Source organism: Musa acuminata, chromosome BXJ2-5 (assembly GCF_036884655.1).
Source record: "Musa acuminata AAA Group cultivar baxijiao chromosome BXJ2-5, Cavendish_Baxijiao_AAA, whole genome shotgun sequence".
Taxonomy (NCBI): Eukaryota; Viridiplantae; Streptophyta; class Magnoliopsida; order Zingiberales; family Musaceae; genus Musa; species Musa acuminata.
The window spans coordinates 16,728,390-16,800,478 of NC_088342.1; the positions used below are offsets into that span (position 1 = coordinate 16,728,390).

At 38.5% G+C, this 72,089-nt stretch overlaps 1 protein-coding gene across 1 annotated transcript; it reads left to right on the forward strand.

Annotated features, from left to right (window-relative positions):
* Positions 1-13,205: 13,205 nt before the first annotated feature.
* LOC135612552 (probable amino-acid acetyltransferase NAGS2, chloroplastic) lies at positions 13,206-55,998 on the forward strand. Its single transcript, XM_065108979.1, has 10 exons — positions 13,206-13,809; positions 14,303-14,390; positions 15,096-15,304; positions 30,773-30,924; positions 49,523-49,946; positions 50,377-50,474; positions 51,248-51,359; positions 51,534-51,693; positions 53,382-53,454; positions 55,713-55,998. Exons 1-10 carry the CDS (start codon positions 13,468-13,470, stop codon positions 55,870-55,872), a joined length of 1,818 nt encoding a protein of 605 aa, XP_064965051.1. The 5' UTR covers positions 13,206-13,467; the 3' UTR covers positions 55,873-55,998.
* Positions 55,999-72,089: the final 16,091 nt, after the last annotated feature.

Below are 72,089 nucleotides of genomic sequence, written 5' to 3' on the forward strand. Positions count from 1 at the left end.
CATTCCATTCTTTCATCGGAAGAGAAGATTTTTGAAATCCGTTTTCGACAATAGTCCAAAGCTCGAAATCCATAGAAATGAGGAAGATCCTCATACGGGTCTTCCAATACGTGTAATCCGACCCATTAAACATAGGTGGACGTGTGATAGAGTGTCCCTCTTGCATGCCGGAGTAAGCCATCTCTCTTGGGTATTAAACCAAATATGAGAGTGAGCCTTGCTCTGATACCACTTGTTAGGATCGGAGCGACACTAAGAGGGGGGGGGGGGGTGAATTAGTGCAGCGGATTAAAACTTCGGTTTTAGAAAAATCTTTCGTACGATAAGAACGGAACTTGAAAAGCTTAACTCGAAAGTGTATTCTTAAAGTTGCGCAGCAAAGGTAATAAGGAACTAAAGCATGTAAGAAGGTTTGCAGTAATGTAAATAGCAATAATGAAATGCAAACCAGAGATTACGCCGATTTTAGAGTGGTTCGGTCAAATGACCTACATCCACTTGCGAGGCCCCTCTTCGATGAGGCTCCCACCTTCCCCTAGCAAATCTCTAGAAATGGAAGGGTAAATACCCCTCTTACAACCTTTTACAAGCAGTTCAACCTCTTACAAATTTTCAATAAGAAAGAAGGAGGAGAACTCTCTAGCAAATTGAAAACAAGACTTGCTAAGACTTTCTAAGACTTTTCTCTCAATCAAATGCTTCTCAAAAGTTGTTTTCTTAGCTGAGACTTGAGGGGTATTTATAGGCCTCAAGAGGATTCAAATTTGGGCTCCAAAAATTTGAATTCTCGTATGTTCCCGATGCTGGCGGTGCAACCGCCCAGCCAAGCGGTGCCACCGCCCAGCACTCGGGTGCTGGACGGTGCAACCGCCCAGCCCAGGAGGTGTCACCGCCCAGCTCTCGGGTGCTGGGCGGTGCCACCGTCTAGCCTAGGCGGTGCCACCGTCTAAGCCAAATCAGCTCACTGGTTGGGCTCCAAACTTGGCCCAAACCAGTCCGAACTCGGGCCCAATTGGCCCCTACTTGGGTTATACGATTAACACCTAATCCTAACCCTAATTAACGTGCTAACTACGAATTTAAAGATATTTTCTAAGCTATTACAAAGTCCGTAAGTCAAGACTTCTTCCGACGAGCTTCCGGCGAACTTCCGACGGTCTTCCGATAAACTCTCGAAAACCATTCTGCGGACTCCCGGCAAGCTTCTAGACTTCACGATTTGATCTTGGCGAGTTCCAACGAGCTTCTTCGGCAAGCTCCGATCTTTCTCGGTGAGTTCCGCGAACTTCCAACGAACCTTCCGGCGAGCTTCCGAAAAACCCTTTGGCAAGCTCCCTACTCATTCTCGGCTAGTTCCGACAGCATTCCCGACGAACCTTCGGACTTCCGTCGAACTCTCGAACTCGCAACAAATCCTTTGCGCTTGACTCCAGCACTTTGTTTCGCTTTATGTCTTCATCGTTATCGTAGTTAATCCTGCACACACAAACCAAAACTCAACTCCGATCTATACAATTATTACAATACGAATTGACATTCTATTGCCCGACACGTCATTGGTTGGCGCTTCGTCCGATTCTTCGATGCATCGTCCTCTCTTGCGGCTTGTTGCCCAATCGACGGTTGACCTCCACAACCCCGATATCCTTGGCGCAATTTCGCTCTCCTTGGCCCGATGCCCGACGTTCGAAGCATTCAGCCATCCAATATCCTGACGTGATCTCTTCCAGCGCAACGTCAATTCCTCCTGCGTCAACTGTCTAAACTTGATCGAGTAGACCTGCATCGCTCAAAATGCAGTTTAAATCATAAACACATATCAAGTGGTTTCATCATCAAAATACGAGATTCAACAGTTTAAAGGTGAATCGATCTCATTATCGTGATCTCATCACGATCCGATTCCCGTTGTACAAATCTAAGGATATCACAATATATATATATATATATATATATATATATATATATATATATATGCAATAATTATAAAGTGATATACGCCAAAATATAATAAGCAAAAGAGATTCTGTATCAAGTCACACGTGCAATCACTCACGTGATTGGCTTGCTGGGCACCTATGACTAGCACTCAGCACCCGAGAGCTGGGCGGTGGCACCGTTTGGCTAGGCTGTGGCACCGCCAGTCCACTGTCAGTGTTAGAAACTGACAAGCGGTGGCACCGCTAGCATCAGGAACCAAAGAAGATTCAAACTTTGGAGCCCAAATTTGAATCCTCTTGAGGCCTATAAATACCCCTCAAATCTCAACTGAGATGATAACTTTTTGAGAAGCAATTGATTGAGAGAAAGGTCTTAGAAAAGTCTTTGCTAGTCTTGTTTTCAATTTGCTAGTGTTCACCTCCTTCTTTCTTGCTAAAAATCTGTAAGAGAGTGAACCGCTTGTAAAAAGTTGTAAGAGGGGTATTTACCCTTCCCGTTCAAGAGATTTTCTAGTGGAAGGTGGGAGCCTTATCGAAGAGGGGCCTCGCAAGTGGATGTAGGTCATTTGACCGAACCATTGTAAAATCGGCGTGATCTTTGGTTTGCATTTACTTATTGTCATTTATATTACTGCAAACCATTTGCACTTTAATGCTCTACTTTTTTGTCTCCGTCTTACTTATCCCTTCAAGTTAAAACGCAATCGAAACGGTTTCAAATGAAAACGTTGCTTTTATTGTACGAAGTTTCTGAAAGTGTTTAAATCGTAAAAAGTTTATCGCACTTTACCGCTGCACTAATTCACCCACCCCCTCTTAGTGCCGCTCCGATCCTAACATATAGGCCCCAAACTGGTTTGAATTTGGAGCTCAAAAGTGTCTTTTCCCGAATTTTCGGGGTCTTGGCGGTACTACCTCCTGACTGGGGCAGTACAATCGCCTGGCAGCTCGGAGACTGAGTCTCTCGGTAGTGCCACCGCTTGACAGGGGCGGTTGCATCGCCCAGTCTCACTCGAAGACCGAGCCCAAGCGGTGCCACCGCCTGACTAGGGCAGTTGCACTGCCCAGTCTCGCTCGGAGACTGAGCCCAAGCGGTGCCACCGCTTGACCTAGGCATTTGCACCGCCCAACTTTCCTGGGAGACCATCTCCTGGGCGGTGCCACCGCCTAGCAGGAATTTTGGTCTGAATGGGTTGATCCATTCAGTCCAATTTGGGTCTATCAAGGGTCCAATTGTCCCCAGATTAAGTTAATGGGATCACCTCCCATTCCTAACTTAATCTACATGCTAACTCTGATATTTCTTAAGACTTTTACTGCAACTTGCTCCAGTGCATCAATCGCTTCTTCCAGCGAGCTTCCGACGAACTTCCGACGAACCTTCGGCGATGCTCCAGTGGACTTCCGGCAAACTTCTGGACTTGTGATGATCCACTTGGCGAGTTCCGACGAGCTTCTTTGGCAAGCTCCTGGACTTCTCGGATTTGTTCCCGCAGAACCTCCGACGACCGTCCGGACTTCCGTTGAACTCTCGAACTCCCAACGTGATCATAGGCTTGACTCCGGCGTAACTCCTGCTGCATGTCTTTCTTTCATCGTAGTTAATCCTGCACACTTATCTCAACATATGGATTAGATAACAAATGACAATTAACTTCATCATCAAAATCCGAGATTCAACAGATAGAATCTTAGAGACTGGGCTCTGAAGGTACCATCGCTTGATAAGGCGGTACAATCGCTTGACATCATTAATTGTCAGTGGCACCACCACCCAATCTAGGCAATACCATCGCCCAAACCACCTAGGAGGCAAAGCCTCAAGAGGTTTCATCGCCCAGTCTGGGCGGTGCCACCATCTCACGTGGCTCAAAGTGGCTGAATGAGCCATTCAATTAGCCTAATTCAGCCATGTTTTGGGCCTAATTAGTCCCTAATCGAGTTAGTAGGAATTCTCCCAAAACTAATTCCACTTAAAGTCCTAACTACGATAGTTAAAGCTAAAACAATTACGATACAAGCAATCTAAGTTATCCAACATGTCAATGGTTCAACAGAACTCTCGGTGAATTTCCAATGATCTTCCAGCGAGTTTTAGGCGAACTCCCGATGTGTTAGGATCGGAGCGGCTCTAAGAGGAAGGGGGGGGGGGGTGTGAATTAGTGTAGCGGATTAAAACGTCGGTTTTGGAAAATCTTTCGTACGAGAAAAATCGAACTTGAAAAGCTTAACTTGAACGCATGTTCGTAAAGGTGTGCAGCAAAGGTAATGAGGAAATAAAGCACGTAAGAAGGTTTGCAGTAATGTAAATGGCAATAAGAAAATGCAAACCAGAGATCACGCTAATTTTAAAGTGGTTCGGTCAAATGACCTACATCCACTTGCGAGGCCATCTTCGATGAGGCTCCCACCTTCCACTAGCAAATCTCTTGAAGTGGAAGGACAAATACCCCTCTTACAACCTTTTACAAGCGGTTCACACTCTTACAAATTTTCAGCAAGAAAGAAGGAGGTGAACACTCTAACAAATTGAAAAAAGTTGGGCTCCAAAATTTGAATTCTCTTTCTATTGCTTCTAAAAAAGTTGTTATCTCAGCTGAGAATTGAGGGACATTTATAGGCCTCAAGAGGATTCAAATTTGGGCTCCAAAATTTGAATTCTCTTTGGTTCCCGATGCTGGCGGTGCCACCACCTGTTAGTGTCTGACACTGACAGTGTACTGGCGGCGCCACCGCCCAGTCCGGCGATGCCACCGTCGGACCTCTCGGGTGCTGGGCGGTGCCACTGCTTGGTTCTCGGGTTCTAGGCGGTGCCACCACCTACACAATTTCAGCTCACTGGTTGGGCTCCAAACTTGGCCCAAACTAGTCCGAATTCGGGCCCAATTGGCCCCTACTTGAGTTATAGGATTAACACCTAATCCTAACCCTAATTAGCGTGCTAACTACGAATTTAAAGACATTTTCTAAGCTATTACAAAGTCCGCAAGTCAAGACTTTTTCCGGCGAGCTTCCGACGAACTTCCGATGGTCTTCCGACGAACTCTCGAAAACTATTCTACGGACTCCCGGCAAGCTCCTAGACTTCACGATTTAATCTTAGCGAGTTCCAATGAGCTTCTTCGGCAAGCTCCGATCTTTCTCGGTGAGCTCCGCGAACTTCCAATGAACCTTCCGGCGAGCTTCCGAAAAACCCTTCGGCAAGCTCCCTACTCATTCTCGGCTAGTTCCGACAGCATTCCCGACGAACCTTCGGACTTTCGTCGAACTCTCGAACTCACAACAAATCCTTCGCGCTTGACTCCGACACTTTGTTTCGCTTTATGTCTTCGTCGTTATCGTAGTTATTCCTGCACACACAAGCCAAAACTCTACTCCGATCTAGACAATTATTACAAAGCGAATTGACATTCTGTTGCCCGGCATGTCATTGGTTGGCGCTTCGTCCGATTATTCGGCACATCGTCCTCTCTTGCGGCTTGTTGCCCAATCGGTAGTTGACCTCCGCAACCCCGATATCCTTGGCGCAATTCCGCTCTTGGCCCGATGCTCGACGTCTGAAGCCTTCTGCCATCCAATATCCTAACGTGATCTCCTCCGGTGCAACGTCAATTCCTCCTGTGTTAACTGTAATCCTGATCGAGTAGATCTGCATCACTCAAAATGCAGTTAAACATCTAAACACAATCAATTAGTTTTATCATCAAAATTCGAGATTCAACAATCTCCCCCTTTTTGATGATGACAACTAATTGATGACTAACGGAGTTAACCTTAACTTCCCAGAGTTTAACCAAACTCCCCCTATCAATATGTTATTGATAGAACACTTTGATTATCCCAAATCCAAGTAACATTCATCACATGTTATGAAAAATATTTAAACCATCATGCAAATATATATAAAATATTCAATTCAATGCATGAAGTCATCAATATACTTCTCCCCCTATGTCATCAACAAAAAGGAGAAGTAGCTCTAGCTATTTTAAAAGATATTCAAGTTTTTGTAACATGAAGCTAGATTTTCATCACAACATATAAGCACAAAAGCATAGTAAGTTTCTTAAGTTCAATCATGGCAATTCAACACTTGCTTCTTGTGCAAGATTGAACTTTGCTTTTCTTTGCATGTTCTAACTAGCAAAAGCTTTCTCCCCTTTGTTTTTGTCGAAAAGAAGGGAAAAGTACAAGCTAGCCAGCATTTGCCTTGAGCTAGCAATCTTTCTCCCCCTATGTCATTGCCGAAAAGGAGAGGAACCAATGATTTAAACTTTTACATAAATTATGAATTTGTATCAATCAATATTTCAATCATCACATGATATATACAAGACAAAAATGCAAAGAAATCATGTCATGAAAGACATCAATTGTTAAACATAATATGATAAGTCTCAAAATTTTCAATTTGCGATACATGTGATACATTGCGATGCTAAAAAATTTAATGCGATGCTTTTAAGGATATCAACCTATTTTTGATACAAAGCATGACAAGAGCAATTTGGTTGCAAGTTTTCAAAGTTTTGCACTTTTTGCTTCTTTCGATAGGCAAGATCTTTCTTCTCTTTTTGAGAAGTGCAAGCTTGCAAGTTTTACTTCCTTAGCATGCTAGGAAGTTTACTTTCATTTTCAATGCACAAGCTAGCAAAACCTTCTCCCCTTTTATCAAAGTCAAAAAGAAAGGGAGGACTCAATGGTTAAAAATTTCAATCATTCAACAAGCTAAATATGCAAAGAATTCATAAAATATATCAATAAGGATCAATTCATGAATACCAAAGATATGATTCATGGTTCATTAAAATTCTTCTTAACAAGTTCACGATCAAGATTCATTTGAAAAGATATAGCACAAAGAGCAACTTGAAACATTCTTATCAAGATCACATTTTAAAATATTCCAAGTATCAAGAGGAATTAATTGGGTGATGAGATAAATATTTCACGAATACATGGAATTGTATAAAAAATCATATCATAAGTGTTTCATACATTCATATCATCACATGAAGGAATATAAACAAAAATTAGTGATAAGATATTACTTCATGAATACAATAAAATTCATATAGCATATCATGGTTTATTAGAATTAGTCATCCTTTCGGTGAATAGCAAAAAGAATAGTAGGAGAGCAAGATCTCAATTCATGTACATCAAATATTCAATCATCAAAATCATGATTCATCTAGAAAATTCTCCTCTTTAAATATTCAAAGAGAGAATCATGATGAACATTCTTGGTTTACATAAAGTTTCAAAACATAATTATCAAGATCATGAATACTAAAAGACTATGAAACATTTCGACAAATCTCCTTTTAAATAGAAAACAATCTTGATTCATAAAGGATTTCATGTTATAAATTTCAAGAGATCAAGATCGTGATTTCGATAAAAATTTATTCAAATTTAAATCATCAAAATCATTATCAAAATCCAAGAGATTCACAAAGATGATACAAATGGATTCATCAAAATCAATAAGATCGAGCAAAATAATTTTCAAGAATGTTTCCCTCTTTTTGATTGTTTCAAAACATATGATTTTGTTTCATTTATGCCAAATAAAAACATGTATCATGTTTAAAACCGAAACAGTAAAATTTATTACAACAAAGATCAATAAGGTACTTTCATTATGGTAAAAATCAATAATCCATAAATCGTAAGATTCATCATGCATAATTTCGAGATTTATTAAGCATGATCAATATGCATGACACTAAAACATGGTTTCAAAATGTTTAATATTTTTATTACACAATTTCATCATTATGCATCATTATATATAACTTTACAATGTCATGCATAAAATCGTCAAATCATAATATTAAAATATTAATATTTTCATTACAACTTTATGCATCATTAAGTATACAATTGTCAAGCATGACACTTCACTATTTCATATAAGCATGCCTATTTCATTTATGTCAAATCAAAACATACATCATTTTTTAAAGTCACTTTTATTTCAAATCAAAAAATGCATCATTAAGCATGATCATTATGCATTACTTCAAATCAAACATGATTTCATTTATTTTCAAAATATTTATCATGATAGAGCATATAAGCTAAAGAAACTATTAAACATAAAGCATATTCATCAATGATGGTTTCATTGAGTATAAAGTATTTTCAACCAAAATCATTTGTTATTTATTGTAGTCGTACATTTTTCCTTTTAAGTGAATCTATCTTTTCATGCTTAGTTTGCATACAAAAGTCATGCATCATTTTCGAAAGCAACTTTCATCATGGTATAAATCGATAATCCATAAATCATAAAAGATCATTATAGAAATCATCAATAATCAATAAACTATAAATTACCCAAAACTCATCATCATCATGCATAGCTTCAAAAAAAATAAATTTATTAGGCAAGATAGCATATTTCATAAAGCATTTTTAATCAAAATCATTTTGTTTATCATAAACATACAATTTTCATGATTATTTTCAAAATTACTAGAATGATAAGCATGATTTCTATTTTTTTATTTTCATGTAATTTTTAAGAAAATTAATCCTAAACGAAATTAAAAATAACTCATGAAAAGTATTATGTAATTTCAAAATGATTTAAGAGAGTTGAGTTACTTACCTTGTAGTCGAGGCTCGTCAAAGCCCAATTCGCCATTTTACCTTTGGAAAATTTTGATTCATCCTTGGTTGCCTTCCTCTTCTTTGGCCTCTTCCTCCGTTCAAGTTCATTGTTTATTTTAGATTTTTGTTTAATAAACTTATTAAGATTTAGTGTTCGAAGTTCAAGTTCATCATTGTCCTCATCACTTAAGTCATTGCTCAAGTGGTATTCATTTATCCGGAATTCCAAATTCTTCCTATTCTTTGGAAGGTGATTTTGTTCATCATGTTCATCATGTGCATTGTGCACCATTTCATATGTCATCAACGAACCAATTAGTTCTTCAAGTGGAAAAATATATAAATCTTTTGTTTCTTGTATTGCGGTGATTTTAGGATCCCACCTTTTTAGAAGGGATCTTAAGATCTTGCTTACGAGATCAAAATTCGAAAAAGATTTACCAAGTACTCTTAGATTATTGACGACATCCGTGAAACGGGTGTACATGTCGCCTATAGTCTCGCTTGGTTGCATTCGAAAAAGCTCAAAATCATGCAATAAAATGTTAACTTTCGAGTCTTTAACTCTACTAGTTCCCTCGTGCGTGATTTCAAGTATTCGCCAAATATCAAAAGCCGTTTCGCACGTAGAAATCCGATTGAACTCATTTTTGTCCAAAGCGCAAAATAAGACATTCATAGCCTTTGCGTTTAAAGAAAAATACTTCTTCTCTAAATCCGACCATTCGTTCATCGGTTTAGAGGGAAGTTAAAAATCGTTTTTAACGATATTCCATAAATCCAAATTCATAGAAATCAAGAAAACTCTCATTCGAGTTTTCCAATAAGTGTAGTCCAATCCATTAAACAACGGTGGACGAAAAATCGATAAGCCCTCTTGAAAGCCATGAAGAGCCATTTCTCTCAGCTGTAAATCCCAAATGAGAAATACCGGGCTCTGATACCAATTGTTAGGATCGGAGCGGCACTAAGAGGGGGGGGGGGTGAATTAGTGCAGCGGATTAAAACGTCGGTTTTGGAAAATCTTTCGTACGATAAAAATCGAACTTGAAAAGCTTAACTTGAATGCGTGTTCGTAAAGGTGTGTAGCAAAGGTAATGAGGAAATAAAGCATGTAAGAAGGTTTGCAGTAATATAAATAGCAATAAGAAAATGCAAACCAAAGATCAAGCCAATTTTAAAGTGGTTCGGTCAAATGACCTACATCCACTTGCGAGGCCTTCTTCGATGAGGCTCCCACCTTCCACTAGCAAATCTCTTGAAGGGGAAGGACAAATACCCCTCTTACAACCTTTTACAAGCGGTTCATACTCTTATAAATTTTCAACAAGAAAGAAGGAGGTGAACACTCTAACAAATTGAAAACAAGACTTGCTAAGACTTTTCTAAGACCTTTTTTTCAATCTATTGCTTCTCAAAAAGTTATTATCTTAGCTGAGAATTGAGGGGTATTTATAGGTCTCAAGAAGATTCAAATTTGGGCTCCAAAATTTGAATTCTCTTTGGTTCTCGATGCTGGCAGTGCCACCGCCTGTCAGTGGCGGTGCCACCGCCTGTCAGTGGCGGTGCCACCGCCTGTCAGTGTCTGACACTGATAGTGTACTGGCGGTGCCACCGCCGGACCTCTCGGGTGCTGGGCGGTGCCACCGCTCAGTCCAGCGGTGCCACCGCTTGGTTCTCGGGTTCTAGGCGGTGCCACCGCCTAATCTGGCGATGCCACCGCCTACACTATTTCAGCTCACTGGTTGGGCTCCAAACTTGGCCCGAACTAGTCCGAACTTGGGCCCAATTGGCCCCTACTTGAGTTATAGGATTAACACCTAATCCTAACCCTAATTATCATGCTAACTATGAATTTAAAGATATTTTCTAAGCTATTACAAAGTCCTCAAGTCAAGACTTTTTCCGGCGAGCTTCCGGCGAACTTCCGACGGTCTTTCGATGAACTCTCAGAAACCATTCTACGGACTCCTGACAAGCTCCTAGACTTCATGATTTGATCTTGGCGAACTCTTAGAAAATATATATTTTCAGTTAATTCATAATTTTAATGTTGAAATTACAATTTTTTTGCCAAAAAGTTTTATGGAACCTTGAAAATGTCTTATGAAGTCCTAAATGATTATTTTTCATTTTTAGACTTTTAAAATACATAGTTTTAGTTAATTTAACCCTTAAAATGCTGATTTTTTAATTTTTGGTCAATCTAAGGTTAATTTAGAAAATAATTGTTCACAAAATCACTTCTACATTATTAGAGAAACTTTTCTAAAATTCAATACCAAAATAATATTTTTTGGTCTCTCTGTATTATAATGCTTTTGAATGGGTTATACTGTATTTCGTTCCCATTCAAAAATAATATGACTTAGTTCTACTTTTATCGAAAACACTAAAATTTTTATTAAACCTTCATAAAGTCAAATGAAGTCTTAATTGATAAAATTTTCTATTTTTGAACCATTAAAAGACCTATTTTCAGTTAATTTTATTATAAAAAAACTGAAATTTTTTATTGTTTTACTTTTTTTGCTAATTTAATTTGAAATTAAATAGTCTTTTGAGCAAATTTTCATGAAACCTTGAAATGTCTAATGAAGCTTGAGTGACCATTATTTTCTATTATTTTCAATTAATTAAGCACCTAAAATGCTAAAATTTTCAATTTTTAATTTTTGGCCAAAAGTTTCATGAAACCTAGAAAAATCCAGTGAAGCTCTAAATGATCATTTTTTGGCCTTTAAAATATATTTTTGAGTTATTCAACCCATAAAAGGCTAAATTTATTTTCTTATTTTTGGTCGATTTAAGGTTATTTTAGAATATATTTGGTCACAAAATCAATTCTAAGTTATCAGAGAAACTTTTATAAAGTTTTGAGATTATTATCTTTTGGCATCTAAGTTACAATATTTTTTCATGGGGTTACACTGTTTTTAGGTCCTTAAAAAATAGTATAAAACTCATTTTAAAATTAGTGTAATTAATGACTATTTTTAATAAAAAACTTGCGAATATATTTAAGCCTTAGTTGACTATTACTTTTATTTTTGAGTCAATAAAAGATATATTTTAGATTAATTTAGTTATTTAAAGATTGAAAATTTCTAATTCTTTCATTTTTTGTCTAATTTTAGCTGAAATTAAAAGGTCTTTGGATCAAAATTTTCATGTTACCTTGGAAATAACTGTGAAGCCTAAATGATCACTGTTTTATATTTTGGACCTTGAAAGTATCTATCTTCAGTTAATTAAGCACTTAAAAGTCTAAAATTTTTATTTTTTTCATTTTTGACCAATTTGAGGTGAAATTCCAATGTTTTTTACCCCAAAGTTTCATAAAACCTTGTAAATGTCTAATGAAGCTCTCAATGACTACATTTTTATTTTTATTCCTTTAAAAGAACTATTTTTATTCATTCAACCCTTAGAAGGCTGAAAGTTCTTTATTTTACTTTTTTTTTTGCCAATTTAAGGTGAATTTAAAACAAATTTGCTCATAAAAATCACCTCTATTTTTAACTTTATCCAATTTAAGTTAAAATAACTAGGTCTTTTGACAAAAAAATTTCTTTAGGAAATATCTTACAAGCCCTAAATGATAATTTTTTCTATTTTTAGGCCTTCAAAAGCTATATTTCAGTTAATTTAACCCTTAAAAGTTGATTTTTTATTTTTATTTTTGACCAATTTAAGGTGGATTTAGAACAAATTTGACCATAAAATCACTTCCACATTATAAGATATTTTTCCGAAATTTGAGATAAAAAAACTTTTTTTTGGCTCCTAATTTATGATATATATATATATATATATATATATATATATATATATATATATATATATATATATATATATATATAAGCTTTTCCCTGTAAAAAACCTCATTTTGGGTTTTTCTCAGTGCCTTCAATTTTATTATTTTTCAAATAGTGCTCCTAATTCATGAAACATGCAAAATACCTCCCATCACATATTCTTGTCAAAATTTTTTGTTAGTTTTCTCGTTATTTTTTAACTGTTATTAGTGTTTTCATTTGACTCATTTATAATATTTTTAATAAATAAAAACACTATGTAATTATTAAAAAATATTGTAAGTAACATCATATTATATTTTTTAATTATCATAGCTTATGGATGGTTACGATATAATATTTTTAGACATATACTTGATTTGATTGGGGTTATGAGTCCATTTAGATTGTTTAAAAATTTTAAAATAGGCTTTATAATATTTTTTATTATGATGGCTAAAATATTATAATAAACTAATTTTTATTCTTATTTAATTTATTTTATACTTAAATTATTATAAATACTTATCTGAATCCTAATATGATATATCAAAAAGTTTCTATTGTGTCTTGATTTTATTGGACTCATACATAATGCTTTTAAGTAGATTTTATAGTAATTTTATTGTGATGAACAAAATATTATAACCAGCAAAAAAAAAAAAGGGTCAAAACACTTTGATGGACAGAAAAAATATACTCATTTTTTTGAGTAATTGTTTGAGTATTTTTAGAATAGGATGTATTACTTAGGATAACAGAAACGATGTTTTAGAAAAATGGGGGTCTCGGAAAATCTCATATATATAAAATCTTAATTTTTCTTAGCCGTAAGTGATTGCGCCTGAGCAAGTTTGCATCAAGGTTGCTTTGAGATGCGTGCCAGGGCGCAGTGTGGCGGCTTGGGCCGCAACCTCGACGGCCAGCCGGTGCCGGAGAGTGGGAAGAGTAAATAAATGGCCTCCCACGCCCGCCAAATATTGTCCTCCTCGACCTCTTTCGCCGCGTTCCCCGACTCCTCTCGACGTGTGTCTCTCTCTTTTTCTCTTTCTCTCTAGGGTTTTCTTGCCTCCACCGCTTCCCTGTGCGACTGGGATCCGCCGCTCGCAATGGTGGCTTCGTGCTCGAGGCCCTGGATTTTCGCCGGAGGCGCTGCGAAAGCATCGGATCCGAGTGGAATGTTGCCTCGATTTCCGGCGGTGACGAAGCGTTCTTTGTCACTTGATCGGGGCGCTGTTGCTTGGAGGGACCTGGCTCTAGGCTGTAGGTCCGATCGGCATTCCGGGAATGGATCCGCCGACGAGGCCTCCGGCGGCGCGGAGGAAAATGAGCGGTTCGTCGGATGGTTTCGGCAGGCCTGGCCTTACATAAGAGGTCACAGGGGAAGCACGTTCGTGGTGGTGATATCGGGGGAGGTCGTGGACAGCTCTCACTTGGATAGCATTCTTCAGGTACTTGGTGGTTCTTTTTCTTCTTGATGTCCTCTTTTTGATTTCTTTTTGATGACTAACTTTGGGATGAATGAGAATTTTTTTCGTGAAATTTCTCAAAGCACTTATTTCAGTATCACAGCCTAAGCAATTGGATGCTTAGTTGTTATAGTTTTCATAGTGAACTTGATTTCTTTTTCTGTATATTGAATTTTTAAGATTAATTTAGTGAGATCAGGTAGCAGATACCTTAACAAATCTCAACCTGATTGGATTATTGAATGATCTATTATCTTGCTATTTACGTTTTCTTGATAATTATGGAATGCTTAGTTTTTGAATGCTTTAGAAGCGTTAGGCCCAGTAAAGCATGCAGCATTGCATGCCAGTTACATGAGGTAAGAGTAAGTTGGCATTAATAGAAGAAAAAATTTCAACGTGTATTGTATTGGTCTTATTCTGTTTCTTTTACTGTTCATGATCAGTACATTATAATCCTATGCTTCTGTTGCAGGATATTTCACTCCTTCATGGTCTTGGGATCAAATTTGTCCTTGTTCCTGGAACCCATTGCCAGATTGATAAGCTCTTGACAGAAAGAGGTAGGACACTTCTACAATTTTTTTTACACAGATTTTAGTTGGTCTTATTTCTATGGATTGGCTTTAACTCTTTTGATGATCCTTGTTCCTTTGGTTTCTTATGATACCACTATCTCTTCCTTTATGCATATACATAATGTGAGATTTATCTCTTTCTTTACTTAATACATGTTCCTTTTCAAACACTGTTAATGGTCTTCTATCACATAATATTACAACTATTTATTCAAAATTTCCAGCTCTGGCTCAATCTTTTGTTTTGCTAGCAAACTCCATTGCAAGTAGGGTGGATGATTTATTGCATGAATTGGATTTTTTTTTTGTTTCTTCTGATAGAAATTTAGAGCTAGGGACCTTGCCCACTATGACAACTGCTATTTGCCCAGAGAGTTTGTTATACATGATTAAATGTTTTTTATGCTTGCTTCCTCAGAAATTATATGATAAAATATTTTGAAATGTGTCCAAATATGACAATATCCTCAATCAAAATTTAACTTATTGACAACACACCAGATACAATAACTGATTATGATCATATGGTCTTATGCTGTACAAGTTGAATATGTGCATGTGCACCTGACTTGGATAACTTGAGTTTCAGATATGTGCATGTTTTACTTAGGACATTATATCTATGCTTAGATGGATAACCTTTTCTATCTATGCCTAGATTGTCATGCATATTTTGACTTCTTATTTTAGGAAGCAAGGGCAGGTATGTTGGTCGATATCGAATTACTGATACCAAGTCACTAGAGGCTGCAATGGAAGCAGCTGGAAGAATTCGACTGATAATAGAAGCAAAACTTTCTCCGGGACCACCTATATTAAGTCTCCGCCGACATGGTGATAATGATCGTTGGCATGAACTTGGCGTTAGTGTGGCAAGTGGTAACTTCCTTGCAGCTAAGGTATTTTTGCATGAAAAAATTTAAAGTGGTTTCTTATCTTTCATCTGTTGTTCCATTATTGAGCACAAAAACAATATTTGATATTAATAGATAAGGTTCGCTATACCGTACCGTACCGGCATTTCGACTCGGGCTCGGTACGGTACGGTACCAGTGTACCAGGCGGTACATCAGGGCGTATCGAGCGGTACACCCTGGTGTAGCAGTACTACAGTATAGTACTGTAGCATTGTAACGGTACCGGATGATCCACGTACCGGTAACCTGTCGGACCGGTACGTACCGCCCGATACGGGCGGTACGCTTCGGTATGACAGACCTTAAGAAACAATGCACTAAATAGAAGAAACTTAAGAAATGTCAGGAAAATTTAATTTGAGAATGTAAAGATAAAACACAAATCATTTGAGCCAAAGAGTGGATGTTCATTTTTCTTCTGTAAGGTAACTAGGAGATGCTGTTAAGATATCTTTGTAAGCAAGCAATGTAACTACAAAAGTTAGAAGTATTTGAGTAACGAAGCTGTTCAACTCATAGTTATATGGTTTTTCAATGTTGATTTATCCTTATTATTTGGAGAAAGACATATAATGATAGCAAAATGGAGAAGATAGGAGCATGAAGCCACCAAGGCCTTATGACTAATATAATAAAAAAATTCATACACAATGGGTTCAAAGATATTCCCTTGCTTTAAGCTTATTTATGAAGATATGCGAGTGTTAGTCCCTTAAGTTGGCATATGGACCTCGAAGTTGATAAGCTGTATGGGTCAACCTCCATTTCAAAACAGCTGGACTGCCAGAAACCCAATTATTTAATTAAACAAAGGCACTTGGGTACTTAACTATATTATAATGTTCTCTATTAAGAATAAAAGTTCACTGAATATGTTGAGTTACTTGAATCCATGAAGCTATGTTCAGTTTTTTGCTTTATTCTTTTTGAAACAATATCATCTTTTCCAAATTACAATATGAGTAGCTTTGGTAGACCTAGTGCCATGAGGTTAAGAATAAAAGGAAGTGAGACTCAGTATTCAAAAGACAGGATATATTCCTCTCTTTTCAGAGAATTAGCAGGTAGTATAGAAGGTACCTCTCTTGCCTAATTCTAGAGGGACAATGAGTTCTATATAGGTTGGCTAGGTGGCTGGGATACTTCTTGGCATATATGAGTTCTGAGGTCAGAATGTCACGAACGGTCGTCGCGTACCCATAACAACTTCGTTCAATGAATCGTTCGTCGTTTTTGCATACTTGTACAGATGCTTAGCAGTATGTTTTGCCTTGGTTTTGTATGTTTTGCTTGTAAAAATGTAAGCTCGAACAAGTTGCAGTGCTGCAGTGCGACCGCTCGCCGCGCTAGGCAAAATTACCCTAAAATGGCTCCGTTTTCGCGAGCCATGACCTATTTTTTACAGACCGTAGTTGTATACGAAACGTCAGCCTTCTCAGCACTTTGGAACCCTTCGGGTGGCACTAGGGGGCATGGGGCTTCGCGGTAGTGTCGGGTGTTGAACACTCTTCACAAGTTCGTATATTAACTTGACGGGAACTTGCCTTTGTGCTCGACACCCAGTGAGCAGTTGTTTGCGGACTTGCAATTGTTTGTTCAACCTTCTAAAGTCTTTGTTTTCTCCTTCTTCTCTTTTCTCTCTTGCACTCAAGGTGCTCGCTGAATTGCTTGTAAAGCTTCATCTTCGCGAGACGTCGTGACTTGTCCGTCGCTCATTTTCAAATTAATCAACTTGCTATTTTACAGGTCCTTCGGGACCTGCACGAGGTTATAACTAGGTTGACCCTTTGCGGATGCATATATCGCAAGGACGCCTCATGGCAATCCCAGCTAAGTCCGAGAAGTTGGCGCAAGGGTGTTTCACGACTTAGGCAACTTCAGCTAAGTCCGTGACAATTGCCGCAAGAGTGCCTCACGTCTTAGGTAATTCCAGCTAAGTCCGTGACATTGTGGTATTAGAGCGGGCAAGCAATTTGAGCAAGCAGCGAAGAAACTTTGCAATCTTGCCATAGCAAAGCATCGTGGTGAATCAAGCAAGACGGGGCAAGCTGGACCATTGCCCCAAGCAGTCGCAAGTGGGCTGTAAGTGCAAACTTGCTCTCATGCTGTTGGAGCCGCTCAAGAGGAGTGCGATAGCGAACATGATGAGCGAGAAGTTGGCTACTCTCCGCGAGTGGAGGAGGTGTAATCTGAAGCGCCAACCGAGAAAAAGAGCCACAAAGAGAGACTCACTGCGGTAGAAACCTGCCTGGATGTTCTTAAAGTGAGCTTGAAGGAACTTTACCAAGGCCAACAAAGGCTTCTTGGGGTAGAGAGCTTAGAAAAAGAAGCTGAATCTCAAATCGACAAGGTTGAGTCCCTAGTCGATCGACTGACGGAAGACACCAAAGACTCCGTGCAACATCTACACGAAGTCGTGGCAGAACTCACTTCTAGAGTGATATTGCTCACAAGGGCACTAAATGCGGGAGAGAGCAACACCCGCGTCGCGTTGTCACAAAACTTGAGGGCACCTGAGCATCATTGCTATAGGGGTGCCAGGGACGTAAAGGAGCTCGAGAATTTCTTTTTTGACATAGAGTAGTATTTTCGAGCTACAAGGCTCGATTATGAAGATACCAAAGTTTCAATAGCAACAATGTATCTGAATGGGGATGCAAAACTTTAGTGGCGAACCCGTTAGGAGGAGATCCAACAAGGTCAGTGTCGAGTGGACACATGGGAGGACTTGAAGCAGGAGTTGAGAACTTAGTTCTTACCCGAGAACACAGAGTTCATTGCTAGGAGGAAGCTGAGACAACTTTGCCAAAGCCATGGGCACAATAGAAATTGCATCGAAGGAATATCACCGATGTGATCGGGGCGATTGTAGCCACGGAAAGGCTCACTGACTTTGTTTCCTTGGAGGACTCGGGGAAAAAGAAACAATCTTTAGGAAATTGCCCACCGAAATATTCTCAAGTGAAGGAGTGCGGGGGCGAACAGAGGAAGAAGAGTTCCCACAAAGGGCCAAGCTTAAAAGGCAAGCCCCCAAAACCTGGCATATGTTTTTTGTGCAGAGGATCGCACATGGTTAGGGAGTGCCCATAGAAATAAGCACTCAACGCCTTAATAGCTTCAATCCAACCCCCCAAATCAGACAAGGGCAAGGCCGTCGCTCTTAGTTCGAGTAGTTCGGAATCCAGCAGTGACGATGAGGAGTCGCAATGACCCCGGATGAGAGCAATGCGTTTGTTGAATGCTTTGTGGGGTCAAGTGGGGGAGAACATGAAGGTAAATGATAGAACTCCAGAGGAATTCTATGTAGATTGATCTTTGAGGCAGATCACTCCTTAGAACGCTATAGGGGTTTCACCCTCCTAGAAGTTGGCCAAATGACTGCAATTGTTGATAGATCTTATTCTCAAAGAGATGGAAGCTACATGCTTATATAAGGCTCTAAACCCTAGCCCTAGGGGCTGCTTCTTAAGTGAGTTACCCCTTTTGCCCTCAACCTAACCAACCAACCCAGTAAAAGGGGGCGACGGTTAGGAAGCCCAAAGGCTCAAATATAAACCCTAGCCACTCTTCTTTATAGGATAGAGGCGGCTAGGTGGGGTTTATTACAATCTCATAGGGTTTTATTAGCTGCTTCTTGGTTGAGTAGGACCTAACCCTGCTAGGGTCCTATCAAGCTTGCCCTCTCCAAATCAGCCTTGTCCTCAAGGCTGATGTTCTATGAACTCAGGGAACCGGGTCTTCAGCTCCTCATGTGATTCCTATGTGGCGTCTTCAAGTGGTAAATTATTCCAATGCACTAGTACTTTAATAGAGGGACGTCGGCGACACATCACAATTCTACGGTCGAGGATGGCTTGTGGTTGGGCTTGAATATCTCCATCATTAGTGGTGTTGGGCAGTTGGATCTGGGGTGACTCGTGTTCTCCCAACTTGGGCTTCAAGCATGACACGTAGAAGACAGGGTGAATTTTGGCATCCTCAAGCAATTTAAGTCTGTACGCCATGACTCTAATACGCTTTGTGATCTGATAGGGCCCATAAAAACATGGGGATAGCTTCATGGAGGCTCGTATGTCGATGGAGAGTTACTTGTTTAGCTGTAGGCGAAGATAAACCCAATCTTCTACTGAAAATTCTCTTTCACTTCGGCGTGTGTCGACTTGCTGCTTCATTCTGGCTTGAGTGGTAGAGAGATTATCCTTTAGCAGCTATAGGAGTTTGTCCCTGTCAATCAATTCTTGGTCGACCTAATCTACCTTGGCCAAGCCAATTACATACTTTGGAATCACAGGGGTCGGTCGACCATACAGTACTTCATAACGGGCACATTTTGTAGATGAATGATATGTAGTATTATACCACCATTCAGCCTAGGGAAGCCATTTCGCCTACTCCTTTGGCCGGTCACTGGCGAAACACCGAAGGTACGTCTCTGAACACCTGTTCACCACCTCTGTTTGGCTGTCAGTTTGTGGATGATATGTTGTACTCATCTTGAGTTTGGTGCCCTGTAACTGAAATAACTCGGTCCAAAATTTACTGGTGGAGATCCTGTCACGATCACTTACAATGGACCTTGGCATCCCATGCATTTTAACAATATTTTCTATGAAAATCTGGGCAATGCTAGTAGTAGTGTAGGGATTTCGCACAGCACAAAGATGAGCATATTTCGTAAGTCGATCAACCACTACGAGAATTATGCTTTTACCTTTGGAAGGTGGCAGCCCTTCGATGAAGTCCATGGAGATATTAGTCCACATCGAGTCCGGTATGGATAGTGGTTATAGCTTCCCTGGACTTGCCACTATTTCACCCTTGTGCTGTTGACACACATCACAATGTGCCACATATTCAAAAATAATTTTTTTCATCCCTCTCAAATAAAAATTTTGCTTCACTCTTTTGTAGGTTCTCAGGAATCTGGAGTGCCCTGTTGAAGGTGTAGAGTGCATTTCATGCAGGATGATTTTGATGCAAGGGGAGTCGGGTATAAGCACAATGTGACCTTTGTAGCTTAGATCCCTCGAATCCCAAGTGTAGCAGTGGGTTATTGCACTTGGATCCTCCTCCAATTTTTTTATGATGTTGCTGATCTTTGGATCCTTCTTCCATTCTTCCCTAATGTCCTTGAGGAAGCTGGTGGTAGGAAGGGAGATGACTAAAAATTTAGCTTGCTTAGGTAGTCGTGAGAGTGCATCTGCAACAACGTTTTCTTTCCCCTTTTTGTAAATAATTTCATAATCAAATCCTAGAAGTTCAGTTACTCATTTCTGCTGTTCAAGGGATGATATCTTCTACTCCAAAAAGTAATTGAGACTTCTATGGTCAGTTTTAATTTGAAATCGCTCGCCGATCAAGTAGGGTCTCCACCTAGTTACTGCGTACACAATGGCGAGCATCTCCTTATCATATATTAACATGTTTTGATGGGAGGGAGACAATGCCTTGTTGGTGTATGCGAGTGGTCGACCCTCTTGCATGAGAACGACTCCAGATGCGTCGGCCTCAATGATGAAGGGTCGGTTAAAATATGGTAGTGCTAGCACCGGCATCGTCGTCATGGCTGCCTTAAGTTTGTCGAAGGCAGCGGAGGCTTTGTCCGACTATTGGAAAGCGTCTTTTTTCAGTAAAGAAGTGAGGGGTGCACTGATCTTCCTATAGTCCTTGACAAATTTTCGGTAGTAGCCCGTTAATCCAAGGAACCCGCGTAGTAATTTCACGTTTGTAGGTTTCGGCCAGCCTTACATTGCTTCAATTTTTGTTGGGTCTACCGCCACTCCTTTTGATATTATGTGCCCAAGGTACTCTACTTTTTGCTGGAGAAAGCTGCATTTTGGCTGTTTAACAGAAAGTGTATTCTCCCGAAGGATCGTCAAAACAACCCGTAAATGCTGAAAGTGAGTCTCAAGAGAAGGGCTGTAAATGAGAATATCATCGAAAAATACCAGCACAAATTTACGAAGAAAGCTCCGAAAAGTATCGTTCATGAGACTTTGGAAGGTTGAAGGATCATTAGTGAGTCCAAAAGGCATTACTAAGAATTCATAATGGCCGTCATGTGTGCGGAATGTAGTTTTTGGAATGTCGTCTTCACATACCCGAATTTGGTGGTAACCAGATCGGAGGTCCAATTTCGTGAAGACTCCTCGAGCTCCTTTTAACTCATCAAGAAGTTCATCCATCACTGGTATTGAGTACTTGTCCTTGACGGTGATGCCATTTAAAGCTCGGTAGTCGATGCACATTCGCCAAGTTTCGTCCTTCTTGCGTACAAGTAGTACTGATGAGGAATAGGGGCTGCAACTTGGCTGAATCACCCCTGTTTCAAGCATCTCCTTTACAATCTTTTCAATTTTATCCTTCTGGAGGTGAGGATAACGGTATGGCCGAGTATTCGCTGGTGGTTTGCCCGGAAGGATTGGAATCCGATGGTTATGTTGCCGAGTAGGAGGAAGACTGCGCGGCTCAGCAAAAATGTCGGCAAATTCAGCAAGCAATTGGACGAGATTTTGATCTTCAATTTCTATTTTCTTCCCCTCTGGTTGCTGCTGGAGATGTATCAAAAAGCCACCATTTACCTTGTGTAAAACTTTCTCTATTCGTTGGGTTAAAACGGTGGTTACGTTGCTTCCGCGCTTCCCGTGTAGGATGATCTGTTTGCCTTTGCAGTAGAATTTCATAATTAATTTGGAGAAGTTCTAAGAGACATCACCTGGCATAGTCAGCCATTCTATGCCAAGCACGGCCTCATAGTTATCAATTGGTAGGAGGAAGAAGTCGGTGATAATTTCTTGGTCTTGCAGTAATAGTTTTACCTGCGGGCATCTTTGGTCGCACTTTAGGATTCTGCCGTTGGCGACCTTTACATCGAACTTGCTGCAACCTTCGATGTGGAGCGCCATCCGAGCAGCAACCTTACTGTTTAAGAAGTTATTAGTGCTGCCCGTGTCGATGAGAACAATGATTGGTTGTTGTTTGATAAGGCCTCCAACTTTCATCGTTTGCGGGTTTGAGTAGCCGGCTAGCGCATGTACCATAAAGTCAGTCGGTTGTGGCTCTTCTTCCGTATCTTCTTCTTAATATTCAAGGCTCTCTTCTGTATGTTCAATGACCTTTTCTTCTACTGGTTCAATCACAAGAAGTCTCCCTTTCTTACAGTGATGCTCGCGGCTCCACGACTCGTCGCAATGCCAACATAACCCCTTCGCAGATCGCTCTCGAAGCTCTTCTCTTGTCAACCTTTTTGGTCCAGGGGTGTTGGAATTAAACTTGTTTAAGTGTTATAAAGAGATTCATTTCATCAAAAGAAAGGTTCATTGCATTAAGAGGAAGATTCATTATATCAAGAAGAAATAGATTAAAAGTCTATGGAAGGATAAGTCAAATTGGTTATTGGTTTTTGAAAGGGTTTCTTGAAAAAGAATGATTCATCTTGAATACAATTAATGTAATGTATCTTTGAGGACTATATAAACCTCATATGTTGGGTTATGAAATAGATAGAGTTTCTGAATTTGTCAAGAGTTTTCTTGAGAGAAATATAGAAGATTGAAGCTTGTTCTACTCTTCCTCTGTTTGATATCTCTATCCCTTCTTCCTATCAAGATCAACATTTGGTATCAGAGCATAGGTTAAGCTATGACCTCTTCCTCAAGTACCATCCAACTCCAAATCCCCAGATTGACAAAAGAAAATTATGACATATGGTGCATCCAAATGAAGGTTCTTCTAGGCTCCCAAGATGTATGGGAGTTTGTAGAAGATAGATTTGTTGAACTAAGTCCAACAAAAGGAGCAATGAATGCAGAAGGAAGAAAACAACTCAAAGAACGAAGGAAGAAGGAGAAAAAGGCTTTGTTCACGATCTACCAAGGGCTTGATGATACAATGTTCGAGATCATCGCTCCACCAAATACTTCAAAGGAGGCTTGGGAAATGCTTCAAAAAGCATTCGGTGGTATTGATAAGGTAAAGAAACTTCGTCTACAAGTTTTACGAGCCGAGTTTGAAAAATTACAACAAGGTACTTCTGAAACTATTTCTGATTTTTTATCAAAAATTATTTCTATTGTTCATCAAATGAGACGAAATGGTGAATAAATAAATGATCATAGAGTAATAGAAAAAATACTGAGATCTCTAGATCCAAAATTTGATTTTATTACTGTTGCAATTGAAGAATCTAAAGATTTGAAAAAAATGTCTTTAGAAAAACTTATGGGTTCCCTTCAAGTTCATGAATAAAGGATTACAAAAAGAGGAGAAGACAAAACTATGGAGCAAGCACTACAAACGAAGCTTACTCTTGAAAATAAAGGAGAATCAAATTCTTAAAGAGGAAGAGGAGGCAGAAATCAGACCAATCAAGAATCTCCAAACAATGAAGGTGGTGGAGAAAATTCTAGCCAAGCAGGCCGAGGTTATGGCCAAGGACGTGGCCGAGGCCGTGGATGTGGCAGAAATTATAAAAGGTCTGAAATACAATGTTATGTTTGCAAAAGGTACGAACATTACTCTTATGAATGTTATTATAATCCTAACAATCAAGGTGATAAGGCAAATTTTGTTGAGGAAGAAAAGAATGAAAATCAAGTTTTATTGATGAGTTATGATCATTTGAAAGAGGATCAATCTATAACATGGTATCTAGATACAGGAGCCTCAAATCACATGTGTGGCATCAAAGAGTTATTTTCAGAAATGGATACAAGTTATTTTGGGAACATTACATTTGGTGATTTGTCTCAAAGACCAATAAGAGGCAAAGGTAAAATTCTCCTTGAACTTAATAATGGCAAAGAATTATGTATTTCAGATGTTTATTATGTTCTTGATATGAAAAATAATATTCTAAGCTTGGGACAATTACTTGAAAAAAGTTTTGATATTGAGATGAAAGATATGGCTCTCTCAATTCGTGACAAGAATAAAACATTGATATCACATGTGAAAATGACAAAGAATATAATGTTTCCTCTGCATTTAAGTATTTTTGATCAATCAAATTGTTTTAAAGCTGATATTGAGAATATTTTTACACTTTGGCATCTTAGATATGCTCACTTAAATTTTGAGGCTTTGAAACTTCTAGAGAAGTATAATATGGTGACAGGAATGCCAAAAATTGATCGCCCAACAAAATTATGTGAAGTATGTGTCATGGGTAAACAAGAAAGAAAGCATTTCAAAGTGAGAAGAACAAAAAGAGCATGGCATCGACTTGATCTAGTGCACTTAGATGTTTGTGGCCCTATCAATCTAGTATCACTTGGAGGAAGCAGGTATTTTCTTACCTTCACTGATGATCATAGTGGCAAAACTTAGGTTTATGTGTTAAAAAAAAAGAAGTTATAAGTAAATTCAAAGAATTTAAGGATTTGGTTGAAAAACAAAGTTGTTGTAAGATTAAATGTTTAAGAACAGATAGGGGTGGTGAATATATATTAAATGAATTTGAAAGTTTTTGTAGAAATAATGTAATTCTACATCAATTCACCATGCCATATACACCTCAACAAAATGGTGTCTCAGAAAGAAAAAATAGGACTATCTTTAATATGGTCCGATGCATGTTAAAGGAAAGAAAAATTCCTAAAGAATTTTGGGGAGATGCTGTTGCTTGTGCAGTTTATTTGCTTAACAGGTTTCCGATAAAATGAATTGGTAATGTTACACCAGAAGAAGCATGGAGCTTACAAAACCAAGAGTTGATCATTTGAGGATTTTTGAAAGTGTTGCATTTGCCAAGATACCAGAAGAAAAGAGAACAAAATTGGAGGATAAAAGTCAAAAATGCATTTTACTAGGTTATCCAGAGAATTCCAGTGGTTACAAACTCTACAATTCTATCAAAAATAAAGTTGTGATGTCAAGAGATGTTGAGTTTGATGAACAACAGATTTGGAACTGGAAAAGTGATGAGCAACATAAGAAGGCTGTAGCTTCAGAAGAAGATGATATAATACAAGCAAGCACCGAAGTGGCTTTGCTAGAATCATCACCTAGATCAGCTAGGTCATATGATTCAAGAAGTCCAATTATAAGAAGGACAAGACCAATTTAGGAGCTATATGATATGACTCGAAGGATTGATACTAACAATGATGAACTTTTTTTATTTTGTCTTTTTGCAAGATATGATCCATTAACCTTCGAAAAAGCTTATAGAGATGAAAAATGGCGACAAGCTATGAATGAAGAGATTCATGCCATTAACAAAAATAATACATGGGAGCTTACTACACTTCCAGAAGACCACCAAGCTATCGGTGTTAAGTGGATCTACAAAACAAAAAGAAATGCAAAAGGAGAGGTGGAGAAATACAAGGTCAGATTGGTTGTAAAGGGATATAAACAACAATATGGGATTGATTATGAAGAAGTATTTGCACCAGTTGCTCGATTGGAGACAGTAAGATTACTTATCTCTCTAGTAGCTCAAATGAAATGGAAAATTTTACAAATGGATGTCAAATCAGCATTTCTTAATGGAGTTCTTGAAGAAGAGGTATATATTCAACAACTTCGAAAGAAACTTGGTATGTTAGATGGAACAAGTTTAAGGGAGGAGAATGTTGGAATCAAACTTGTTTAAGTGTCATAAAGAGGTTCATTTCATCAAAAGAAAGGTTCACTACATCAAGAGGAAGATTCATTATATCAAGAAGAAATAGATTAAAAGTCTATGGAAGGATAAGTCAAATTGGTTATTGGTTATTGAAAGGGTTTCTTGAAAGAGAATGATTCATCTTGAATACAATTAATGTAATGTATCTTTGGGGACTGTATAAACCCTATATGTTGGGTCATGAAATAAATAGAGTTTTTGAATTTGTAAAGAGTTTTCTTGAGAGAAATATAGAAGATTGAAGCTTGTCTACTCTTCCTCTGTTTGATAATTCTATCTCTTATTCCTATCAAGATCAACAAGGGGCTCGGTTGACAATAGGGGGGGCTGAGGGCTTCAATATTGCTGGTCGGGGAGCGACCCTAGTCCTCCGGGCTTTATAGTTCAATCGCTCCTCTTGAAGTCGTGCGAAAGAGATGACTGCCATAAGCGTATACGGTTGTCGCGCTTTAACTTCTCATCGGATCTCCAGCTTCAAGCCCTCAATGAAGGTCCCTAATAGCTGTTTTTCTGATCAGTCACGAGTTTGATTAGATAACCTTTCAAACCTGGTTTGGTACTCCTGAATGGTAGAGGTTTGTCGGATCTTTTCTAGTTGTCCGTCAATGTTCTCTTAATCGGTTGGTCCGAAGCGGATCAACAGTCCTTCTTTGAATTGTTGCCATGAGAGGACTCCATGAGTGTGTTCAAACCAGTCAAACCACTGTATGACATCCCCTTCAAGATGTATAGTTGCAATTTCCACCATAGATGCGTCAGCAGTTTTGTGGTACCGAAAATATCGCTCCATGCACGAGATCCAACCAATCGGGTCTCCTTCTTCCCATCTAGGGAAGTCCACCCTCATGCGTGGATAGTAGAGATCTGTCATAGAGCCTCCCCTCTCTTGGAAGTCATCTCTTTGGGCTTGGTGTGATTGGTCAAAACTCTCTCCTTGATGTGATTTCTTCGGACTTGGTGGTCGGCCCAAACTAAGTTCGGTAAAGAGAGTCCGAATCTTATCCTCCATTCGCACCTCGAAGGCTTCGAATTTAGCATTGATTGCCTCCTCAGATGCCATAGTATATGCCTCCAAATCTGTTATGTTAAGATCTCTCTTTTGTTGTCGGGTTAAAGGCATGTATAGGTTGAGAGAAGTGGTGGTCAAAAGGATTGGTGGATGTAGGCTTTGGTTTAGGCTTGTTTTGTGGCTGTTTTGGGTGTAGTTTGAGGTTGTGGTTTAGTGGAGTTTTAGGGCTGTGATGGTAGTGGATGAAGGTGAAAAAAAGTTTTAGATCTATGGTAGATGGCAGCAAAGGCTTGATAGAAATCAGTAGAAGTTGCTGCAGATATGTGTTGTCTTGTAAGAGCAGAATTGTCGTCGAAGAAACAACAGTTTCTCGACGAAATTTACAGCAAAAGCCGAGAGATTTGAGGAGGGAATTTGACAGCAAAATCTCGGTTTAGATAACAACAATGATGACTAATTTAATCAAGAAAATTTCGGCAGTATAACAGCAAGGAAATTGGTGCAAGTTGTGATAGCAGAATTCTCGTCAAAAAATTCCAGCAGTTTGCGACGAAAGTTTGCAGCAACACAAGAATGTTTTTAGAGATGAATTCCTCAATAGATCAATCTTAGATGGAAGCCAAGATGATCTATGAAGCGTATAAGAAATTTTGTTCAAAAAAGATTGCAAATAGATTCGGTTAAAGGCAACAATATGCGGCTGAAATTTTCTATAGCAATCCTTCGTTCGCAAAGATGGTAACTTTTGCGACGAAAGGAATTCGCAGCACGGGATAGATAAGAAGACTTCTTCTTGGTATTTTGAATGGAAAATTATAGTTGTAAAATGTATTAGTGATAAGAGAATACCAGATCTTTGATGCAATTGGAGGTGACGTCAGTAGATTGATTTGATCTACGACATAAGATGATGGTGGAGATGGCGACGTCAAGAGCAATTGTTGGAATTGCTTGGCCGGTGGTGGGTGGCAGGGATGGCAGCAAAAGCAGCAAGATCGCTGCTCTGATACCAGATAATAGAACCCCAGAGGAATTCTATGTAGATTGATATTTGAGGGAGATCACTCCTTGGAACGCTATAGGGGTTCCACCCTCCTAGAAGTCGGCCAAATGGCTGCAATTGTAGATATATCTTATTCTCAAAGAGATGGAAGCTTCATGCTTATATAAGGCTCCAAACCCTAGCCCTAGGGGCTGCTTCCTAAGTGAGTTAACCCTTTTGCCCTCAGCCCTAGGGGCTGCTTCCTAAGTGAGTTAACCCTTTTGCCCTCAGCCCTAACCAACCAGCCCAGTAAAAGGGGGCGGCGACTAGGAAGCCCAAAGGCCCAAATATAAACCCTAGCCACTCTTCTTTATAGGATAGAGGCGGCTAGGTGGGGTTTATTACAATCTCATAGGGTTTTATTAGCTGTTTCTTGGTTGAGTAAGACCCAACCCTGCTAGGGTCCTATTAGTAAAGCCACAGAAAGCAGGGAGCAACGAGTTGATGTACGTGGACATCAAGCTCAATAGCCAAACAACCTATGCAATGGCGGACATGGGTACTACCTACAACTTTATTGCCGATCGAGAAGCAAAGTGACTTGGGCTGATCTTGGAGAAGAACTCAAGTGGGATGAAGGCGGTGAACTCGGAGACCAAGCGAATCTCTGGGCTAGCAAAGGAAGTCCCCATCAAGATCGGAACATGAAGTATAAGCACAAACCAAGGTATACAATTTCGAATGATACCGCCCGGTATGGGCGGTACGTATCGGTTTGATAGTAAATCGGTACGTGGACCACTTGCTACCGGACGGTATTATATATATATATAAAGGCGACGTCGCCTCGCCTGGGGAGAAGAGAGGCGACATCGCACATTTTTTAATATAAATATAAATATATAAATAATAGATATATAAATAAAAGATTATATATATATATATATATATATATATATATATATATATATATATATATATATATATATATATATATATATATATATATATATATATATATATATATATATATATATATATATATATATATATATGGAGTCGTTGCTCGTACAATAAAGGTCGTGGGAGAGCATTTCCTTAGATTTCATATAAAGCTTGTCGGTAGTAGGGGGATTCAGATCAATACTCGTGGTAGTTGATCGATTTTCAAAGTATGCAACATTCATTGCTTCACCCCTACAATGTTCAGTGATCGAGTCCCGTACAATATTCCCGCATAATATCATTAGTGATCGAGACGCTTGGTTCCTGGGACGATTATGAACTGAGCTATTCAAATTGTTGGGGTCTAAGTTATACTTCTCTACAAGCCTCCACCCTTAGACGGATAGCCAAACTGAAAGAATAAACTCGTTCCTTGAGTAATATCTTCGGCACTACGTGAGTGCCAACCAACGAGATTGGATGAAGTTGTTGGACATAGCCCAATTCTTCTACAACTTGTAGTGGAGCTCTACGTCCAGTAAGAGCTCCTTCGAGATCATTATAGGACAACAACCGTCGACTCACACCTTGGCTATCGGTTATACTAGGAGTAGTCCGTCAGCATATCACTTTACAAAAAAATAGCATCGAAATACAGATATTACGCGAGCTTACTTGGAGAAGGCAGCCAAAAAGATGAAGAAGTGGGTAGACTTGGGAAAGTGACCGCAAGAGTTCAAAGTTGGTGATTTGATATTGGTGAAGCTCCAACCAACATCACTCCAGTTCTTTAGGCACAAAGTGCACAAAGGATTGGTGCGCAAGTATGAAGGGCCCTTCCCAATTATCACAAAGGATTGCTCGCTGAATTGCTTATAAAGCTTCCTCTTCACGAGATGTTGGGACTTGTCCGTCGCTCGTTTTCAAACTAATCATCTTGCTGTTTTACAGGTCCTTCGGGACCTTCACGAGGTTGTAATTAGGCTGACCCTTTGCGGACGCATATATCACAAGGGTGCCTCATGGCTTAGGCAATCTTAGCTAAGTTCGAGAAGTTGGCGCAAGGGTGCTTCACGACTTAGGCAACTCCAGCTAAGTCCGTGATAATTGCCACAAAGGTGCCTCACAACTTAGGCAATTCTAGCTAAGTCCGTGACAGGAAGGGAGGGGGTTTCAATATCAAGGAAGCAAAAGGCAATTGCTTCAATTTTGTAACTGAGAAGATACAGTTTCTAAGTGAATGGTCATTTTTAAGCAGTGAGAGTCTCTTTAATATGAATTCTTTTTCTAATAAGCAGTTACAAAGTTCAAAGGTCTTTGCAATGGAAGGGATCATGAAGCCAGTTCATTCTTTGATATTTCACCTCTTTATGTTTGCTTTGCTTTTTTTTTTTTTTCTGCTTGCTATTCTTTTCTGTTTCTTTCTCCTGATCCATCTTCTAGCATTTGTAGTTGTCAAAATGTGATTGCTCATTTGTTGTTAAAACTTGAGATGTCTTTGGTGCTTTGATATATTTAATTGGTGCAACCTGAAGATTCTGGGGTTTTGTTTATGGATTCAGTTGGTTCTAGCAGTCCCCTTTCTGGCTTAAGTAGATTTTTGTTGCTTTGACTGCGATGAGAGCTTAAGTAACTTTTTATTTCTTTTTTATAATTAATATTTAAGAAAAAAACCAAGAGCAGTTCTGGTTATCCAAGTATTCTCACATACCTCTGGATGCTAATGCTACAAAAAAAATGAAATTCTTTCACTAAACATGCTTTTATTCTATGAATTGTTTCTCTTTCCTTTGGGAAATTGGAGGGTAGTTTTCTTTTCAGAATTCTTCTTTTTTCTCATCTTTCCACTAAGTTGGGTAACTTGATCTCCTTCTCACATGGCAGAGAAGAGGAGTAGTTGATGGTATTGACTTTGGATCAACTGGTGAGGTGAAAAAGATAGATGTTCCACGTATACGGGAATGGCTCGACAAAGAATGTATAGTCATAGTGAGCAATCTGGGTTACTCTAGTGCAGGAGGAGTTTTGAATTGCAAGTATGACGATTTATTCTCTCTTTTTCTGAATGGATTTCGATTTCATTTTTGTTTATCTATGCACCTGCATTCCAAACGATAAATATTAACATGTTGGATGCTATACTTTGTCAGATATAATATCTTTTTTCATTCTATTGATCACAAGTCATTTTTTAAAGGTTTATGGTAAACCCCCTCCTTGTGTGCCACATGTGGGAGAAATAATGTGCTTTATAATATCTAGACAGGTGATGTCATATGTATAGTTGATTCATGCTATGTGCTCCTTTAAAACCAAGTCCAACAAGTATCCTTTTTTTATGTATAAGAATGGTACTTATTAGTATTCTAGTAATGATGTGACATCTGGGCCTTGTATTCCCTTTGTAGCTGGTATAAACCTTCTTGGAATCCACTTTTCTATGGTAACTTGTTCGGTATTATGTGTTATAAGCACATGAATTTTGTGATTTCTTTTGATTTTGGGCCAGCTGACCTAAACCTAATTGAGTGCTCATAAAAGGACCTGTGCTAGCTCCATCTAAACCTAAACCTATTTTTCTGACAAAGGTAAGGGACAAAGACGAGATTGATTTGATCCTAGGACCTTTGCTCTCAATTCCTAATTGAGTGCTCATAAAACCAATGCCATCCATCTATATGTTCACTTTTCTTTCATTTTTCTAACAAAGGTAACTGACAAAGACGAGATGCAGGACCTTTGTTATCAAAAATAAAGATTTTTATCAGTTAGGCTTGCCAACATCTTGAAAAATTTATTAGGTGAAATTTTGAACCCCAACCATTGATGCATATCAGCACCAGAACAATGCTAGAATAATGTTTTGAATACAATTCATCAGATGAGCATTCTTTCTTTGTTTTTGATAAATGTGGTTGGTACATGACCACTTATTTAAGTATAATTTAATGGATGTTTCCAAACTCCGAATCAAGAGAGGTCAAGATATTCACACTAGTTTCTTAGCTTTCTTATAAATAAGAATTTTAATACATATTTCAATATTAATTCCAAGGTAAATTTTGATTCATTTATGACTTGGATTATACATTATTAGAAAGCTTATCGAGTTAAAAATGCATGACATTTTACAGAACCTAATTTGACTTTTTTTAGAGCTTATTTCTCTCTATAAAAGTTGTGATGACTTCTATCAAGATTGAAAGAAAGTTCTCACTTTTGGAGTTTAAAGATGGCTTTTAGTTAATCTATGAGCCTTTAATTAGTTTTCATTTATTTTAAATAATTCTAAGATGACTTTTAGTTATTCTATGAGTCTTTAATTAATTTTTATTTATTTTAAATCTTGAAAATAGTGAAGAATTGATTATCTGTGGAGGGTTGTTCTAAGCCTATCAATGTATATATCTCATGTCTTGTAAGCCTCTTAGAGGCATAAAGTATTTTGAATATGTCTCTCAAATTCTTGAGAGGTGTTTTTCTCATACAACTTTATATCTTTTGGTGGATTCCTTGTAGTTTTTCTTAAAGTGGTGAGTTCCTATGCACTCTATCCCTAGTTAGACGACTTGGATGACGTTGTTTGTATTCTTTGGGTGTTGTACTTGGGTGGTGAGTTTGTTTATCTACCATTTAGTCTATTTCACTTATTTTCCTCTCCATCTGATCCATCCCGGCATCAAATTGGTATTAAAACAAAGATTATCATGGTTGATCATTGCCAATGTGCTCCCAATGTCGAAGAACATGTCTCTTATAAAAGAGATCATTGACACATTGAAATTGATGAGTTGAGGAGGCATATACAACAAGTCCAATAACGTTTGGATCAATATGAGTTTTTTCAGTATAACAATTCAAACCATGTTTCTGAAGTTGAAGAAGAGTATATTAATTCTTTTTATTAAAGTCACCCTTCTAGAGATGATTTCATTCCCTCTCCTTGTATACGAAGAAATTATGATTTTGTTCGTGACTTTAATATTAAAATCGATATTATGAAGTTTGAATGATGAATGTAACAAAATGAGTTTCATAATTGGCTTTATGCTATTGAAAGCAATGATTTGAATACCGTATCGTATCGCTCGGTACGGGACGGTACATATTGGTCCACCAACAAACCAGCAAGTGGACCACTCGCTATCGAGCGGTATCAAGTATTTGGCCTTGTATCGGGCGATATGGGGTTATACCAGGTGGTAACGGTCAAAATCGACCGTTATCGAATGGTAATAGTGTTCTAACGATCAATTTCACCGTTGTAGGTCTCCTCAAGGGTTTTTAAACCCTTTCCTCTCCCCTATTTCAATCCATTTCACTCACACTCTTAAACTCTTTTAAACTCATTTTTTCTCACATTCTCTGATCTTCATTCTCCTAAACTCAACAAAACAACGAATTGTGGATTGAATCCAAGGTATGTAGTTTCGAATAATACCGTCCGTATCGGGTGGTAAATACCGGTCTGTCAACTGACCGGTACACGGACCGCCCGTTACTAGACGGTATATATATATATATATATATATATATATATATATTTATTTATTTATTTTTATTTTTATTTTTTAAAGACGACATCGCGTCGCCTCGGTGACATCGTCGAAAAAGGTGACGTCGCCTAGAGAAGGAAAAAAAAAAAAAAAAAAAAATATATATATATATATATATATATTATTAAAGGCGATGCCGCCCGGAGAAGGAAAAAAAAAATATTTTAAAGGTGACGTTGCTTTGGGTTGAGTCGATGGTGGCTCTCGCGCCCACCATTCCACGGGTCAGCCCTCCCTTGAGTCCGATCTCCACATCGACTCCAAGTGTGCCTTCATTTAAGTTGCTTTGGGTCGCTCCCCCACTTGATCTCGCAATGCATTCTCTCAAACGAGATCATGCGACGACTCCTCGCCGCTTGCTCAGTCCATTGAGCTTCGTGGAGTCGTTGTTTGTTGAGGTACTCCTCCTCAACATGTGAGGTCCGTCCTACATGATTCTCCCTCTGGAGAGCCGGGACATATCCCTCCTGGATAACTGTCCCATTGGTGCAACATCTCTCTTCGTTTCGGAGACCACCATCCCCTTAGACTACTCCCGATCTACTGAACAAACTGTGCATTGTTCTGCCTCCTGCAAACGCACTTGCTAGATTGCAACTCCACGTCAATACAACCCCCGTTGCACCACTCAAGGCCTAGCAACATGCTGAACTCACTGCACACTTCAGCCTCCTACGGACGTATCCTTCACATGCCGAAGAGAAAGTTTCAATGCTCCATGGCGCCGAGTTTCGGTCGCCTTGGGATGGTCACGAACATTCCATCGTCCGTATATAAGCCCATGCATGAGTACCAAATTCTTCGAGTTAGCAATTCCCCTTACCTCTGTGAGCTTTGCATAACTCTTTTGGTCGTTGAGCAACTCATTCCACCTTGCATTGTCTCATCTTTTACCAAGCGCCTCGCTTGTCTTGAGCACCATCAAGTATAGTTGTCAACGTTGAGCCATAGCTCAAACTCAGCCATCCCAACCTTTGTGTGCTCCGCATTCTTCCAAGCTTGCCTGTTCTCGTGGTGCCTCTTGCGCGAAGGGTTGGCTATTCCTCTGAATGCCAATGTCAGATGCCCGCTCCTCCGAGTGACTCCTTTTCCCTACATCTCGATGCTCGTTTTCCCCCAAACGATCGCGCGTGTGCTGACTGCCCTCAACGCAGCTCCGCTAGGTCCCCCACATTTGCATGCTAAGTGTTTCTATGAGTGCTTGTCCCGCTCTGATACCATCTGTTACGGACTTAGCTGGTTTTGCCTAAGTCGTGCGGCACCCTTGCGTGTCCGTCCGCAAAGGTCAGCCTCCCCAAAGCCTCCCATTGTCCCTTAGGACCAACAAAAGAGAGAACGGGTTAGAGAGAATGCCTCAATTGGGATCCACAAGCAAACATCTCCGAAAAACACTTCATAGACAATGCAAATTACAAACAGACTTTACAAGCTCTGAACAGTTGCACAACAAAGGGTAAAATGGTCCATTACAGACCGAGAATCTCTCACACTTGTCCACATGACACAACCTTTATTTACAAGCCTAAAGAGGCCACCAACCTAACTAAAGTGGGACTATTAAGCCTTCGGCCGCCCCTCTACATGCTGTACAAGACATGAACATGCCAAAAGACACGGACATACATAAGCATTACATCAAACATCCTGTTTAGAAGTTTGTCCGTGACAAGTTGGCGCTTCAGATTGCACCTCCTCCGCTCGCGGAGAGTAGCCAACTTCTCGCTCATCATGTTCGCTGCCGCGCTCCTCTTGAGCGGCTCCAACAGCATGAGAGCGAGTGTGCACATGCAGCCCACCTGCGGCTGCTTGGGGCAAGGGTCCGGCTTGCCCCGTCTTGTTGGATTCGCCATGATGCTTAGCCATGGCGAAGTTGCGAAGTCCCTTCGCTGCTCGCTTGAAGTGCTTGCCCGCTCTGATACCACAATGTCACGACCTTAGCTGGAATTGCCTAAGGCGTGAGGCACCCTTGCGGCCAAGACGCGAACTTATCTTGCGTTGCCTAAGTCGCGCTTCGCCCTTGCGATATTGCTCCGCAAAGATCAGCCCACTTGTAACCTCTCGCAGGTCTCGAAGGACCTGTAAAAGAGAAAGTTGATTAGTTCGAAAGAACGAGGGACGAACAAGTCCCGACGTCTCGTGAAAAGAGGGGAAGTTTTACAAGCAATTCAGTGAGCACCTTGCGTGCACAAGAGAAAAGAGGGAGAGGGGGAAAACAGGGGCTTTAGAAGGTTGAACGAACAGCTGCAAGCCCACAAACAGCTGCTCACCGAGTCCCGGGCGCGACAACAAGTTCCCGTCAAAGTGAACATGCGAACTTGCGAATGAGTGTTCAACGCTCGGTACTATACCGAAGCCCCATCCAGCCCTGTGCCACCCGGGGGGTTCAAAGGGGCTGAGATGGCTGACATTTTGGTGAGCGGAGGCAGATTCCAGAAATCAGCCCGCGACACACGAAAACCGAGCTGTTTTGGGCTGTTTTGGGGTTGTTTTGCTCGGTTCGGTGAGCGGTCGCTTTGTAACGCTACAGCTTGTTCGAACTTACATTTTTACAAGCAAAATGACTCAAAACCAAGGCAAAACAGGTTGCCAAGTAGCTGTACATGTAGATGAGAGCGACGAATGGGTCGTTGAACGGAGTTGTTGCGGGTGCGCGACGACCGTTCGTGACAGGACGTTGTAATCGCTGACCATGGGCGGTACTACTATTGTAAGCTTTGACACAAAGTTGAAAAGGTTAAGTTTGACAGTATCACCATCGTTATTGTGTCATGGATCAATGCAATCAATATATTTGATGTTTGTTCATGATTGTTTTTGGTTCTTGTTTTTGTCTTTTTTTTTGGTATTTTTGAGTGTTTTCTCGTAGGCAATATGTACGGGGCTGAATTTACCATCATCAGCCCCATTTTTGTTTGTTGTCAGTGTTTTTGTTTTATGTTTCTATCATGTGAAACATGAAAAATGTTTCTCGTTATGACACCATATGAAGGGAAAAATAATGGCAAAACATCCCTTTTCTTGTGTGGTATGGGCTCATTTTTTGCTGACGACCTTGCAGTATGAAACACCAATTGTCTTAGCACCTTGGAACCCTAGGTGGCATCTGGGTGGATGAGGCCTTGGGTATATGTCCGAGGGGTGATGCAACGTCTTTAGTGTCCCCGTTTTCTATTTGACGAAAGTGTTATGTGCATATTGGGCCTATATCTACCTTTGGAACCCCCTTTGTGTGCGCTCATTTAGCTTTTTTTCGATATCCTTTTGTGCTTAATAAAAGTTGCCTGCTTTGTGTTGCTTACGATCTTGGTTATCTTAATATACCACTGTCCTTTTTGTTCGGGACAGTGGTATATTACTTGCACATACACCTTTCTAACCTTTTCTTCTCTGTGTAGGTCCTTTGTGGATTACACGAGGTTAAAGGCTGACCCTTGCAAACGAGTATTGCTTGGGTGTTGTACGCCTCAAGCAATCTTGGCTAAGGACGTGATAAAGTGGTATCAGAGCGGGTTAAGCAAACATCGAATTACCATGGCAGAGTAGCATGACAAAACTAGCACTGCTATACAAGATGGACATCAACAATACTTGATCGTTTCGGAGAAATTGATGAGCACTCTTGTGAAAACTAGTAAAGTCGCTTTAGAGGAGCGTGGCATTTATAGTGATGTTCCCACAAAGCCAGTGTTTTTTAAATTAGTAGACGCTGAGGTCCCAAAACGCCTAAGGCATCTCACCTAGGCGCCCATTTGAGCGAAGCGAATCGCTTCAGAATATAAAAATATAAAAATATAAAAATATAAAAATATATATTATGATTGATAAATATGATTATAAAAAAAATATCACATCAAATAAAAATCATATAAAGTGTTAAATCACATTGTCCATCTTCTAATAACAAAAATATGTTACAACAGTAAAGTTTCTACATCAAATTCAATGATTATCATAATCAACATCATCATTCTCAAACTTATCATTATCCTCCTCTTCTTCTTGTCCATCTTTATCAAAATAAGTTTCCTTATCTTCGATAATGGAATATGATAAGCTTGAAGCTTTTGCACTTATTTTTTCTTTCATCATTTGTCTTGTGTATGTCTGGGATTCTCTAACACTTCAGGTTTTTACCACATCTTCCCATGTCAAACTATTATCTTCAAATACAATCTCAACTTTGCCATCTTATAAGTTTGCACCCATTTTCCTTACAACCACTTATTTGAATCATCAATGTCTTATAATAAGATTAGATTACTGCTATTTCACAAATCATAACGAGCCTTTAGCGTTTGATTATGCTTTATATACTAGATCATATAATCGTTAATACTTTAACATATTTATTTTCTTTGTGAGAATCTGTCATGTTATATAAATTAAATATATATTAATACATGTATCTAAAAAAAGAATAGATTAGTTGTAATAAAATATTCGTATATACTTATACTCTAAAAAACACTCCAAGTTTGCTCATAACCCGTAGTACTACAAGTCAAACTAAGAATTTTGATAACCAATTGCTACAAGTTTGGGATGGAATTTTCAAATAGACCCTATTGTTCAGTTACAAAATTTAACTTCATTATTAACAAAAACATACTATATGTGTTTACATGATGTTACTTATAACACATGGGGATTTAGTTGTCCTTGATTGAATTGTCAGGAATTACAAAGAGACCTTTGATATTCATATGTAAAGATAATTCATGCGTGATCTTATCTTTAACCTCAATGCTTGGAACCTGTCTTGTAATGCACTAACATAACCCAGATATAACTTCTATATTAAGCTCAATGGAGTTCTTATAAAAGAATTCTAGGTTTAAATATTATCCAACTGCATATAATGGATGAAGTTGATATGTTCATTTTTAATCAATAATTACAAATATATCTTTATACTTTTCTTCAGTTTCATAAAAAGACTTTTGAATCATTTCCTTGTCTTTGTCCATAGCCTTGTAAAAATATCCTATTGCAAACTTTTTTTTATTTTTCGTAAATTAAGTGACTCGAACATAAGGGCCCATTGCCCTTAATGTATAAATTATATGATTCCAAAAGGATGACATTTAGATGATATTACTAGCCTTCTTACTTTTCGCTTCCTTTGCCCATTTACTTGCTATCCATTTCTCCAAAATAAACATGTTTCTCAGGTTGGGCTTTTGATGGTGCACACTTTATAATGTCAAGAAAGAAGTAGCAAATTTAGTGACACTATATCTCACCAAGTCCTTGTTGCCTACAAATTCTCATCGTATTTAAAACCTCAGTATATGAGTATTGAGAAATTTAATGACAAAGGCTACCCTTTCTAAAGTCTTTTTGATGTTATGATTCTTTCCAATATCCTCTAGTATTAGATTAATGCAATATGCCATGCATGGAGTTCAGTACCAGTGGTGTCTTTTTTCTTGAAGTAATTTATTTGAGCATTTGAGACCAAGAATTGAAATTTTGTACCGTACTGGCATTTCGAGATTTGCTCGGTACGCTATGGTATTGTATACTGAGCGGTATATTTCGGTATACCGCTCGGTATATATATATATATATATATATATATATATATATATAAAAGAAAGGTAAACCGCTCAGTATACCTCTCTTCTCCCCACTCGGCTACTTAGTGTTCTATGTTGTGTTTTGATATCAATGTGATATATGTGGCTAAACATGTTTCTATTGATGGTGACCTATGCTAAATAGGTTGTTTCCTACCCTAAATAGTGCCAAAAAGAGGATTAATTGGTGCTAAACAATTCCAAACAAGGATTAACTAGTGCTAAACAACATTAAAGAGGGATTGGAATATTTTTAAAGAGGGATTAACTGGTGCTAAACAACTTTAAAGAGGCACTAAGAAGAGGAAGTAATTGGCCTATGGAGGAGGTGGGCAAGGAGAGAGTGACGACAGCAAAAGAAGCTTTAGACAAAGGCGGCAACAAAGGAGGAATCTTTGGACGAAGGTGGTGGCGGTGGAGGGAGCTTAGGATGATGGCATCGACGTCGGAGGGAGCTTTGCACGAGGCATCGGTAGTAGAGGGATATTCACATGAAAATAATGGCGACGGAAGGGGCTACAGATGAAGGCAACGTCAACGGATGTAGGGTTTAGAGTTTCAAAGCTAGGTCAGGCGCGCTGGGTGGTGGGGTTTAGTATTGGGGCTCCTCTTTAGTAGGTTTGATTGAACCGATTTTCTTGTTAAATCAAACCAGGCACAGGCACAAGCCACCTTCACTCGGGCGCTTGCTCGAGGTGCTCGACGAGCCTGATGCTTGGATTCAGTAAAGTGCGTCATTAAAAAATTGTGTGAGTTGCTCGGGCCTCGCCTCGCCTCGCCCGAGTGCCTAGGTGAGCACTCGGGCGCTTATTAACAACATTGCATGGAGTGAGGGTTCTTTCACGTAGAAGAGGTAAAGAAACTCTGATTCAAGTTGGCAAAGAGTTCAAGCCGTATGAAGGTAGACAATTCGAAGGTGGAGCCTATTTCTAGATTGGTAAAGGGAGTTAACATCCAGATTAGAGATTGGAGCGGGAGCAAGAATATCATGACACTTCACTTGGATGATTTTTTTGTTGTTTTTAGGTTGGAGTTTCTATAGGAGGTGAAAGTAGTAGTACCCATGCCATTCTTGAACTTTTTTTTTTCTAATGGATGGTGACTCCATGCATGGTGGCACTTTTGAAGAGATTTTCGAAGGACACATACATGCTCTTAGAAAGAATTGAGGTGGGAAGACCTAAGTCATCCCATAGTAATGTAGTTGGAGTTATAAGGCTTTAGTGGAGGCCTAGAGTCCATCGAGATAAACACTTTTAAAGAATATGGTAGTGTCCCAACAACTTCGTTGCCAAAGCCCTTTCTACGAAGATACAAGGTGGAATAACAGTTCAAACTCAATGAAGGAGTCAAATATCCAGTCAATCATATCCACATTGGGCATCATTTCCGGAGTAAAGGAATCTTAAGGACCTCTCAAACAAATTGCTGGATGATGGACTGTTCCAAAGCTTATCTTTGCTCGTGGGTGTCTTGGTGCTTTCGAGGGACAAGACCAGGAGACCGATTGTTACTGCCAAGTAAATAATTGAAGAATCAAAGTTGTCAAAGGCCATGTAACAAGGATGGCGGTGACCACTTGTAGTCTGTTTAGCGAAAGATTAGACTAGAAATGCTTCCTAAGTTATAGAGTGTGTAGAAGCAACTAATCAATGGAGGCAAGACATTGCAACGACCTCAAATCTAGGAGGGACTTAACTACTTAAGAAGAATTTAGTAGAAAAAGTGTCGGGCAGATGGCCATGAACATGAGAGGGTGAGGCATGGTACTGCATTGACGGGTCTTTCGAGCACTAACCAAACTTGTGCTCTGGAGGGTATATTACAATTTCGACTGCAAATACGGTTTGGACGATCCCAAAGGCGCAACCAAAGTTATCACATAAACATTCTACAAGGGCGAAACTCGACTTAAGTTTGAAAAACCACTTCCAGGACTTTAGAATTGCGATGACAAAGAGTGGGTAAAGTCAAGTAACTAGCTCAGAGCAAGGACTACAACTCGAGGAGTTTGAGTAAAGCCAATCAAAGTAACCCAACTCTCCTCACCTATGTAGTGGACCTCTACAATAATTGGAAGTCCCTTAAAATGAAAGATGCAAGGAGCAAACTTCATGGGAGAAGGTTGTAGACTCTTAAGTTCTGTGGCATAGCGTTGGTGAAGCTCCAACCAGCAACAGTCAAGCTCTTGTTGGGTGACACATCTAAGGTGCTTAAACACAAGTATAAGGGCTTGTCTCTTTCCAATCAACATATCCGAAGGATTCAGTGAGAAGTGTTCCAGCTCAACAAACTTTCCTAGCTGAACCAACTTAGTGATGAGTTGCAACAAAGTAGGCGGATCGAAGTCGACAACTCAAAAGAAGCTAGGAAACAAGTTGCGATTATGGACGATCAATCTTTAACATACAAGAAGGTTTTTGATGAGAGCATTGAAAGAATAAGTGGGGGAGACTTTCATGGAATAATGTAGTCAAAGTGTTTGATGCTTGTCTATGATGGTTTTCAATTCTTGTTTTCTATAATGTAGTTAAAGTGTTTGATGCTTGTCTATGATGGTTTTCAATTCTTGTTTTCTATCATTTTCTGGTGTTTTTGAGTGTTTTCTTATAGGCAACATGTACGAGGCATAATTTACAACCATTAGCCCCATTTTTGTTTGTTGTCAATGTTTTTGTTTTGTGATTTTATCATGTAAAACTTGAAAACGTTTCTAGTTGCACGATGTCGTGCAAAGGGGAAAATAGCCCAAAACAACCTTGATCTCGAGTGCCATAGGTTGATTTATGGTTGATGACCATACAATGCGAAATATTAGCCATCTCAGCACCATGTAATCCCCTGGGTGGCATTGGTGCAGATGTGGCCTTGGGTATATCTTTGAGGGGTGATGCAACGTCTTTAATATGCTCGATTTCTGTTGGACAAAGTGCCAGGTGAACATTGGGCCTGCATTTGCCTTCAAAATCCCTTTGTGTGCTCCTTCAGCTCGTTTTCGATATCCTTTGGTGCCAAATAAAAGTTGGTTGTTTTTGTTGCTTGTGATCTCGGTTATCTTATCCTTTTTGTGTGCAATGGTAGCATAGTATTTGCATTTTTGCCTTTTAATCTTTTCTTATTTGTGCAAGTCCTTTGTGGACTGTATAAGGTTAAGGTGTAGGTTGACTCTTGCGGACGAGTATTATTTAGGCACCATGTGCTTTTGGCAATCTTAGCTAAGGACGTGACAATAGGTGGTGGTACCACCATTGCAATTGCAGGGTGTTAGCGATGCTTGTCGGTTGACTTAGGCAGTACCACCGACCCTAGGCAATGTTAGGCCCAATTTGAAGTCCAATGTCAGTATCAACAGATAGGCTCTGTTTCATCCCAATTCGACCCAAAATGACTTTGACCAAGACAATTTCTCATCCATGGTTCATTCAGCACATAATCAAAGCTTTCGACATGTCACAACTTTTGACACATTATCATCATGTCCAACACGTCATCCTATCCTTCAACATGATGTTCGATTACTGGCACGTCAACTAATCCTTCATCTTGATGTCTAATTTCTTGGCTCAATGATCTTTTAACATAATCGATTCTTTGGATCAACGTTCGACTCGACTCGGTGATCTTTCGGCACGATGACCAATTTTTTCCATCCGATGTTTGATTTTTTGGCAGTCTAAATCCTTGGTCGAAGTGTATTTTGTGTCACTGATCTTAATAACAAATTAGTTCCTCAAATTCATTAATTGAATTCATAGTCAAAATCCAGAATTCAACATACATGGTATTTCATGGTCTTGCCTCTTTTATCATCTATTTATAAAAGTATTCAGTTTTATTGTGACTTTAATCACTGAATGCTTGAAAGGATATAGTTTCAAATGGGCAAATGAGGCCCAGAAGAACTTTAAGATTCTAAAAAACAAGATAATTGAAGCTCTTATTCTAAGACCAAGGTTTGCAATTTCGGTCCATATCGAGGTATCGAGCCTTGCTCGGTACGGTATGTACCGAGGCGTACCAACGGTATGCTAGGGCGTACCGAGCGATACGCCTAAAATAGCTAAAAGGTCAGTAATGGTTAAAATCGACCGTTACTGCCCGGTATAGGTTGGTAACGTTTGAAATCGATTGGTCCTGATCGAAATTTTGATCATTACCGCCAGATACAACCCTGTATCGTCCGATACGGAGCTAAAAATTTGCTACCGCCAGATACAACCCTGTATTGCCCGATACGAAGCTAAAAATTTGCTACCGCTTGGTAGTGAGCGATCTACGTGCCGAGAGGCTCTCAGACCGATACATACCGCCCGTACCGAGCGGTACACAACAAAATTAAAAACCATGCCTAAGACCAAGGTCTGCCATACCAAATCGTACCGCCCGGTATGGGCGGTACCAAGGTTCGTCGTACCGTACCGTACCGGCATTTCGACCCGGGCTCGGTACCGGTACGGTACGGTATACCGCTCGGTACACCCTGGTGTACTGAGCGGTACACTCGGGTGTACCGAGCACTGTAGCAGTGCTACAGTGCTACAGTGCACTGCTACAGTGCTCGGTACAGGCGGACCGGTACAGGGCGGTCCGCGTACCGCTAGCCTGTCGGACCGATACGTACCGCCCGTACCGGGCGGTACAGTCTGGTACGGCAAACCTTGGGCGGTACATACCGGTCCGACAGGCTACCAGTACGCGGACCGCCCGCTACTGGGCGGTACGTTAAAAAAACCCCGTATCGGATGATACGGGGTAATATAGAGCGGTAACGGTCGAAATTTCGACTGTTACCGCCCGGTACCACTCGGTAACGGTCGAAATCGATCGTTACCGCACTATAGCAGTGCTACAGTGCTCCAACAGTCAATTTGACCGTTGGAGCCCTTTCTCATTCTATTTAAGCCATTCTTCTCTCCCTTATTTAAGCCAAAGGGGAAGGCAGTAGCATCAATTGCATCGTTGGAAAGAATCGAGTCGGGCGATGAGACACCTTTACAATCACATTCTCTTTCTCGCTCGGTCTAGAGACATGACAGCAACACGGACAGCAGTGCCTTGATAGATGATGGCGGTGATGCCGGGCAGTCGTTGGTCTCGTCTACACAACTTGAGGGTGGTGAATGGACTGAGGAGCAATATTTTACACATGCCACTTAAGGTTCAGATCATGGAACTCGACAAGGTACTGGTCAAGTTTATGCGCGGAAGGGGAAGGGGAAGGGGAAGGGGAAGGCAGTGGATGAATATGAACAAATGCGACAGAGCATATATGATATAGACATAGAAAGAGGCTCATCGTATTCACAACCATCGTATTATGGAGAATCATACGGGCAACAACAGTATGGTGATAGTTGGTCATCTTTCTCTGAGCAATAGTATGATACAGAACATCAGATCAGTAGTGAAAGTAGAAGCTCTGACATTCACCAATATATGCCTCAAGAGTTGCCTCGGACAAATATGATTCATGACGATCAGTCTACGATCAGCACCACATTGATGCATCAATGGCATACGGTATATCAATACACTATGTCATGGGATCAATTTCATGATTGGGTCCAACAAACGTATCATATTGATATGTAGATGTATCGGATCGAGGACCCCGATCCACCATCCGTGGAGGCCTGTCGTTCGTTTTGGTGGTAGAATCAAGTAATCAACAATCAGGTATATCTACATATGTGATTATTTAATTCATTTGAATTTTAGAGTTTATATTGTAACAAAATAGTCTAACAATTCAACTGATTTTTCTGTAGATATTTCAATCTATAACGGGCTGAAATACGAACCTCGAACAAGACTACCTCAAAGTTCGAAAAAGATATGTGATACTATTCTTACCTAATTTACATTGATTTTGCTAAACTTATACTATTACTATATTTATTTGTAACTTGAAAACCTTATCCTAACTTTTTTTTTAATTTTCAGGTATTTTCGGAGGGTTAAATCTGTGAAATCAGGTGTTCCGCTCGGTACACCGTACCGTACCATACCGAGCCCAGGTCGAAACGTCGGTATGGTATGGTAATGCGAACCTTGCCTAAGACTACTAAATTTTGACTAAGTTTTCGAAGTTGAGTACAATGCTTCCAACATGGGAATTAGTGCTATTCTTTATCAAGATGGTAAACGAGTTGCCTTATTTGGTGAAAAGTTGAATGATTCTCACAAGAATTACTCTACTTATGCTAAGGAATTCTATATGATCTACCAAGCTTTTAAATCATTAGAATCATTACCTACTTCCAAAACTATTTGTGCTTTACGTTGATAATGAAGCTTTGAAATACCTCGATAGCTAACAAAAACATAGCAGGTGACATGCTGCATGGGTTGAGTTTTTACAAGCCTATAATTTTATTATAAACTATAAGTCTGATGTTGAAAATATTGTTACTGCAAGCAGAAAATACTCGTTTAAATGCAAGTAAAGGCCACGGGATTTGAAAGTCTAAGAGAGTTTTATAAAGATGGTCCTTATTTTAAGGAAATTTTGGAAAAGTGTGAAAGTGGCTGCCATAATCATTTTCTACTTCGTGATGATTATTTTTTCAAGGTTAATCATTTTTGTGTTCCTCAAGGTTAATCATTTTCAAGGTCACTTTGGAAGGGACAAAACTTTAACACTTGAACTGGAAAATTTTTATTGCAAAAAAATGAACAAATATGTGAGAAGATATATGGAACATTACAAAATAGGTCATGTTATAAAAAGCCAAGTCATAAGTAAAATCAAGGTTTTTACACTCGACTAACTATTGCTAATACTCCTTGGGAGGATGTTAGTCACGATTTTGTTGTAGGTCGACCTAGAACCACAAAGGAACAAATGTTCTATCATTTTGTTCCTTGCCACAAAACATCTGTTACATCTTTCTTATATTGCTGGCTTATATTTTCATGAAATTATGAAACTCCATGGTATTTCTAAATCTATTATTTCTGATAGAGTTTCAAACTTCTTGAGTCATTTTTGGCATACTCTGTATTCTTTAGTGTAGATTAGGAAGAGATCTTCTTTCCATATACAAGCTGACAGACAATCTTTTAAGAAGTTGTCAATCTAAGTATGGAAAATCTTTTAAGAAGCTATGTGGGCAAAAACATTCATCAGTGGAATCTTATTTTCGCTTAACTTAAATTTGCATATAATCCTCTGCTAGCCAAACTATTGGTTGTAGTCCATTTCAAGTTATGTATGACCAAAATCTTATAAGTCCTTTGAATTTGGTTCCTCTTCCCATTGATCATCATTTTAATGGAGATGCAGAGGAACAAGTAAAGATCATCAAAATGTTACATGAAAAAGTTTGAGAAAAGATTCTTAAGCAAAATGAGAAGTACATGAAGAAAAGTTGGAGACAAGATTTTTAAGCAAAATGAGTTGTACAAGAAGAATGCTAACAAGCATCAAAAGCATGTTGAATTTCAAGGAGACTTAGTTTAGGTTTATCTTCAAAAGGAATGGTTTCCTCAAGGAAAGTATAGGAAACTTCATCCTAGAGCTAATGGACTTTTCAAAGTTCTACATTGTATTGGTAAAAATGCATACAAAGTTGATCTTCCTCGTAGTTATGGTATCTCAAATACTTTTAATGTTGCTGATCCTTTACCATGGTGAGAACAATAGTCTAGGTCTTGAGAATGAGTCTTATTCAATCAGGGGAGATTGACCTAGGAGTGTCTTCGAACTCTAAATCAAAAGAAGTCAAGATAGTCACACTAGTTTCTTAGCTTTTCAATAAATTAGAATTTTAATACTTATATTACATTAATTCTGAGATGAATTTTTAGGCATTTATGACTTGAATTATACATCATTGGAAAGCTTATTTAGGAATCGAAGACATTTTACAGAATTTGATTTGAAGTTTTCCAGAGAAAGTTATTTTCTCTCTACAATGCACCCGATGACTAATCTACTGAGAGCTAAAGAAAGTTCATCTTACCTTTTGGAGTTCCAAGATGGCTTTTTTGATCACCATGGTTGGAGAGCTGTTCCTGTATACGTACATGTATATGTACATATACACATATACATGTACATGTACATATACATATACTTGTACATATATATATATATATATATGTACATATACACACACACACACACACACACACATATATATATATATATATATATGGACATACATGTAATGTCTTGTAAGCCTTGGAGGCATAGAGTGTTTTAAATACAAGTCTTGTTTCTTGAGAGGTGCTGTCCTCATACAAAGTTCTATCTCGTTTTGTGGAATCCTTAGAGACGAGTTCCTAAACACTGCATTCCTAGTTAGACTCTTTAGGTGGTGATATCTGTATCCCTTGGGTGTTTTACTTAGGTGGTGAGTTTGTTTATCTAGTGTTTCAATCTATTCCACTTATTTTTTTCTCCATCCCGATGTCAGTTTTTTTCAACTGTCTTTTCTGCAAAGCTAAGTGGTGAAGAAGAGATTCAATCTTAGGACCTTGCTATCAACCAGTAAGGTTTTTACAAGATAAACTAGCTAATATCCTAACAAATTTATAAGATGAGATTTCAAACCCTTAATTTTTGATAAATGGATTTGATACGCAGAAACTTGTTGGATGAGGTTTCGAATCCTCAACCTTTTTCTTTCACTTTGTTTAAGCATGAGTGTTGTTACAACAAAGAGGAAGATGACTTCAGTCCAAGTGTTGTCACAACAAAGAGGAGGACTATTTCTGTCCATCTGTAGAGGGATTGCTTCCATCCATGGATAAAAGGCTGGCACTAACATGCAGGCCAGAGTAATCAAGCATAGGATAATCCTCTTAAACTCTAGCTCATTAACCACATCTGCTTAATCACACAAGTAAACATCTCAACATTAATAAGTCTTATATCTCATTACAACTCATACATTAGGCTAAGCCAAATCAATTTGTCATGAACTTTTTCAAATGTGTTTTGAAGTTCAAAGTATACTAAATAAAATGTAAATTTGTATGTAACAATCTGATTAATTTTCCATCACAAAGTGTTAAGCACCAAGCTCCTACTAACAATATAATATATCATAGGGTGTCTAAAAATCATAGTAAGTACAGAACAAAATTCATAATCATTTCTTGGTCCTAAAACAAATTTCCAAGACCTGAACAAATGACTTAAATTATATACATCAAGGACGAAAGAACATGCAATCAATTGACCAACTGGTCTACCAACTCACATTGTACAAACAGTGTCACCAACATCTTCTTGCTATGATGCTGCAATATCTCACAAGTCTCATGGTTTTTCATGTTACTGGGAGAAGACATATTACATATCAATGTGATAAACATAACTGAAGTTGGAGTCTAAGAGAAAATGCAGTTAATTAGTTAGATCAGTGGCAATGTATAGAAAAGGGAGATCCAGTTAACAATGTAAGGCTCTGTTTCTTTGAAATTTTCCTTCTTTATCCAACTCTTGGAACAATTGTGGATCCCCATCACGGAGGATAGATGATAACTGAGGAAAAGGACAAGTTGCACAATAAGGTTTTGGAGAAAGATAAGGTGTGAGACAAGCATACCAATGGGGAGAATATTTTGGGAAGTAAAAGGAGAGGGCCTCAAAATAACTTGTCCTCTTGTATACCCAAAAAAAGGAAATTGCTGGTAGCGAAATTGGTGCTAACATCCCATAGTTGCATATTGAAGCATATTTGGTTGGGTTGTCAAACAGATTGGTTGAGGTTTATATTGTTCATCACATATGTTGAGAACTTTCAATTGTTCTTGATTTTTTTTCAAAAAAAAAAAAACTGTCCTTGAATTTATCAACTTATCAAGAAATTATTTAGATTTCTCTTCAGAATCATTGTGGAAAGAATCTGAATCAAACAATATCCTTTTCTCCCTTGTTATTTTAGTTGTCTATCAAGGAACCTCCTTTTGATAATTCACTATGCCTGTACTTCTAGTTCAAACATGATTGATTTCCATGAGGACAGTCCCTGTTAGATAAGCTAGCATTTCTCTGGACATTCATTCTTCAAGATCTTCCTTTATGGCCAGAAGTTGGCAGTTGCCTTTGGGTGTTCAGATTTGGTGGATATGATTTTCAAGACATGTACACATGTAGAAGAGTTGAGTCATTACTTCAGGTTGGTTGATGTTTCTGCTTATTGATTGCTATCATGTAACTGATTAGAATTTTCTTGTATTATAATGCATCTAAACTAGGGAAGTTAGTTCAGGAGCACATTGTGCTTATGCTTGTGAAAAGTAGTTATTATTATATCAGAATTTCTCTTGTTTAGTCAACATCCATAGTTGTGGCTATTATATATACTAAGATCTTTTGGCTATAGTCTAAGATCTTTTTTCTCTTGACTTTCCATCACATATTATATGCTACTAGTCTGACTGAGCTGCTTAAGCTTTACATCTCTTGTGCTTCACTAGAAGATTCTTGACTCTGATTCTTTATTATGATCGAGATGTGATATTTTTTGTTTGTTCAATTTTTGCAGCACTTATGAAGTTGCTACTGCTTGTGCCTTAGCTATCAAAGCAGACAAACTGATCTGTATTACGGATGGTCAGATTCTTAATGAACAGGGATGGCCTATTCGTTTTTTAACCCTTCAAGATGCAGATATGTTGATTAGAAAACTCGCTAAGCAAAGTGAAATAGCTGCAAACTATGTCAAGGTTGTAGGTGAAGAAGCCATTCCTTCCAAATGCTATATTGATTCACACGAAGATGGCAATCTGCCATGGGACGAAAAAGGCTATAAAGGAAGGTGCAATGCAATGTTTCAGAATGGTGTTGGTTTTGACAATGGAAATGGTCTATGGTCTGGAAAACAAGGATTTGCCATTGGTGGTGAAGAACGGTTGAGTAGATTAAATGGTTATCTCTCAGAGTTGGCTGCTGCAGCATATGTTTGCAGAGTAAGTTTGTCAAGATGTGATTACATTCTTCGTTCTGTAGACTCCAATTTTATATGCGTTCTTTGTCTGTATATGCTGTCTGGTACCTTCTTTTTTCTGTCTAGGATATATAAGCCTAGGCCCTTGACATGCTTGAAGCATATGCACCATGCTATTTCATACATGAAAAACACTTGCAAGGTTCTCATGTATGATTCATATTTTATTGTTGCACTCATGTAAGATATAACCATGTCTATCAACCATCAATTTGATTCCAGTGTATCGCAGTTGTTAAGTTACTAATTAGAACCCTTCCTTAAGTGATTCCTTGATGAAAAATGAGCTTTGAGATCATGAAAATTGTTCAATGATGGATTGGGTTATACATAGGCTACCTTATTTTTTATGTCTTTATTCTGGTATTCAATATGATATTTTGTTTTTGTAGGTTGGAGTTCAAAGAGTTCATATAATAGATGGTACACTTGGTGGGGCCTTGCTGCTAGAATTATTTACAAGAGATGGTGTGGGGACAATGGTGGCTAGGTGTGTATCCCTCCTGCCAATCCATTTAAGTGACATTTTGCTGGAATACCAACATAGTAATTTGCAGATTATTGCTTGATTTAAGTGGTTTCGGCTTAACTTTTTGGCTTTTTAGATAGAGTTAATGGTTTATTCTATCAAGCATACTTATTATGATCATATTTCTGGAAATCTGAGACATTTAGGCACGATCAAAATTATGTTGGTGAATTCTATCTATTTATCATTCTCTAAGGACTTAGGCTCCATTGAGATTTAGTATATGGATACAGTTGGCAGTGTTATGTGGTAAGGGTAGGTCAATGCAGATATGGATTAATAAAAAGACCATCTTGCCTTTCTGCTTGATTACTGAAACAGAAGCATGATGGGACTGAAAATCTTAATTTTCATTTGCCTTGTTAAGTTTCCAGAGCAGCTTGACATTTTGCTTGAAGATTCTATTGACTGCTAATTGACACCAATGCAGTGGGTTTTAGGGTGAAAAATTATAAGCCTAATATTGCCATTTGTTCATCACATTAATTGACTCCCATGAAGTTGATTTTGGACAAAAAAGTTTACTTTTGTCTCTCATTTATATGCTTGTTTTGTTCATAAAGCTCCAACTTTTGTGCATCTGATGGTGACAACCTAAATTATTTTAACCAAGTTTTTAACATCTAAAAACTTGATCTGCTTTCTGAGTTAAGGGGGATGACTTAATTCATGAAAAAGTTTTGTCTAGTTTAAGAGACTAATTGACTTCTGAATCTGTTAATGATGTATTTCAGTGATGTTTACGAGGGAACACGATCAGCTAGAGCTGCAGATCTTCCAGGCATTAGAAGAGTTATTCAACCTTTAGAAGAATCGGGTGCACTGATTCGGAGGACTAATGAAGAGGTTTACTGTGTCTTCTGTTTTTCTTCAATAATAGTAATGCTAAATAGTTGAGTTACACATCGTTCATATCGTTCATACCTCTTGTTTGTGTACATAAAAAGAAAATTTCTGGTACCTAATGTATTAAAGTTAGCAATAAAGTTGTAGTGCTTTTAACATGATTTATGTCCTCAGCTTCTCAAACAGTTGGATTCATTTATGGTTGTGGAAAGAGATGGTTCAATCATTGCTTGTGCTGCCCTTATCCCCTTTTTTGATAATAATTGTGGAGAAGTTGCTTCTATTGCGGTGTCCCCAGAATGCCGTGGACAAGGACAGGGGGATAAACTGTTAGGTATGCTTCGTTGTGCATGCTGTAGTTTCAAAAGAATATGACTCGTTCTTATATTTGATGATCAAAATTAAGGCCATGGACTTGAGTTACTTTAAAATTGAATGAGAACAGTGGACCCACATAAATTAGGATATAATTTAACAGCTGTTATTTCATCTTTTATGCTTTTTTTTATCTGGAAGTTGGAACCATTAGAATGTGACTGAGGAGAAAAGAAGATGAGATCTAATCAGTGCACTTTTGGTTCATGTAATGTGGATTAATAATCAGCCTTACATCATTGCTATTTATCCTGCTTGATTATCATATTGTCAGTTCTCCCAAATGGACCAAATTTTATATTAAGAAAGCATTTTTCATCTTTTTTGTAATTTGTATAAAGTTCTTCTTCGGTCCTTTTCCATCTTAGGCAGCGTTTTTCACTTCTATAGATGATCATCACATCAGTTATTGAATCCCAAATGCAACTCGAGTCCCCCTCATGCCAACTTTAGTACAGTTAGCTGCATCAATTTTTGAGTTAAATTCCTGGCTTATGAAATCCATTATAGGTCATGGTTCACTTTATTCTCATTTTTAACTATCTGTCTAGGCCTCGGACAAAATTGGTATCAACAAAACATTTTTTGAGTTTTGGCCTTCTGTGTTATTTTATGATTACCCCCTTAAGTTCCTATGACTGTATTTTCTGATATATCTTTACATTTATCTACTTTGCCATTTTGCTCGAATCCTTCTGTGATCTCCTGGTAGTAGGTGCTGCATAAAAAGCAATATGATGTGAATAGTTTATCGATCTTCATTTGACAAGAGAGGTACTGAGGAGGCTTATTGAAGTTGAAAATAAATGATCCAATAACATGACCAGGTCCAACTTTATTTTTGGTTGTAACAAGTCATAAAGAGAGTTAACCAAAGTCATTTTCAGGATTGTTTTGTCATTTGACTGCTAAAAAACACGTGCCAATTTAATGAGGTAACCCTGATGCTAGTGATTAATCAGCCAATGTGATTTTCCTTTTTTCTAGCTTATATTTCCAAATTTATGTTTATTTGCATATAAACCCCATCGGTTTCAGAGAACTCAGATATATGTGCAAGTTGATTAGCTTTTCCTTTAGCTCACAAATAGGTTCCTGCTGTCAGTTAGGGCCAACAGTATTTGTTCATTGTTTTCGTTTTGTATCTAATTTGATAATAAAATAACTGAATTACCCTCTTCATTCTTCTGTTCATCCTATAGACTCATCATCATTAGTGGTGGTGGGGTACTGCTATCGTAGTGATAGAGGAACAATGATGTAGGCTTGATGGTGGCAGCAGTGAAATAGAAAGCATATAGTCATGGTAGGGGCATGGTTGGCCAATGAGAGATAGTGGACACGGCAACATGGTGATGGCAGTAGCGCAACCATGATGCTGTGGAGATATATGAGGGCGATGTGAAGTTGGTATTGGTGGTGACACACTTCAGGATGGTGGCAGTAAGTCTGGTTGTGGAGGCAGTGACAGTGGATGGTTGCAGCTGGAGTATGAAAAAAAAATCATTTTTCTTAACATCTAAATAAATTTATAACGAAGAAAGATAAACTGTAGCATTCTTCACTTGCTGCACAATTTTGTTGAAGACACTGGACAAAAGCAGGATAGTGCGAGTATTAAGGCTTTACTTTTGGTTTAATTTGCAGACTTCATTGAGAAGAAGGCATCACTGCTTGGACTAGAGAAACTTTTCCTGCTTACAACTCGTGCTGCAGACTGGTATGTAATGCATTTGATGACATGCATTTAATTCTGTACCACTTGACAACCATGTACTTGTAAATGTTAAGACCAAGTATCACATCATTATGTTACCCCCTGCAAGCTGGCAAGTATTATGCCACTAGTGCACTGGAGCTGGGCAATAATGCTTGATGGTTGCTACTTACCATTTTAAATGATATCAGATATCTGATTTGTCTCACAGCACAATAATATGCTGTGCATTGCTGGAAGTATACAGTATGGCAATCCTTGATCCAAGCTGATCTATTTATACTTCTAGTTTATAAAAATCATAAATGGATAGTTTTGATGCCTTGGACCAGAGAACTTTTTGTGTGAACTTGTGCTGCATGCAATATCTTTATGGTACAGACATTTGCTTTTACAACTTCTAATGACCATGAAACTATTAAATAGTCAACCTGTCATATGGATATATCTAATTTTGTCTTGGTTATCATGAAATTTTATTTGAAATGTTCAGTATTTCTGTCTGGAAGTGAGAACTAATGTTTTCTGTGCTACAACTGAGAAAGACTTGGTAGCTGGTCTAGGTATATGCCATCTTTTTAGTCTTTACACAATCTTGGAGTACTTTGTCGTAAGAGCTTAATGATAATTCAATAAAGATGAATGTATGGATTAGTTTCTATAAGATTAATCAATGGAAAAATCAGATTAATTTTCTAGGAAAACACATGAAACTGGATACTTGAAGCTCATAGCTTATTGATCATACCAACAAGCCAACAAAATTATGAAAACTCTTGCATAGCATTTTATACAAAAAATTTCATCTTTAAAATCTAATTTCAAACTGGCATACAATGATATCAACTCCTTTTGTTCTTATTCCTTGATATGCTGGGCAAACCCCATTTATGAAAATATGCTAGCAAAAGTGATAAATAATTATAAGTTTATAACCATGTGTGATCAAATTATACCTTGGAATTAACATGGGAGAGCTTCTAGTCGAAAACATACAATAAGACAGACATATAGGGAAATAAAATAAAATTTTTATAGTTGTATGTTGCAGTTTCCTATGTAATTGGATAAGTGGTACTTGTCACCAAGTGATAAGCATAGCAAATTATGCAAGCACTTTTAATTTTAGGAGGGCCTGATCTGCAACATGATGAACATATTTAGGTACGATAAATGTTTCTTTTTTAGTTATGTTTTTATCATTCTAGTGCTTCTCTTATTTGCTTTAGCAAATTATGATCCTTCTTTGAATTTGTCAGCTATTGCACTAAAGCAATTGGAAGGTTTTTAATCTTGTGTAGAAACTAATAGAGGACCAGTTGCATAGTTTTGGGCTTTTGCAATGAAGATCTGACATCCACTTTAAAGGGCAAATTTGTTGTGGATATTAAGAGAAAGATTAAAAGAATGCTTTAGTAGAAGTCAAGAAACATTTGAAAGGGAAAACAACAGTCATTGATGGAATTTGATATGACCCTTGAATTAAAAAATAAAAAATAAACAAGAAACAATAAAAAAAGATGTGACACTTGAATAATCATATTGAAGGGAATTATTGGCTCCAATATTTTGATCGTGCTCTGTTGGTTATGGCTATGAACATGGTAGGATTAAGCAATATCTCTTTGTTGATAAACTAAAGTGATCATTATCTGAGAGTCATCTAACAAAAATCTGTGGCAGCAAAGTTATAAATGCATTTTTGTTTAAATTATATATAAGCAGATTAATCAAGTACTGTTAATTGAAGATATGTAATTGAATTTGTCATATGGTCAATGGAAAGTTCTTACAATTCATGGTTTCTCTTTTTCACCATGACTGAAGTTCCAGAAGATGGTTTGTTTTTCATGTGGAAATGTTTCAGAGGAGAATTTAAAACAGAGTGCAATAACCTGCATAAAACAAAAACGTTCCAGAATATATTGTTCCAGAGGATAGTGGATTGCATTAACTTTCTAGAAAAGCATAGTGCACTTACACTTGAAACAATGGTTGCTAGTTACTGCTTAGGAGTCACTATCAAGGAAGGTAAGATCTCTTGGAGTCCAGAAGGAAAAACACATATCTTTGGTTCCACTTCTTTGCAATAGACCCGCATATGAGCACATGCATTATCTTGATGATTATTTGTTATATTCCTAAGAGCTTGTTTGATGAATCATACTTAAAGAAAGGCCTTCTTGTTTCTTGTTAAGACAATATAGGTTTTGCTGGCTTGATGTTCTTTTGTGAACTCCTATCCTTTTTGTTCATTATAGGTTTGTGAGACGTGGCTTCACAGAGTGTTCTATTGAGTCCATTCCAGCAGAGAGGAGGAAACGAATTAATCTGTCACGTGGATCAAAATACTACATGAAGAAGCTACAAATGGAGGAAGGTGGTATTAGCATAAACAAAATTGCATCAGGTAGTACATAGCTTGTATTTTTCTTGCTATGTTTGCTAAGTTATTTGGCTATATTAGTTCATAATTGTCTGGTGTTGTATTAAGCATATTGTTTGTTATTTAGTAAAGCACAAACTGGGAGGCATAATTATGGCCGATGTGATCAGGGAATTATCCAATAGTCTTGATCTTGTGGATATCATATCTGATCTAAATAATAGCGTCCACACTGTATTCGAGCGCAGGTTGTTAGCTTTGACACCTCCAGATATATTATATTTGTACACAGCTGATAATTGGGTGTTGCAAATCTAATGGTTCGCAAGCCTACAATATATTATTACAAGTAGCTCAAGCTCTTTACATAATTTCCCTATGTGATTTTCTTGTCATAATATGTTTAAACCATCACTCTGCTGACTTGGTGATAACTAAATATTTTTTTTGTTGATCTAGTGCCGACATGAAGCTTATGATAGAGTAGCTAATTTGATTGAGCATCATCCCTGTTTTTTTCTATCCTCAATCAATCTATGATTTGAGGATCAATCATGGATTTGAGTAGTTGATCTGATTGTGTGATTGATCGAGGAAAATCGTTTTCTCAAAATCTATATAAATACTTATCACCTCAATGAATAAAATCTATCTTTTTCATAGCATATTTTTCAATTTTACGTGGCAAAATTTTTCTTTTCTCACCATCCGACGACGGTAGTTCCTTATCTCTGCTAATCTGTCGTTGGTTTCCTTTGAGCATCCTTTTTTGCTTGGCGATAGTCTATGCTTGTAGCTGTAGCTGATCTAATCGGTGAACTACAAGCCACCAATGACATCATCACTAAAGCAGCAATAATGATTAGTTTCAATCGTTCTTTGGGCTTTCGAATCGAGGCGGACGGAGGTGTTTTCATAGAGGACTTGATCGTTCTTCATCCGTTGTCCCAAGTGTTGTCGCCAACGAGCTCACCTTTGTCGCCATCCCCACATCTTCCTCATCGACGAATCATAGGAGGCGGACTTCAAGCCACCACAGTCGTTGTGCTGCCTCTCCTTCATAGTTGTTCCTTATAGTGTCGAACTCCGACCATTGTTGATTTCCTCTTCTATCAAGTAGTCTTCACTGATCCTCTATTGCTCCTCTAGTGATCTATTGCCAATCGGCGGACTTCAAGCCACCATGATCACCTATCGTAGACTTCCTTATTTTAGACTTCGCTACCTCTTTTAGACCGTTGTTGATTTGCACCGAGTGATCACTCCTCCTCTCTATGACCACTTGCTTCGATAACCTCCTTATCTCAATAGCCTCACTTTGCTTTATCTCGCCACCAACCTCTTGTTGCTACCACTCTTACGGCAGCCTCCTCTTGTGGGTCGACTTGTTGTTGCCACCATCCTTCTATTGCTACTGCCATCCATCGATCATGGGCCGACCTCCATTGAGTTCTCCAGTGCCCAAGTTGCACAATAAGAAGCTGAGCACCTGCTGTCTCCTCTCAACCCTCTCATGCTCGGAGGTGTATAGTGTCGTCAACTTCGACGACCCTCCTGATGTTCATAGTGCTCTAGAAATCAAGCTAATGGACTTCAACCAGATCATAGCATCTGCTTGCCAACTTGATCCACTAGATTAATGCATATTCTTAGCATATCCTTCTCATCTATATCTGACGATCCAATTATTATTCATACAAAAAACAATAGTTCTTCTTAATATACATGACTTATACCCATCAATGCTGTAACTTTAATCTCTATCTTGGCAAGCATAATTCTCCAATCTCCTTTTGGATATGATCTATTAAGTTATATTGATGGCTCTTTTAATTATCTACTAGAAAATATCCAAATACCAGGAGAACCCAATCGAATAACAAATCTTGATCATAAGTTATGGCTACGATAGGATCAACTTATTGTACAAGTAATTTAAGTCTCAGTTGTTGGCTCCATAGCACCACTGATATCTTCATGCAACACTACAGTAGAAGCATGGTCAAAGTTACAATCTACCCCTACTAATCGCTCTTGCACTTGCATGCTAAGTCTCTTATCTATCCCGATGAAAACAATACAAAAGGGAAGTATTATTGCCGATTATGTGTAAAATATAAAAATTATTATAGATGACTTAGTTTTAATAGGTAGTGATAAAGAAATCATTGTTTATTCTCTCAATGGTCTAAGAAACGAATATAAGGAACTAGTAGCAATAATTTGGGCATGAGACTCACCAATGTCATTTGAAGAACTATATTACAAGTTGATTGATCATAAAACATATCTGAAAAGAGAAGAGAGTATGATAGGACCAACTATCACAGCTTAATTTAGTCAAAAATCTAAAAAAAGAGTAATTAAAGTAATAAGAATTTCAATAAAGGACTGAACAAGATATCTCCTGACAACATGGGTAACACTCATAGCTATCATCATCTATTACACTATCAACCCTTCAATCGTAGTAGTAACTTCAATCCAAACAACTTAGGAAATAACTTATACTATAATTATCAATAGCTTTGGTGTCCCAATAATAATAATCAACAAGTCATCTGTTAGCTCTATGATAAAATTGGACACACAACAAGTCTACCGGTCCTAACCCAAGCCTACTGTTGTTAGGAACAAAATCAGCACTAAGAGAGGGGCGGGTTGAAATAGTGCTTTCATAAAATTATGTAGATTTGAAAACTTCATTTAACGAAAATGATAGTGAAAGCATGTTTGACTTAAGAGTAAGTGAACTAGGCAATTAACTTAGAATGTAATAGTAATGAAACGAAGAAACAAAGTGCAAATCGGATTTATAGTGGTTCGGTCATCGTGACTTATGTACACTCCCGATTCCTCCTCCGTTGAGGCCATCGGCGTCCACTAATGGTCTTCCTTCAATGGACGAAGACCAACTACCCTCTTACAACTCTTTCTCCTTTTCACAGTTTTAGGAGACAACCTTTATAAGCCACTCACCTCTCTCTTAAACTGAAATCAATACTTAGAGCTAGAGGAGGGGAATTCTCACAAGATTACAACAACGTTTTCCCTAATTTTTGTTCTCAGTTGATGTGTTAATCGAGTAGGGATGAGTGGGGTATTTATAGGCCCCAAATGGATTCAAATTTGAGCCAAAATTGTCTCATCCTGGGTTTTTAGGGTATTGGCGGTACCATCGCCAGTACCGGGCGGTACCACCGCTTGTCAGTCTGACATTGGGTGGTACCACCAGACTAGTACTGCCAGTACCGGGCGATACCATCGCTTGTCAGTTTGACACTAGGTGGTACCACCGCCTAGTCTGGTGATACCATCGCTTGACACACTAACACTGGGCAGTACCACCGCCCAATCTGGTGGTACTATCACCTGACATAGTCTAGGAGACTACGTCTGGGTGGTACCATTGCTTGGGCCAATTATGGGTCAGTGAATGGGCCTTCCACTTGGCCCAAAATAGTCCTAATTCGAGCCTAGTTAGCCCCTAATTGAGTTGGCATTATTTCACCCCAATACCGACTCAATTAGGCCTAAACTAACTCGATCTAGACACAATTGATTATAAGTATGAATCATATATTTTTCGACATGTCATTATTTCATCTAGCGCTTAGTTCGATCCTTTGGTGCATCGTCCTCTCCTTTAGCATTGCCCAATCGACATGTTGACTCTCGCAACTTCCGATCTCATTTGCGCAATGTATGATCCTTTAGCCTGATGCCCAAACTCATGGCACAAAGACCTTTTGCCGGTACGTCGACCGATCCTCTGGCTCGACATCCAATCTCTTGACATGTTTCATTTCAGACCAACGTCCGATTCCTCCTAGTTTAATCAATTTATCTTTTCTGATCGAAGTTAGTCCTACATCACTCATTTGATCATAAACTCATTAACTGATTTCATCACCAAAATCTAAGATTCAACAATCTCCCCCTTTTGATGATGACAACCAATTGACGACATAGTTTAAACTATACTCCCCCTATCAATATACCATATTGATAGAACTTTGAATTCAGAAAATCATATGCATAATTTCAAATTATCAAGGTATAACATGCATGATTTATAAATTCATATCATCATCATAACTTGTTCCCTTTGTCATCAACAAAAAGGAGAAATGCTACTAGCAAGTTTTTGTGATATGATAGTAATTTAGCAAAATTTTCATCACTTTAGAACATGCAAGCTTACAAGTTTTAGAGATGTGCAAGTTTAGAAATTCATTGCTTCTTGAGATGGGCAAGATAATACCTTTGCTTCTCTCGAGATTGCAAGCTAGCAATTCTTGCTTCTCTTTCGAGATAAGTTTGCAAGTTTTGCTTCTTGAGATGGGCAAGATAGTAATTTTTGCTTCCTTTTGCAATGTGTAAGCTAGCAAATTTTCTTTTCTTTGCGACGTGTAAGCTAGCAAGACTTTCTCCCCCATGTTATTGTCAAAAAGAAGAGAATAATACAATGTTATAATTCTTTTCCCTTTACATTAATTTTTAAATCATGACAAAGATAAATAACAAAGATAAATTTACATCAATATTTCATTCATAAGAAATAAAAGATCAAGTCATGAATTTCGAAAAAGATATTATCTTTAATAAATAACAAAAAAGAACATAGAAAAATAAAAGATCTTGATTCATATATAAGAAATCTCAAGTTGTTAAGATCATGATTCATATATTAAAAAAAATCCCCTCTTAAATAATAGAAAGGAATGATACGAGAATACATAATAAGAGATATTGATTTATAAAAGATTTTAAGTTATAATTCTAAGGAATCAAGAGAAAAATCATCATTCATTTAGATAATACTCCTCTTTAGTAAATAATGAAAAGGAATCTTGGGAGATCAAAGATCTTGATTCATAAAAAATTTCAAGTATCAAGTTCATGATTCAGATAAAACTCATTCAAATTTAATTTATCAAATCATCAAAATCACTTTTAAGAAATTCAAAATAACATAAATAGATTTATTAATCTCTTATTGAAAAATCGATAAGATAGAGATAGAGAAAATTTTAAGAAAAATACATTCCCTTCTTATGTGTTTCAATTTATGAGATTTATTTCATACAAGTATGTCTTTGTCTTTTATGCCAAATAGAAACATGCATCATTATTTAAAACCGAAAAATAAGATTTATCACAAGAGTCATCAAGATCAATAAATCATAAATCATAAAAATCATCATTACTTCAAATCATCATACATAATTAAATCATTAAATTATCAAACATGATTTAAACATAGAGTATTTTTAAAATTATTTTGTTTCGGCTAATGAGCTTTGTGAAGTGTGTTGGTTCTCCTATCATAAGCCTTGAGCATCCACTATCAAAATTTTATTTTTGCTCCTAGCTTTCGATTATAGATATTTCTACTACAAGGGTGGGTTTGTTCTAGATACCCATTTAGCTTTAGGTTCCTAATGATTGGATCTACCTATTTTAATTTTTGGCATTAAGACATTCATGGTTCCTTTAGCAACCCAAACCAATTTATATGAGCCGTATCTTTTAAATGAACATTTATATGCAAAATGACTATATCTACCACAAAAATGACATTTGTTTTCAAGGGAAACAGTTAATGTGGGTCCTCAAAAAAATGTGATTGGCTTTTGTTCAGTGTTGTTACTTATAAAGCCAATTCCTTATTTTCTATGAACATGAATCTTATTGGCAATAATCATGTTTAAAGATTTTGGAAATGAGCACACTAGAATTTATAGTGGTTTGGTCATTGTGACTTACATCCACTTCTGATTCCTCCTCCATTGAGATTACCAGCGTCCACTAATGGTCTTTCTTCAATAGTGAAGACCAACCACCTCTTTACAGTGCTTTCTCCTTTTCACAGGTTTAGGAGATAACCTTTACAAGTCTCATACCTCTCTTGAATAATCTCAACACTTAGAAAGGGAGGAGGACTTGCACTTTTACAACACTTTTAACACCCCAAGAACTCAAGATTTTGTTCACATTTTTGTTCCCTTTCATGCAAAAAAGGGTGGGATATTTATAGGCCCCAATGGTTACAGAATTGGAGCTAAAAAGTGTCATATCCCCGGATTTTGGGGTACTAGCAATACCACCGCCATTATTGGGCGGTACTACCGCCTGCTGACTGACACTAGGTGGTACCATCACCTAGTCTGGGCAGTATAACTACTTAACAGAGCTTAGAGAATGAGCTCTGGTGGTACCATCGCTTAATAGGGCGGTACCACCCCCTGACAACATTAACTGTCGGTGGTACCACTGCCCAAAGCACTTGGGAGTGTTGAATCTCAGATTTTGATGATGAAACCAATTGATAAGTATTTATGAATTGATTTGCATTTTGAGTGACGCAGGATGCTTCGATCAAGATGAGACAATTAAAGTAGGAAGAATCATGTTGGGCCGGTGGAACATGTCAAAAGATTGAATATCTAGCCGGAGGATCAGATGACGTATCGACAGAATGCTTCAGGCCATGGATTCGGGCATCGAGCTAAGAAGAGCAGAAATTGTCCCAAGGATATCGGAGTTGCAGAGGACAACTGGCCGATTGGGAAATAGACCATATGAGAGGATGATGCGTCGAAGAATCGGATGAAGTGTCGATAGATCAATGACATGCCAGACAACATGATTCATGCTTAGAAATAATTGTTTAGATTGAAATGTGTTTTTACATATGCAGGATTAACTACGATAGCAAAGAATAAAGCAAAATGAAGTCCCGGAGTCAAGAACGTGATTTCATTGGGAGTTCGAGAGTTCGTCGGAAGTTTGAACGTTCATCGGAAGTTCTGTCGGAATTGACCGAGAAGTCCCAAAGCTTGCTAAAGAAGCTCATCGGAACTTGCCAAGAAGATCATCATGAAGTCCAGGAGATTGCTGGGAGTCCGCTGGAACATTTTCGAGAGATCGTCGAAAGTTCGCCGGAAGCTCGTCGGAAGAAACCTAGACTTACAGATTTTGTTTAGCTTAGTAAATGTCTTAAAATTTGTAGTTAGCACATAATAGGGATTAGAATCAGGCTAACCCAATTAGGGGATAGTTGGGTCAAGTTTGGGCTGTGTTGGGCCAAGAGAAAGGTCAAAACAATGACCAAACAAGTGAAACCGTCGTGGCACAGTCTCCGAGACTATGTCAGGCGGTGGTATCGCCAATCTGGGCAGTGGTTCTACCCAAACTCAGTCTTTGAGACTGTCTGGGTGATGGTACCACCCAGTGTCAGGGCACAAGCGGTGGTACCGCTCATACCCTGAAATTTTGGGAGTTTAAATTTTGGGCTCCAAATTTGAATCCATTTGGGGCCTATAAATACCCCATCTATTCATACATGTATTAGCAAGAAATACTGAGAAAAACCCTGTGATTCTAAATTTGTAAACCATAGAAAGTTGAGTTCCCTCCTCCCAAAGCTTAGAGAGAGTTCTAAAGGAGGTATGAGAGGGATACCTTGTAAAAGAGGGTTATAAAAGTTGTCTCCTAAACCTGTGAAAAAGAGAAGAGGGGTGTAAAAGAGTAGTTGGTCTTCACCCATTGAAAGAAGACTGATAGTGGATGCCGATGGCCTCGACGGAAGAGGAATCGGCGAAGTGGATGTAGGTCACAACGACCGAACCACTATAAAAATCTAGTTTACGTTTCTCTTGTGCAATTTACTTTACTGCAAACCACTTTACTTGCTTTACATCCATTATACTCTTTCGTACTCTTTCAAAGTTAATACCTTTACGAAATGATTTTTCGTTGGAAACGGATTTAATCGCAACGAAGTTTTGAACCGAGGTAATTTTTACCGCTGCATTAATTCACCCCCCCCTCTTAGTGTTGGGAAACCTTGGGGGCGACATCACATACGCAGCGCAAGAACAAGAAAATAAAATTCCTGATTTCCAAAGAGATGTTCATCGTCGTGCGAAGATTGGTGCGTAAAATCCGCGAAACATAAAACTACGTATAGAGTAGATTGTGTTACCTAGGGAGATCGTATATCCTTGTTTCCTTGTAGATTCTTAGGAGAGGGTGAAGGAGGTCAAGCGTCCTCCTCTCTAGCGGTGATCCACACAGTAGGGCTGCAACGACGCTCCTCAAAACTCCAAGCCTACTCTAAGGTGGAGAGGAGGAGGAGAATAAGAGAGGCAAGCAAAGGCTCTAGCCTATGAGGCTCTGAATCCCTCCTATTTACAGAGGTCCCCTATCAAACCCTAATGGATCCTCGCCTAGTGGGTATTGGATCTACATCAAATAACCCAAGCCTCTTAGACTAGTGGATCTCTATCCAATAATCTCTCATGGGCTCTTATTGGATCTCGTCCATGTGATCCAATAATTCAAGGGCTTATTGGATATCCAATAAGACAAGGGCTCTGTCGGATATCTCATATCCGAACCTCTACTCATCGCAATGCCTAACATATGTGTGTGACCCTCTAGGCCCAATATCGAGCTGGCCATGAGTCAAACCTATCAAAACTCCTTCTAACTCAGTGAATTATTATTTCTGTAATAATTCACTCGACTCATCGACTACGGACGTACTAGGCCACTACGCCGTAGTCCCCAAACGATATAGGGGAATCCAATTCATTGGACCTGTCTGTCCTCAGTTACCATGTACCTATAGTCCCTCATCCATCTAATATCCCAGAGACCATATATCGAGCATGGTGTTGTCAGACCCATACGGTTTCTACTCGAGTCTCACTCTAATCGGATTCTTCCGGAGAACTCTTTCTCTCTCAACCCGAATGACCCTGGCCAAGGATTTGACTGAGTAAGAATACATTGGATATTCCTCTTATGACGCCGAGAGTGGATGATCCTCTATCGACACTCAATAGCCCTCGTAAGGTCGACTACCACTCCCATTGACCAACTGTACTAGATTTGGAACAGATTTTGAACAGCCAAACTTATAAGTCTGGTATCAAAGAGTGGAGCACTTATATAGGACATCCTTAGTGTCTCAAGTCTAAGGACCAGATACACCACTAGGACTACGGAATCGCTGTCTGACAATAAGGCATCATCAACCATCCAGCATTCCATAAATGGATCAATCAGTGAACTCATTCTCCAATGAGCACCTGTATTGTATCCCTAGTGTCTCTACACGAGCAGCTATGAGACCAGCTGCATCCATCATATGGACGGGTATACAACACACTAGTCTGTCCGGTTATCACGATGTCCCTCTCGAGTAACCTATGACCGGGATTACTTAAGATCTATGTTTAAAGGTGAATCGATCTCATTATCGTGATCTCATCACGATCCGATTCCCATTGCACAAATCCAAGGACATCACAATATATATATGCATATATACAATAGTTATAAAGTGATATATGCCAAAATATAATAAGCAAAAAGATTATGTATCAAGTCACACGTGCCATCACTCGCGTGATTGGCTTGTTGGGCACCTATGACTAGCAATCTCCCACTTGACCTAAAGCCAATCACCTATGTGTCTGATCCCCATCAGACCCCTATGATGCTCAAAGACAATCTGAGATAACAGCTTTGTTAGTGGATCTACAATGTTATCTTCGGATGCAACACTTTCCACTACAACATCTCCTCAGGTTATGATCTCTTTGATAAGCTAGAACCTCCTCAGAACACTTCTGATGAGACCCGGGTTCCCTTATTTGAGTAATCGCCCCATAGTTGTCATAATATGAGGAAGTCAGCTTCTCGCGATCCGGCACGACTCCCAAATCTGTGATGAACTTCTTCAACCAGACTCCCTCCTTTGCTACATCTGATACAGCAATGTAGTCCGCCTCTGTGGGTGAGTCAGTAGTAGTTTCTTGCTTGGAACTCTTCCAGCACACTACTCCTCCATTCAAGGTGTACACATACCCTGAATTTGCCTTGCTATCATCGACATCGGGCTGAAAACTTAAGTCTGTGTAGCCTTCAACCTTAAGGCTACTACCTCCATATACTAGTAAAAGGTCCTTAGTCCTTCTCAAGTACTTAAGGATATACTTTACTGCTTTCCAGTGCTCGAAGCCTGGATCCGCTTGATACCTGCTCGTGACACTCAGAGCATATGCTATATCAGGCCTAGTACATAGCATGACATACATGATAGACCCTATTGATGAGGCATAAGGTATTATATCCATGTGTTAGGATCAATAGCACTAAGAGGGGGGGGGGGGGGGGGGGGGGGTGAATTAGTGCAGTGGAAAACTTTCTGCGATTAAAATCGAAAGCTGCGTTTGAACGATAAAAACGATTTACATCTAAATGCCAATTTTGAAGATACTGAACTTTGAGATACGTTTTATAAATGCACAGAAGGCAGTTTGCAGTTATGATTGAAATCAAAACGTAAACGTAAACTGAAATATAATGATCGTACGAAAAAGTCGATTTACGTCTAAACGCAGATTCGGAAAGCTTTGAACTTAGAAACTCGTTCATAAAAGCGCAGAAGGCAGTAGCTATTTAGGAGGTTTGCAGTAAAGATAAAATGCTCAAAGTAAATGCAAACCGAGATTTAGAGTGGTTCGGTCAATCTTGACCTACTCCACTTTTGGCTTCCTCCACCGACGAGGTCACCGACGTCAACTAGAGGCCTTCCTTCAATAGGCGAAGGCCAACCACCCTTTTACAGTTTCACTCCTTTTGACGGGCTTAGGAGACAACCCTTACAGAAATTTTCTCTCCTCTCTTTATAACTCAGAACTTGGAAGAAAAGAGGGAGAAGAACTTTTGGCCTTTACAATAATTTTGAGCTCTAAGAATCACAGAAAAAGATCAAGATTTCGGTGTATGTCTGTGCTCTTTCAGTGCTGAATGGGTGGGGTATTTATAGGCCCCAACCCAGTTCTAATTTGGAGCTCAAAACTGTCAATTCCCGAAATTCCGGGATCAGGCGGTTGCACCTCCTGACTGGGGCGGTTGCACCGCTTGGCAGAGCTCGAACACTGAGCCTCTGGGCGGTGCCACCTCTGTCAGGGGCGGTTGCACCTCTCTGCCAGAGCTCGAAGACCGAGCTTAGGCGGTTGCACCTCCTGACTGGGGCGGTTGCACCGCTTGCCAGAGCTCGAAGACCGAGCTCAGGCGGTGCTACCTCCTGTCAGGAGAGGTTGCACCGCCCAGTCTCACTTGGAGACTGAGCCCAGGCGGTTGCACCTCCTGGCTGGGGCGGTTGCACCGCCTAGTCTCCCTGGGAGACTTAGCCCAGGCGGTGCTACCTCTTGGCTTGGGCGGTTGCACCTCCCACAGCAATCAGAGTCCGAATGGGTAGATCCATTCGGCCCAAATTGGGTTTTTCAGGGGCCCAATTGCCCCAAGATTAAGCTAATGGGATCACCTCCCATTTCCAACTTAATCATTGTGCTAACTATGATAAATTTTTAGACAATTTCTGCAGCTTTCTCCGGTGCGTCAATCGCTTCTTCCGGCGAGTTTCCGGCGAACTTCCGTCGATCATCCGATGAACCCTCGGTGATTCTCCTGCGGACTTCCGGCAAACTCCTGGACTTGCGACGATACACTTGGCGAGTTCCGACGAGCTTCTTTGGCAAGCTTATGGACTTCTCGGATTTGTTCCCACAGAACCTCCGACGACAGTCCGAACTTCCGTCGAGCTCTCGAACTCCCAACGTGATCATTGTCATGACTCCGGCGCAACTCCTGCTGCATGTCTTTCTTCCATCGTAGTTAATCCTGCACACTCAAAACAAAAACTTCGATCGAGACAATTAATCCTAAGCAATTAACCAAGTTGTCCGGCATGTCATTGGTCCCTCGACGCTTCGTCCGATTCTTCGGCGCATCGTCCTTTCCTGCGGCCTATTGCCCAATCGGTCAGTTGGCTCCGCAACTCCGATATCCTTGGCACAATACCCGCTCTTCTTGGCCCGTTGCCCGAGTCCACGGCCCGAAGCCTTCTGTCGATACGTCGACCGATCCACCGGTCCGACGTCCAATCTTCTGACATGTTCCTCCGGCACAACATGATTTTCCTGCTTTAATTTTCTCATCCTGATCGAGGCATCCTGCGTCACTCAAAACGCAGATTAAATCATAAACATATATCATGTAGTTTCATCATCATAATACGAGATTCAATAATCTCCCCCTTTTTGATGATGACAACCACTTGATGACGGAGTTAAACTTAACTCCCGGAGTTTAAACAAACTCCCCCTATCAATATGCCATATTGATAAAACCTTAAATTCAAACTGAATTAAAGTTATTGCAATATTCATCATGAATACTTGCAACACGTCATCATGAACTTATGCATAAACTTATGCATAACATCATACTTCTCCCCCTTTGTCATCAACAAAAAGGAGAAGTACTACAATCAAGCGTTTGTGACATTGGTTCAACTCATTGCATGAAAAACATAATATCAAGTTTTATCATCATGCAAGTTTTGAAGCCAGAAAATTTAGCAAATGTTACATCTTGCTTAGAACATTCAAGCTATCAAGTTTTAGATATGCAAGTTTTACAGCATACAAGATAGCACTTTTATAACATGCAAGCTAGCAATGTTGCAACATTTTAGAACTTGCAAGCTAGCAATTTAGAGATGTTCAAGAAGACAACTCTTGCTTCTTGAAATATGCAAGTTGCAAGCTAGCAAATTTTTATGATATGCAAGTTTTGCTTCTTGAGATAGGCAAGATAGCACTTTTGCAATTTTTGTTTGGCAAGCTTGTGATGTTCAAGATAACAAGCTCTTTCTTCTCTTTTGAGAAGTGTCATTTTTGCTTTCTTTGCAAAGTGCAAGCTAGCAAAATGCCAAACTAGCAAGAGATAATGTTTTACATGAGGCAAGCAAACAATTTGGCAAGTGTTACATTTGCATCTTCTCTTTAGATGTGCAAGAAAATAAACAAGTTTTTGCATTTTCTTGACATTTCAAGCTAGCAATTATCGGTGATGTTCAAGATAGCAGTTTCTTCTCTTTTGTAATTTTTGCCTTTTTCTTGAATTGTGCTAGAAATCTATCTCCCCCTTTGTCATTGTCAAAAAGAAGGGAAAATCCCTTTACATCAATTTCTAAATCATGACAAAGGTAAGTAATCATTCTTATTTGTGCATCATTATAGTTTCAATGCACAAATTCATTAACATTACATTTCATTTTTATTTTATGCATGATACCGAAAAATCATTCATCATCATGAGCATATCAAACATGATATTCAAGCATTCACGATATATCATTTTGGCAACATGATCATAGATATTCAAACGATGGTATCTAAATGTCAGAATTCATTACATCCTATTATGCATGATCATTAACTCCTCATTTGTATTTCATGCATTATTTCATTTCATCTCATAAGGAATATCAAGAAGAGTTATTGGATGATAAGATAAATATTTTATGAATACACGGAATATCATAAGTGTTTCATGTATTCATATTATCACATGAAGCATATTATCATTTTTAAGATTCATAACATGAATAACGTTATTACGATTTCATCAAAGTCAATTTCGAGATTCACACAATATCATGAAATCATTAATCTCGATAAGATGGGAAAAGCATATTCTTTTTAAGTGATTCTTTTAACACATCATAAAAAACTCATTCATAATTCAAGTGATTTACAAGATATCATAAATGAATTTATCACTTGTATTTCATCAAAATCAAGAACTCTAGAGATAGAAAATGATCGAAGCATTTAATCTGATTGAAGCATGATTCATATTTAAAGTGTATCTTATGTCGTAAATACGAATCAAGCATTTGTCAAATCTGAAATCATCCTTAAAATTACATTCAATAAATTCATATATGACAAGCATAGATTTATTGAAAAATCAATAGGATAGAGGATTACATTTCAACTGTTCATCAATTGTAGCATTTCATCACATGGTAAGATATCAATGCGTAAAATTATGATACAAGTTCTTGATATCTTAACGCATGATGCAAACATGGCATAATGCAAATTTGGCAATCATAGCATCAATTCATATAAGCATTGCAAATATGGCAATCATATCAATTCATATATCTCTTGATGATGCAAGCATGGGATAATCATAGCATAGTGTTTATAGCATCAATTCATATATTTCTCCCCTTTTTTAAGTGTTTCATCTTAAGTGATCGATTTTATGTTAGCATGTCTTTCATTTATGTCAAATGAAAACATGCATCAACGTTTAGGATCGTAAAATGAATTTCATCATAAAACCATCAATCACAAAAATCATCATGTATAACTTTAAAATCTCATGCATAAAATCGTCAAATCATAGTATCAAAACTTTATTATTTTCATCGCAACATTAAGCAAGGTTTCATTGAACATAATTTTGAATGATTCTTATAAATGCCTAAAACTTCTTTAGTTTTAATTTATATGATTGACTTTATAATAGCATGCTCAAATCTTTATTCTTATGTCAAAACCATACATCATATTTAATAAACAAAGACAATGAAAAATATCAAGCCTTCCAGACAAAAGCCATGTATCGTCGTTGAAAAGCAATATGAAAATCATCAAAATATACATTCTTGCTTCTCAAGCACATAAATAAGATTAATCTCACTAGGTGTACAATCATTAGATTTCTATCTTGCATTAACATAAGACATGCAATTTTCATTATCATTTTCAAAATTACAAGCATGATCATATTTTTGCATTTTTATTATTAAATTATTAAAAATATAATTTTCAAGAAAATTTAAAGAAAAAGAAAAATGCATCATGAAAAGCATCATGTAATTTCGAAGTAAATTAAAGGCATTTTGATTACCTCAGCGTCGAAAGGCGTAAAGGCGTAGTTTGCCACCTCGCCTTTGTTGATTTTCTCCTCGTCTTCAGAGGAGCTCGATTCATCCCAATTTTTGTTCTTATTCTTGCGTTCAAAGCAAGTAGTTCCGTTCTTCTTACTTTTTAATTTTTGTTTCATTTGTAGTTTAAGTTCACAATCACTTGAGCTTATGCTCGAGTGGTCTTCAAATGTTCTATGTCCCAAATCCTTCCTGTCTTTTGGAAGGTGGTTCTCAAGTTCTTTACGTGCATTGCACGTCATTTCATATGTGATCAAGGAACCAATTAGTTCTTCAAGTGGAAATTGGTTCAAGTTTTTCGATTCTTGAATAGCAATTACTTTTGAATCCCAAGGTTTAGAAAGTGAGCGCAAAATCTTGTTTACGAGTTCAAAATCCGAAAAACATTTTCCAAGAGCTCTTAAACTATTGACGACATCCGTGAAACGGATGTACATGTCGCCTATAGTCTCGCTTGGTTGCATTCGAAAAAGCTCAAAATCATGCAATAAAATGTTAACTTTCGAGTCTTTGACTCTACTAGTTCCCTCGTGCGTGATTTTAAGTGTTCGCCAAATGTCAAAAGTCGTTTCGCACGTAGAAATCCGATTGAACTCATTTTTGTCTAAAGTGCAAAATAAGGCATTCATAGCCTTCGCGTTTAAAGAAAAATACTTCTTCTCCAAATCCGACCATTCGTTCATCGGTTTAGAGGGAAGTTGAAAATCGTTTTCAACGATATTCCATAAATCCAAATTCATAGAAGTCAAGAAAACTCTCATTCGAGTTTTCAAATAAGTGTAGTCCAATCCGTTAAACAACGGTGGACGAAAAACCGATAAACCCTCTTGAAAGCCATGAAGAGTCATTTCTCTCGGGTGTAAATCCGAAATGAGAAATACCGAGCTCTGATACCAATTGTTAGGATCAATAGCACTAAGAGGGGGGGGGGGGGGTGAATTAGTGCAGCGGAAAACTTTCTGCGATTAAAATCGAAAGCTGCGTTTGAACGATAAAAACGATTTACGTCTAAATGCCAATTTTGAAGATACTGAACTTTGAGATACGTTTTATAAATGCGCAGAAGGCAGTTTGCAGTTATGATTGAAATCAAAACGTAAACGTAAACTGAAATGTAATGATCGTACGAAAAAGCCGATTTACGTCTAAACGTAGATTCGGAAAGCTCTGAACTTAGAAACTCGTTCGTAAAAGCGCAGAAGGCAGTAGCTATTTAGGAGGTTTGCAGTAAAGATAAAATGCTCAAAGTAAATGTAAACCGAGATTTAGAGTGGTTCGGTCAATCTTGACCTACTCCACTTTTGGCTTCCTCCACCGACGAGGTCACCGACGTCAACTAGAGGCCTTCCTTCAATAGGCGAAGGCCAACCACCCTTTTACAGTTTCACTCCTTTTGACGGGCTTAGGAGACAACCCTTACAG

What these genes read in the sequence shown, in the direction of transcription:
- LOC135612552 (XM_065108979.1), top strand. Translation starts at nt 13,468, where the DNA reads ATGGTGGCTTCGTGCTCGAGGCCCTGGATTTTCGCCGGAGGCGCTGCG. An exon ending in GTAACTTCCTTGCAGCTAAG is followed by an intron (nt 15,305 to 30,772) that starts GTATTTTTGCAT and finishes CTCACATGGCAG; the next exon opens with AGAAGAGGAGTAGTTGATGG. An exon ending in GTGGGGACAATGGTGGCTAG is followed by an intron (nt 50,475 to 51,247) that starts GTGTGTATCCCT and finishes GATGTATTTCAG; the next exon opens with TGATGTTTACGAGGGAACAC.